A 72089-nucleotide genomic window follows, 5' to 3' on the forward strand; every position below is an offset into this window, starting at 1 on the left:
TCTGGGTTGTAAAGCTCATAAGTTGATCGACAACCAAATCGTGGAACATGGACACCTATGCAAGTCTTTGGAAGAAGATGTAGGACTATCTTGTTTTGATGAAAACGCGAAAGGGAGAAAGGTGTTTACTTTTTTACTCTTTTTTTTAATAGATTTTTTAGTTTTTGAATGAGTGTGATGAAACGTAAAACAACAATGCTAAGTTTGGAAAAGGAAAAGAAATAAAGCAACTAAGCTATACTAAAAAAACCAAATACACACGAACCCCCCTTCACGTCGAGTTCACCAAAATGTAATGGAGGGAATTTGTCACCTCAAGGATGATGAATCCTTAAGGACAAATTGTCCTTCTGATTACCTCTTTGAACAAGTGCAATGTTGAGCCAAGGGATAACAGAATCATCCAAGGAATGTCAAACACCCGAGAGACGTCTCTAGACGGCTCTGTAGAGCATCTGTCCGTAGGACGAGGGTGCAGAGCAGGGACGCCAGCGTGTCGTCCTATATGGACAGAGTACAAAGTCCAAGCAGAAAGCTCAGGACGTATTGACAGAACTTGCAGATTAGCTAAACAATACTAAAATGTACGGAAAACACAGATTACGAAGTGGAATGAGAAGAATGCTAAAAGGATGAAGGAATCTCACAACCGGTCCACATTGTGAAGCCTCCCGCAAGATAGTCTCCTCTCCACGAAGTTGTGCCTACACACATGCAAGAGAGAAAATATTAGGGGTTGTGTTTTGGAGCCTGCCTAAGTCGGACCCCCATTTTGGTATTTCCACCTCCACGGACAACCCCAGATAGCCACGAGAAAGGAAGATGATAAAGAAGAGTGTAAGAGCAAATACAAAGACAATGCTATGTTATTTGATAATTGGAAAATAAGTGAGATGTTGGAAATGCAAGATAGAGTTAGATTACTCCCCTAGTGCTTGGCAAGTGTTGGTATGCTTGATAAACTTGGTAGCTTGACGATGTTGCAACAATGGTGGTGGTGTCCCCAAGAGCTTCAATCTCCAAGAGCAAGTCTTCAATCTATCAAAAAGATCCCTTGGAAATGTCCCAAAACCAAATATATAGACTAAGGGACGAATCTGGATGTCAGTGGTCGCGTAGGGAGGCATTATGATTCCTTCCTAGTGTGGGTCGTAACGTCCCAATGGCCACTTGTTGGTTGGCAGGTTGGCGGAATGGTAGCGCGCCGCGCAGATGTCTTTGTGCCGCGTCTGCATCCGCGAACCTGTCAGATTGGCAAGATTGGTAATGCCTCCAAAGAAGTTGTCATGGACTTTTTCGGTGGACAAAAGGACAAGTTGGCGAACCTATCCTCTAAGCAACGTGGGGGAGGCACCACATGTCGCAATTGACACTAAAGGTGATGAGAGTGATATTTTTTACTCTACAAACACAAGATCTGATTTTTGCAACAATATTTGATATTTTGACCCTCTTAGCAAAAGAAGGATAGCTTGTATCACCCAAACTTCAAAAACTTCCCATAAATAGTTGAAATACCTCCTTCATAATATTGTTGCAATAAAGAACCCAAGGAGTTATTATTCTCATAATTTTATTGACACAAGAAGCAATTGCAAGTTTTACCTCTTCCTCTAGATGTCTCATTAGTGTAGGCTTAACCAATAAATTCATTGATGGAATCATAGCATATTGCAACCTCTTAGAATCTTGTTGATATGTCATGAATAAGTAATTTTTTACTTCTTTAAATTGTACAAAGAAGGTCATTGTTTGATTGCAACAAGTGTTTAATTCTCTTGTTTAATGAAGTTTGTTTTCCAATTCTTCATTACATGAGATCATGATTCACAATCTTTGTCAAAACCTTGAATGACGAATCCCTATTGAAACTAAATGCCACAAAATTTTGATATATAACTACTAAATCATTGATCCATTGAATTTGATATAAAATTATCATCCACTACCTAACAGACTAACAAGAAAACCAACTTTGATATCATTGTAACATCAACCTTCAATTTTTATTTTGTGTTTTTTAATAATGTGAAGCTTAACATTAACACACAATAATAGAACCCTTGCTATCTTAATAACAAGAGAGTGTTAGTACAAATACATCCTAATAAAATTATTTTAAATATCCCAATTCACTAGACCAACATTCGAAATGCAAAAAGGAATGGAATACCTTGTGATTATGAGTTGTCAATTGCTCAACATAGGTCTAGAAATCTTAGTGTGAGCTGATATAAATGTTGTAGTAATATTAATATGGCATATGTTACTATAGCATCTATTATACTATTGTTGCTTGCCATAATAGTTCTATGAGAACCCCTTCAAAACCCCTTCCAATCAGCAAAGCACACCTTACCAAGGTTGGCAAACACCCTCAAACACACCCAGCTCCATTGAACTACATTGCTAGTCTAAGAAATAGTGAACACGTCTATAACAATAATATTAAATTCTTAAATACTGACCAATCTCGCACAAAACTATGCCCAAGAACCCTTAACAACTCTACACACACATAAGGGCTCCAAATGATAAAGATATCAATAGCTACAAATCTTAAATGGACAATTCAATGGATTGGAGTAGGTCTAAAATGAACTTGAAACATGTTGCAAGTAAATCAATGAGGTTAATCAAACAACAACACACTTACTCCTCGCCCAACACACCCAATGTAGTCGATAACAGAAATAACTTATAAAAGCACATTTTCGTGCACTCCAAATGCATCATCACCCCAAAAATATAGTTACAGGTTTGAGATAAAGTGTTGCAGCAAAGTACAAACGAAACTATATGGGACTATATTATCCCTTAAACAACAAGATACTATAGACACCTAAAAGTTGTACAACAAATTAAGTGAAATTTATTCATTTTATTATCCCTAATTCTTTCAATTAATTAAATTAAGATATAATTAATATACCTATTCTTCTAATTAGCCTATTAATCAAATTAAAGATTTGATTAATATTTCCCTTCTTCTATCTAAGCCATTTAATTAAATTTATATTTAAGTAAATCCACCCCTCTATCCATTTTAATTAAATTCACATTTAATTAAAAATCTCCATTTTATCTCCTTTCCCCTTTTAGTTAAATCCACATTTAATTAAAACCCCTTTGCAAATAAATAAATCAAAATTTATTTATAAATCCCCCCACTTGCAAAAATTCAAAATTCACATTAAAATAAATCAATATTTATTTAAATCTATCAAATGCAAGTTGCAACCAACAATTGAAATAAATCATTTTTTTTTTAATTAAATCCTATTTTCCCTCACCCACTTGTAAAATCCTACATCTCCCACTTGCCTCCTAATTATCCTTCTAGAAACCTCCTAATCATGTCTAATCTCCTAATCATGTCCTTTCTCTAAGTTTGAGGAGATCACTTCTCAAGTTTGGAAGAAAGTCTTCTAAATGCATTAAAGACTTTATCTCTTAAACAAGTTAACTTGTTGAGTTCCCCAAATTTGGAAGGACTCTTACAAATTTGTCCCCCAAAGTCCTATTAACCATTAATGTCTTACCTCCTAAGGTAACCACCTTGTCTCCTCGGGCATTTAATGCCTCTTACATCTCCTCTCATGCCCTCTTAAGGTGACATTTGTCAACTTGGGATTGGATTGAATCCCTCACATGGATTGACAACTTTCAATCCTAGCCCTTGTTGAGATTACTCAATCTCAACCATCCATTTCTCTATTTTTCCTATAAATAGAGCCCATTCCTTCTTCAAAAGGATCCAATCTCTTTGTGCATCTAAATTATAGTCATTTTGCATGTTAAGGAGCTCATTCAAGTCATCTTCAAGCATTAGCATTATAACATTTAGCATTTGCATCATGTTTTAGGACATCATCTAGTTTAAATGCATATCTTTTCATAGCTTAATTAACTCATCTAGTATCATTTAATCTTTAATTTGGAATCAATCTAGTTTCATTATCTTCATCATCTTGAGCATTTAGTCTTACATCTTGTATCCTAGCTTTCATCCATCATCTTAGCATTCATTAGGATCTTAGTTGCATCCATTTTGCTCCTAGAATCATTTAAATCTCGTTCTGTAGGTTGTCATCCAAGAGATCAAGTGCTCTTCCAAGTGAGGGCCACCTTGAATCTTGAGGATATTTAGAGATAGAGGAGCATGGAACGATTTTAAAGAGTTTAGATTCACTAACTTGTTTTATTGATTTCTAACCTCTAATGCAATGTTCCATGTGTGTGTTTGAGTTGTTTTCTTTCCAGTGCAGGTTGATCCCACATTTCCAACACGCAGATACAACCCCAAAATAGTACAAAATTTATTGTGAATATCTTCCACCAATAATGTGCCTAACAAGATTAAAAAAAAAAGACTCTAAAGAGTGAGCAACTTACTCCTAGAATGGTACAACCTAAAGGGTACAGATGAATGATCCTTCCAAATTCACTTCAAATCTTCAATAACCCACACAAAATCCATCTAAGCAACATTTCCAAGTCTAGGCACCATAACTCATAGTAGAAATCGCTCCAAAAAGATAGCAACTATGATGCAAGTTCTTTTGTAACATTTTCTAGCAAAATAAGAGTGATTCAAACAGCTAGGGAAAACACCAAACCCTCACAATTGTATGACCAACAAATAGGAAACTCCAAATCACCTCAAACTCATCAACAATCTTTGAAAAACATGAACAATCTAACTCCAAAATATCTACATAGTCAAAATAAATTAATTACCTTCATATTGAAACTCTGATGAAGACAAATGGTTACTGCTGAATAAAACCACTTTAAATAGTTAGGAATTATCTGAAAAATCTAGAATCAAGAATTGAATCAAGGATTTTATCTTCAAAAGATCATAGAAGAACAGGCATGTTCAATTCAATAACATAACAGCGTAAGATATATTCAACATATGCACAAATGAACCCTTCTTTTATAGCTTTTTGGAGGGAATTTGCAATCTAAAAAATTGTTTTTATTTATTTTCCTAGGCTCTTTAATTAAGTGTTCAACTTTTCAAACATTTATTACCTTTCCACAACCTGATACACTAAGTTGATCTTTTATTATTTCTCATTAGACATTGGTGAAATATTAATTAATTATTCAATAACTCACCCAAGTTGTCAAAACCACTAAAACTAAATTTGAATAAAACTTTGATCACACATAGATGATACTGAAGATGTAGGATGATGATCAAAGTCAACTAAGTGACTTACCAAAAATAGGCATGCTCTCAGAGAATTTTTTTAGAACAAAACTCCAAAAATATTGAACCTACTATAGCGTCCTGAATTGTACTCCCTTACAATTTTGTCCTCATTTGGGCCCTCAGCTTAGCTTTCGTCCCCTGAAGCCTTATTGGAGCCCTGATTCTGCTCATACCATGCACTAAACTCAATATTTTCAACACCTACACTTTATCCCCCAAAATTTTGAGTCCTTGATTGGTCAAGGCTAGAGAATTGTCACCCTGGTCCTCAGGGACTAGAGCGCCCTCACTCTAGTCCTCCCAATCAAGGCCCATTTTGGGGCCTCATAATGGTAACTTGAAATGGGCGGGAACTTGGATCTCATGTCGAAAAATTAATTTGTTTTTCGACCAAGCATGTAAAAAAGGAGGTCTACCCCTCTCATTTTGACATCCACGAATACATTCAATCAACTCAACATCTGATCAATCAAGAATTGGAGCAGAAGTGGAGTCAAGATTGAAGCATTGGAGATGACATTCATGTTCTATGTTTTATGAAGACTACATGAAACCCTAATTCCTCATGGGGACAAACACAACTTCATGAAAAGGTATATCATTAGTGTTTCAAATATTTTCAACATTTCCCTCAAAAGGATATCATTTCCATTACAACAATTCATTTACATTTTAATTCTATATCATGGTTAATCCCAAAACCTCAGTTTGACCTAAGGCAAACCCCTATTCCCAACAAATTTCTCTTTTTTACTATGTACAAGAACAAATACGGAGCTGCAATTTTCAAGGTCGACATTCTTCACAGAGACGAATAGATTCCCTTTTGGACGACAAAAAGTTCGGAGGACAAGAGCAACGGGCATTCTAGTCTCGACAATTCAAGATGGCCTTTTGGGAACAGATCCGTACACTCACATATTGCTTAGATCCAAGTTTGTGACTCTATTTGACGACTGTAGCTCACTGTTTATGTATAATTTCTTCAGTTTAAGCACATTTACCCTAATTTCAACATTTTTACAATTCAACTTTAAAAGAGGGAATCAAAACTCCAACCAGTGAATCTAATCAGAATTCTCAGCCCTACCTTAGTTGGATTGAGGCTAGATCTATTGATTCCACCCCTCTTTAATGTATTGGTCTCTAAGCAAAAATTGAGGGTTTTACTACATCATTGGGTGAAACCCTAATTTTTTATCAATACACCTACATCCTCCAAGAAGTTTGGAGTTCTTCTCAGCACACCTAAAGCTTATGGAAAATTCCATGAACTTGCCAAAATCTCATAAAACAATATTGTGTAAAATAAGGAAATTACATCATCATCTACACTCAACCAAATTCCTTTTAGAATCCTCTTTGAGCATTTATGTTTGAGTATGGGAATCTTAGAACAAAATCCCTAATGATTTCAAAGGGCAATCTAATATAGAGTTTGTATTTGAGCTTCATTAGCCACAAACTCCAATTGCATTGTACTGATCCAATTTTCATGGGTGTTGGTATGAATTATTGTTGTAGTTACTAATATTACAAAACCATATGAATGTAATACAATCATTATTGTAGCAAAAAAGAAATTGTGATTTCCACATGTTATGTGTTGTTCATTTTAATGAGATCAAAAGTTATGTTTAGCATTTTCTATTTGAAATCTAATGTTATTACTGATGCATAAATAGTAATTTTAATCTAAGTTGTCTGTGATCTAATTAAATACTAGGGCTTGATGGTGTTGTTATCCAAATAATAAGTGTTTGTGGAAGGTTAAGAATCAAATTTACATTATTATTTCGGCTCAAGCCATTACAAAATTGCATCAAGATTCATTGTGTATTATTTACCACATTGATCTAAAAGGTTCTTTTCTACACACTTCATGGTTAATGTTTCATTATGCAATGATCTTTGTGCCATAATATGACAGATGTAGATCACTACATAAGCATCGCTCATGATCGTTTGAAAGGCAATTAACTTTAGTTCTAGCTCCAAAAGAGGAGTTTCATTAAAACTATGTTTTTAATTGACATTTGGTGGAAGATAACTTACCCTAGCTAGTAGGTTGATTGCAATAGCATATGCATAGATTGAAATTTGCACATAAATTATGTGTATGTAGCCCTTTATAATATATTGTAATGTAATTTCATGATTATGAACCAATAAAAGGATCATATTATTAGTTATTGGTTGTACACAATTGAGTTTCAATTTGTGTTTTTGTGTTTGGTGACATGGTTGTTTAATCATTAATTGGAACTTTTAACTATGATAGTCTCACCTAGAGCCTCTATCATCACCTTGAATCATAATCATGAGTGTGAACTTGACCCAAGTCATTTCTCTAGTTGTAAATTTGAGCCTTGAATTTTTAAAAATCATTTTTTAAATTTTACACCCGATTGCCTTCTCCATTAGTTTTTTTGTGCCAAACTAGTGTAAAATTATGTTAATTTGTGTCTTATGTTGTTGTATAAAGACATTTGTTCATTTATTTACGAGAATATCATAGCAAAGTTAAGATAGTCATACATTATCCTAGGTCAATTGCACGCTTGTTTGTTGTTCAAAAGCCATTGAATTGATTCAACTAGGGTTTTAAAAAAGGAGAATGTAAACGTCACAATTCAAGAGAGAATTTCCTAAAGGTATTTGCAAACACCATTAGTTCTAATCACAACTTAAATATTAGAAGATCGAGGTAAGTGAATTACAATAATCAACTTTCCACTAACTCAAGCCTACAAGAATAGGTTCACTTTTGCATATCAAACCATTTTCACACATATAAATCTATCCAATTAAATTCCACTCATAAATCGAATCTAACTAAATTCTAAAAAACAATTTAACATAGAACATCTAAGTGTTGTAATTCTGCTTTTCACTAATCCATTGTCAAAGTAAACCATTATGAAATATTTTACATAATATTATTGTGTTTTTACCATTTTTCATGGATCGCTCTTATGAGATCTTTGAAAAACTTAAAACTACTTAAACTACTTAAACTTTTGTATAAAAAGATGATTCCAACAATTTTTTTGTATTTAATCATTTAGAAAACTAACTCCATATTACATATAGTTTTTACCATTTTCCATGAATCACTCTTATGAGATCTTTGAAAACCTTACCAACAAACATTTTTTTTATGTATAATCATTTAGAAAATTAACTCCACATATATATATTACATATAGTTTTTACCATTTTCCATGAATCACTCTTATGAGATCTTTGAAAACCTTACCAACAAACATTTTTTTAATGTATAATCATTTAGAAAATTAACTCCACATATATAATACCATGTTTCAAACTCTTCTGAAATCTTTGAAAAACTTAAACTACTTCGACTATAGTATAAAAAAATGGATTCATTTAAAAAACTAACTAGTAATATTTATAGGAAATAATGACGTTGTTGACTCTGAAAAACTTCTGACTAGGCTTGACCTTTAACAAATCTTTACATTTAATCTCTATTTCCAAATACTTGTCCAGATGAGGGCAAATGATTACTTTGATTTATTTATAAGTTACTATTAAACTATTTGGTTTATTAAAAAACAGTACTTTCGCTTCAGAGGATCAATCAAACTGTTACTTTTGGGGATTTCTTAGTTAAGAAGCAATTCTTTTGCTTCTGAACATCCAGTTTTTTTAGCTTAAATTTCACGTTGACCTTAACCATAAAATAATAATTCTATTGCCGTATTTACTGAAAATATCAAATATTGTCTTTTGTATTTTTCCGTTGATAATAGCTGACAATCCATTCTCATAATTTCAGTTCGAATTAATTTACAATATCTAGTTGTTTCACAGATTTTATACGGGATTAGCGCTTGGTCGGCCCAAAATGTTTGACCATAAAAACCAAATGCGATTTATCCATGTTAAGCAATGAATAAAATCTTATAATCTGATGATCTTCATCAATTAGTTTGAATGTAAAAATTATATAATATTATTAAAAAAATTGGACACTATTATGTATAAAACTTTTTTTCCCTTCAATTTTTAGGATCATAATCCAAAAATAAATTATGTATAAATCATTTTTCTTGTTCAAGTTTTCAGATCATACTCCAAATTTTGGATTAGATTATGTATATAAACTTTTTCTTTTTCAATTTTTCAGACAGAAAATTTTGTTTTTAATTATACTATATCGCTGAACAATTATATAATAAACATAATGATAAGCTTTCCCCAAGTTTTCAAAATTCAAACCCCTGTTGTTCATGGTGGACTATGCTGGTGGGGGCCCCGTTTTGAACTCTACGATGCTGACACTGTCTATCACATCCTCTCCTAGTCCCATAGTGGATCCTCACTCCAGTCCGGCTGTGATTCAGCTTGACGGTTTTTCTTCGAAGAGCTCTATGGCCATGTCCGTGGTTTCTGATCTATACCCGACATGTCGGTTGTTCATGATAAACAAAATATCACGGAACCTCCTGTTGTTAACACGAATCTCAAAGGCTAGAAAAACATGTTGGTTGAAAACACTGAGACTGTGGACCCCAACATCGTCCCCGACTACTCGCAAACTAAGGAGGGAACATCTTTAGAGCTCCTTGACGTTGTTTTGGACCGCATTTTGCAAAACATGGCTAATACTCCGGTGGGAAAATTCTTCTCCCGAGCCCCACGGTGGAGATGGTCAGAAAATGGGTCAAGGACAAATGGAAACTGAAAGGGAGTGTTTCTGTTAGTGCCATGCCTAGAGCCCTCTTCCTCTTCAAATTCACTATTGAGGAGAATGTCGCTCTTGTCCACTTTGGGCGCTGGTCCTATGGTCGAAACAATCTATCCCTCCGTCGTTGGAAGGTTGGCTTTGACCCAGCGGCTGACTTACAGAAAACTGCTTCGGTATGGGTTCAACTCCCGGGGCTCCCCCTTGAATACTAGGATGAGTCCCATCTTTAAATGGATTGGGAATTCCTTTGGTCATTTTGTTGGTGTTATGAAATCACTAGAACCAAATTGCACCTGGTCTATGCTCGTTTCTGTGTTCAAGCTACTGTGAGCATGAATCTCCCCAACTTTATAACCCTCAAATCCAGGCTTGGTAGCTGGACTCAAGCCCTAGTTTATGAAAATGCCACCCTCTTCTACCAAAAATGTCGCAAATCTGGGCATATTATTTCCCAATGTAAAGCTCCAGCTCCCTTGCCTCTTAAGCTTAAGGGCCCGACCCTGGTTGAAGACCATGTGCCAAATGCTCCTCTTATTCATCAAGACCCGGTTGTGGGGCTTGTTGTGATTCCTACTCTTGGCCCAGACCTACCTCCCCCTGCAGTCAAGGACCCGGTTATGGAAGAATACCCCTTTGCTAAGAGTATTATCAACCTTCTCAAATCTCCTGCAAAGCATGTGGACAAAGCCTCTAAATCACCTCTAAAGGAACAGTGCATCTCCTTGATGGCCAGCTCGGTTTCACTGGTTGATCAACTAGAAGATGGCGAGATTGCGAGAGACCCCACTCTCGCCCCAGAGACAACTCGCTCCTCGATGGTGTTTCCCACTCTGAACCAGGGTATCCTCTCCCCTGTGCTCCTGGTGCGTCCTTCAGTGGTTGCATGACTGTTGTTGACGAGGGCTGGATTACTCAAAGACGCAAGACCAAGAACACAAAGCTTGATGTGGGGACAGACCTTAAAGCGGGTCGGCCATCGTAGAGACTATCGAGACAAAAGGAAGCAGCAAAGGATATTGTCAATGGCAGGCAGCGGACCTTGGAGATGTCCATAAAAGGTAAGAAATGAAGGTCCTCTCATGGGACATGAGGGGCTTCAACAACCCCCAAAAGCAATATGCTCTTAAGAAGTGTATTTTTTAAAATAAAATTATGGTCCTTCTCCAAGAAGTTAAGATGTCTATGTCTTCATTTTCCCTTGTTGCTGGGAAAATTTGGCCTGGCGCTAAGTTTGTTATTAGTGATGCTACTGGAGCCTCCGGTGGCTTGGTTACCATGTGGGACCCCTCCCATTTTTTTGGCAGTCTTCTCTTCTCCTCAGCCAACCTTTTGGTCTCTAAACTCTCTTCCTCGATGGACTCCTGCCTTCTCGCTAATGTTTATCCCCCCAATGTAAGATCGAGTAGACTAAATCTCTGGAACGACATAACTGCTCTAATACAAAATAATGTCAATCCCCACTGGTTGATTGCGGGTGATTTCAACTCTCCTTTGATCCCCTCTGAGAAGTTGGGAGGCCTCCCAGAGTACTCTAACAACATGACTGATCTTGCCAACTTCATTGGTAGGAATGGGTTGATGGATGTGGAACTAACGGGGCAAAAATTCACTTGGTCCAATCTTAGGAAGGGAAAGGATCTTATTCAGGCCAGACTTGACAGATTTCTCATCTCGGGCAATTGGAGAATTGGCCCCTCCTTGAAGCTCACTACCCTCCCCAGAACAGTCTCTGACCACAACCCCCTACTCCTCTGGAATACCACAAATGTTGCAAGGAAAAGTCGTCCTTTTCGGTATGAAATCATGTGAAATTCTCATCCGAAGTTCAAGGATTAGATTAAAAGATGGTGGAGTGCCTACATCCCTGGCACACCTATGTTCTGGATTGCCCAAAAGCTCGATTTTCTCAAAAGAAACGCCTGGGGTTGGAATAAATACACCTTTGGGGATATCTTCAGGCAAAAAAAGGAGCTCAATAGTAAACTGACTGCTATCCAAGAGCGCATTGATCAAGGTGACTCCCTTGAAGCTACCCATATGGAGGAGGCTGCTCTCTGTAGAAAATGGAAGGAAAACTCCCACAAAGAAGAACTCTACTGGAAACAGAAATCCAGGGTATTGTTGTGACGTTTTCACACATCGCCCCATTGCAAATGGGGACCCATGTTTTTTTTGCTCGTTTTGTTCGTTTTCGCTTTGCTTTTTTAGGGTTTTGTTAGTTTGTTAGTTGTCTGGATTTAGGGTCAAGCCTTAGGGTTCTAATTACCGTCTTTTCGGACCAAAATCCAGTCGTTTTTGAGGGCTTTTGAGTTTCCTTTTCTAGAATGCAAATTTTGAATGAAATGAATTCGCCAGAATGGTCTAATTTTCAATTGGAATGTTGATGCAGAGCTTAAATTTGTCTAAGTGTTGAAGATGAAATGTGAATTTTTGTCCAATTGAATATTTTTGACCAAATTTTGACTTTTTTTATTTTTGATCCTAGGCATCTCAAATGATTTGTTTTCACCTTGTGAAGTGATAAAATGTGTAAAATCATGATATTTTGGCCTGTAGGAGCAAAATCGCTCCTGTCCCTCAGTGAAGGACGGGAGCTCGTTTTCAAATATCTCATCATTCTTGCAGAGTCCAGACAAATTTTACGTTTGAAGTGATGGAGAACGGCGAGATCTTTCCATTGAATATAAATTGAAGATTTTCGTGAGCACAGAAATGCCTCCAGGGGAAAGATCGCTCCTGTCCCTCAGTGAAGGACCGGAGCTACAAATTCAATTTCGCCTTGTCCTTGCAAGATTTTGATGACTTAATGATTTGAGGACGTCCGAAGGAAGATACTTTGCCAAATGAATATAATTTGATATGCAAAAACGAAGGAGAATGACCTATATTGACCATATCGCTCCTGTCCCTCTCCAAGGGACCAGGGCGAGGTACCTTGTAGCTCTCGTCCCTCTCCCAGGGACCAGAGCGATTTCCTTCATTTTGCAAAATCCAGACAAAGGTCAAGGCAAGTTTACGTTCAAAAACAAGGAAAAACATGAGATAAATGCGTTGAATATAAATTGAAGATTTTTGGGACGTCCATAACAGTGCTAATTGCCTAAATCGCTCCTGTCCCTCAGTGAAGGACCGGAGCTACAAATCCAATATTGCTTTGTCCTTGCAGGATTTTAATGTCTTGACGATGTGAGAAGGTCCAAAGAGGTACATTTTATCAAATGAATATAACTTGAAGTGCTGTCGGGGAGATCAACAGGGTAGCAAGTCCGGCTTGAGTGAGGTCCTGATCCTGAAATTTGGCTAAGTCTGGAATGTCCTGATCCTGAAATTTGACTAAGTCTGGAAACTGAAAAACCTCCAAAAATTAGATTTTGCAATATAACTCCTGGAGGTCTGAAACCACTCTCAAACATCCTGAAAGTATATATGGAATATAACTTAAAGTATAAGAAAGAAGAAACATAGAAGGAAATGTCACTTATACTTAAATGTTATATTCCATTAAAATTGTCCTGATTGAGAGTGCGAAAAGTCAAATTTCGCTCGTGTCCTTCTCCAAGGGTCCAGAGCGAAATGCACTCGTGTCCCTCTCCAAGGGACCTAGGCGAATCGCTCGTGTCCCTCACCAAGGGACCAGAGCGAAAATGATTAGTTGAGCCATTCCTGACCTTGTTTGGACGAATCGAGACATCAAAGGCATGGTGAAGGACGAAATGAGCATGATAGAACATCCAGACTTGATCAAAAAACAATGAAATGATGAAGTTTTGCCTAGAGGGTCAAATTCGCTCCTGTCCCTCACTGAAGGACCAGAGCGAAGTTCTTCATAAGGTACGATCTGGGCAAAGATCAAGCAAATTTTATGTTCGAAGGCAAGAAAGGAGGTCAATCGAACCCGTTGAAGACAAATTGAAGATTATCAAACGTCAACAAAGGACCAAAATGCTTAAGTTCGCTCCTGTCCCTCAGGAAGGGACCAGAGCGATTTTTGTTATAGATGATTTTCTCGCCAAATTTCAACCGATCTCAAGGCATGAATGAATGAAAGGAGGCATTGCGAATCCGTTGAATATAATTTTCGAAGGTGATGAAGTGAAATGAGGCCCACAAGAGCAAAATCGCTCCTGTCCCTCAGTCAGGGACCAAGGCGATGAGGTACGTATCTTCCCACTTTTTCATTTTTGGGCGCTAAACAAACATTTTTTAAATTTATTTAAATGCTAGAAAAAAATCGATATTTAATTAAAAGCATTTAAATAGCGCATGGTATGTATTTATTAATTATTTTTTGCCTTTGTAAAAAATCGAAATTTATTAATTAAAAATAAAGGCATTTAATAATTAATTATTAATTTAATAAAAATCAAAAGGGAGCGCTTGGGTTTATTTTGTCAAGGTCGGCCTTTATTATTTATTTAAAAATCGTTTTAATTGCTATATTTTGCAAAAAGTCGGCCTAAGGTCAATATGAAGGTGAGCGCCTATAAAGGAAGGTGTTTATTTCATTTTCACATCATCATTTATCATCTCTCATATGCAACTTGGAGAAGGCAAAAGAGGAGCGAATTTCATACAAAGGAAGGGCGAAATTATCATTCAAGAAGAGGAGCGAATTCAATCAAAGGTGGTGCGAAACTACTATCCAAAGGAGAGGCGAACTTGAAGTTTCCATTTGAGCGAAGTTGCCTAGGACGTCAAAGACATATCAAAGATGGCGAAATTGCTAACTTGAAGAGGAAATCACGTCCAAGACTTGAAGGGTGGCGAAGTTGATAAGAGGAACGTTCTTTTGAAGATCACATCAAGACCATCCTATTTCAAATTTCGCCTAGGCGAATTTTATTCATTTTGCATTTTAGAGTTAAGCTCTCAAGTAAGGTATGGCAAGATCTCTTGTTTTAATTTCGAATTTTGATTGTCATTGCCTTAATTTTGGAATTTTGTTTTGCCTTAGCTCAGTTGTTTTTAGGAAATGATTAATAAAGGACTTATCATTAAGTTTCCTAAAAATTGCTCTCTAATTTATGTTATGTATTGCAAAATCATGGTACTAATTTTGAAATGTTGTGTAGGCATCAAATGGAGGTCTCTTCAAGGAAAATCAAGCCGGATCAAGGACGGTCTTCGCCAGGACGGTCTTCGCCAGGACGATCAAGCCAAGACATGGGCGACCTCTTTCAATCCAGCGTTCCAAGGCGAGGTACATCGTCATCCTGCACATCAAGGACAAAAGGAGTTAGAACAAGAGTTAATTAAAGATAGCCTCTCAACGACATCAAATTGAATATCTAGCAAGCTTCAAGTGTCAGATGAGGTGGCGTCCTAGTCATCATTTCTCCAATCAGTGAAGTCCATCTCAGCATGTCCAGATTCAATGTACTTAACTCATGGAAGGTGGCACAAACTCCGATGTACCTACCCCGGCTATCCATTGGTCGATTTTTCTAAAAGGGACATGTGTCCAAGCAATACAATTTTATCATTGGTCAAGCATTAAATGTTATGTAATGGTTGTAACAAACCCTAATTAGGGTTTTCATTGTAAAATCTTGGCCATTGATCTTGAATTGATCTAAGCCATCAAATTGTATTGTGGGCACTATATAAGCCCAGGCATTTCATTTTGTAAAGGTGGAATTTTAGAGGATTAGGGAGAGTTGTAAATAGTTGAAAGTAGTTAGTAGATAGAGAGTAGAATAGGAGGACAAGGCAAGAAATTGTTGCCATTGATTGTAAACAAACTCCATTTTCATTGAAGTAATGGTGAAATATGTCGTTTTTCTTGCAATTTGCATGGTTTCTTGTTGAGTCTTCAATCTTAGATGGTAGATGATTAAATGAATGGAGGGAATGTGATTGATTGATGGTGGAATTCGTACATCCATACTACTAGCAGTTTGTTGATTGCAAACTTGCCTTGTGTAGTCGACTGGAATCGTTCAGCTTAAGCTCAATTTCAATTTGTCGCCTCTTCATTGATATGCATCAACTTGGATGGTATCTATGCCTGCGGTGATGATTTGAACATCATAAAGCTCCCTTAGAAGATCGCACTAGTCTTGTGTAGATGTTCCATTGATGTCAAAACAAGATCTAGTTAGAGTTTCACCAAAAATCAAGTCATTGCTCCTACATTCTTCGTATTAAGATTAGATCCTCTCTTCGCCCTTATCCTTTTTCCATTTTTTTTAATCTAAGTTAGTCAGAGCCTGTGTCCAGCAAAGCAGATCGGAAGTTCAATGTAAGTCCCCTTGTGATTCCAGCAAATCACATCATACCACTGGAGCTTGTCCACACGTGGAGACCCCACTAAAAGAACCTTGGAGTCTACCTAACTGATCCTTTACGCGAATCTTCAGCAGTTAGAGACTATTTTCTCAAGAGAGGATAAGATGCCTTTAGGTATTTTATTCTGTGTATGATTGTGTACAAAACACACGTCAACAGGTATAATGGCTCAAATAGGGTGACAAGAATACGACTTTCTTTCACAGATCTGCTATTATCCACAAGCATTGAAACCACATTTCCTACCTCTTGGATGACAACAATCAAGAGGTCAATGATGAGGATAGTTTGAGCAGACTGACTACCAACTATTTTTCCACTTTGTTTAGGGAAGATGGTGACTTTGGGGCCCCTGTTGGGGAGGATCTTCTCAACTGCCTCCCACCACCCCTCTCGGTGGAAGATAACAACCTCATTTTGGCCCCTATTTTTGAGGAGGAAGTCAAGTCCGTTGTTTTTGCTATGGGTTCCTTCAAAGCCTCGGGTCCTGATGGTTTCCCCCCGGCTTTTTTCCAAGATTTCTGCGATATGGTGGGCCCTGATGTTGTTCTGGCCACTAGGGATTTTTTCAGATTTGGAAGGCTCCTCAACAATCTCAATTACACCTTCATTGCCCTTATCCCTAAAATTCAGGAGGCGTCTAGTCTCAAGGACTTCCGCCCTATCAGTCTCTGCAACACTATTTATAAAATCTTCAGCAAAGTTCTTGTTAATAGGCTCAAACCTTTCTTAGACCCTCTGATTAGCCCTTCCCATAAGGGTTTTGTCCCGGGTAGACAGATTCTTGATGCGGTCATCTCTGCTCATGAGATTATTCACTCCATGGATAAGTGTCATCAGTCAAAGATGGTGCTCAAGCTTGACATCTCCAAGGCTTATGATAGAGTCAACTGGAACTTCCTTTTCAAAGTTCTCAAAGTTATGGGTTTTGGAGATAAACTCATCAAACTTATTGGGGAATGCATATCTACAGTCACCTACTCTGTGCTTCTCAACGGGAGCCCCCTGGAGAAGTTCAGGGCCTCCAGAGGTCTGCGACAAGGGAATCCTCTCTCCCCTTACCTTTTCATCATCCTTGTTGAAGTGTTGGTTTATAACTTGAACTCCATGGTTCGTACGAGAGCTCTCCTGGGCATCAAACCTGCCTCTACGACACCTCCTAATGTTCTGCAGTAGTTCGTCGACGACACTATTCTTTTTGGTATCTCCTCTGTGTGGGAAGCTAAGGCTTGAAAATCCTTTTTCAACTCCTATGCTCTGGCCTCTGGCCAACACATTAACTATGAGAAGAGCAGCATTTACTTCTTTCACACTCATGTCCAACTCCAAGATAAAGTCTGCAGAATCCTTGGTTGTCAAAGGGCCTCCCTCCCTGGCATCTACTTGGGCCTCCCCTTGACTGTTAAAGATGTCTCTAATTCCTTCTGGGTCTCTATCCTCAAAAGAATGCAGAAGAAGTTGGCTGGTTGGAAAGGTAGATTCCTCAGTAGTGCTAGGAAATTGCAGCTGCTCTCCTCCTCCCTCCAGGGGATCCCTGTGTACTTCCTCTCCCTTTTTAAGATTTTTGTGGCTATGGCTGCTAAGCTGGAGAATATCCAAAAGACTTTTCTTTGGACGGGAATGGAAGAAAAGAAGAGGCTCGCCTTGGTGGGCTAGGACAAAGTTTGTCTTCCGAAAGCCATGGGCGGATTGGAAACCCGCAAGATCTCAAGGTTCAATAAGGCCCTTATGACCAAAATTGTCTGGAAGCTTCTGAATAAGGATACGGATTGGAGCAGGATCATCAGGGCCAAGTACCTGGGTAATAGGGACTTTTCCTCTATTCTGAAAGAGGAGGGCCTTCCTAGGGGTTCCAAATTTTGGAATAACATCTTGAGCTACAGAGACCCTTTATCTCATGGCTTGAGGTGGCTTATTGGAAATGGAAGGAATATTTTCTTCTGGGAGGATTGTTGGTTGGGAGAGAAACCCCTTGCTTCTTCCCCCTCCCTTAGAAGGCTCCAGGATGCTACCAAAAGTTTCTTTGGAGAAAGGGTCAATGATTATTTCAGCAACTGCACTTGGAGGGCCTTGGAGGACTGTTGCATTGATCATCCCTTCCTCCTCCCTGCTGCTAGAGAGCTCCAGAAGTTTTTGGCTGGTACGTTCCTCCCCCTTTTTCCTAGGGAAGATAGATTCATTTGGAAGTGGGACCCTTCTAGAGACTTCTCTGTCAGAACTGCCTACACCAGCTTGCTAAGAGAACCTATTTACACCTCTATCTGGAAAGAGGTCTAGAATCCCAAACTCATCCCCAAGATTAATTTCTTTTGGTGGACTGCTCCCCTCAACAAAATTTTGACCCAAGACAATTTGGTCAAGCGAGGATTCCAATTCCCTAACAGATGCATCCTTTGCAAAAATGATGAGGAAAGTCTTGCTCATCTCTTCCTTCACTGTGCCTTTACTCGGGAGCTCTGGGGGATGGTCTACAGCAAACTCAATATCTGTTGGATTATGAATGATAATTTGTTAAATTTGTCCCAGGAGTTTCGGGGCCCCTCTTCCAACCCCCTTATGCAACAACTGTGGAAGAAAATCTCTCCTCATGTGAGTTGGAGTATTTGGAGGGAAAGGAATGACAGGATATTCAGAGACAAGAGGCCTCTGTGGAAACTGTGTTTGCTCGATTCCTTAAGTTGATTCTTGAGAATATCTCTATTTCTAAAACCCGGATGGCGTCCAAGCCCCCCTCTACCTGGGACTGGGAAATTGCTAGATGTTGGAACATTTCCCCCTCGTTCTCTCTTGTTGACTGCTCTAAGAGACTCCTAAGGCAAAGCATGGTCTGGTCCCCTCCGGCTATACATTTCAAACTCAATTTTGATGGGGTTGTCAGGGGGAGTCTGGCTGCTGGTGGAGGGGTTATCATATCCCATTTGGGGGCCCTTGTTGCTGCTTATGCGGGTAACTTGAATGGGCATTCCTCTAATCGGGCTGAAGCTATGGCCTTAGCCTGGGGAATTCGTCTCGCCCTCACCATGGGAATCAGGATTATGGACATTGAGGGTGACTCCAAGCTCATCATTGATGTTGTCAAAGGGCAGAATAAGCTTAATTGGAGCATTGAGGGAACCATCAGGGACACCCTGAGGTTCATCTCCGGGCTTGACTTGTTTAAAATCATGCATGTCTTCAAGGAAGGCAACAGAGTGGCGGATTCCCTGGCGGCCATTGGACTAAATCTCTCAGGCTTGAGATGTTGGAGGAATCACAATTCCCTCTCGGACCATGTTAACTTCCTTCTTGAGGAAGAGAAATCCAAAATTATTACTAATGATTGAGCTGCTGCCAAGTGTTTTCCTTACTCTCCTCTCTTCCCTTGGGGTAGTCTGGAGGTGTTGGTTTCATAATTCAAATTTTGAGAATATCCCTTCGATCTTTTCTGATGTGGTGGTGACTCGTTCGGCCAGGCTGGCGGTGATGGACGTGTTGTTGTGTTGGCAATTCCTTTGGGCTTACAGCGTCATGATGAGGTATGATTGGATTGGTAATGTGTTGGTTGCCGTCAGTATTTGTTGGATCTTCATGCCTCGTAACTAAGAAATCATTTCTAAAAGTGATTTCAATTTTTCCCATGCGCCCAACTTCATGTCTCATTTATTAACGTCGGGCTTGCACGCTTCCCATTATTTTTTCTCGGCTTGTTTCTCGAAGGGTCTCTGCAACTTTCTCTGCGAAATTTTTTTCATGACTAAAGAAGCTCTGTTGGCAGAGGATATGGGGGGCAACAAAGTTAGATACGAACCGGATATTTCGGATGATTTCAAAAATGACCCCCTGGTCTGAAATTTCTGCGTTGAAGGGGTTGCCAATTATTTGGAATGTCTGCAAGGCCACGATGAGCAGCTCTCGACTGCTTTTGCCTCCTACTGGTCTGGGAGGCATGTCTCGATGGGCAACATTTCCTTTGATGTCTTTGAGGAGACTATTGCCCAGGCTACGAAGCTGACCCTTGACGGCCGACGCAGGAAGCGTACCAGCCATGTTGCTAATAGCGAAGGTTTGAAACAATTCTTCCACAATTGCGAAGAACTTATCAAACTCCAAGGTGGGTTTGCTCGGGAGGAGCTCAAACACCCGTGGGACATGATCTACCTTATGATCATGAAGTACTTCACTCTCGAGGGCAAACACAAGGTATTCTACTACCATCATTTGTCCCTTCTCAATCATTTCCGCAATAATGATTTGCTCTGTCTGCCATTTTATTTACTGCACTCTATTGAAAGCTCTATTAAAGACACCGTGGATCCCAAGCATGGGGATAAGCCACCCTACCTCCTTCACCAGGGCCTCATTTACAAGTTGTATAAATTCCATGAGGCCCTTTGCCCCCCCGAAACCGCCCCCCATGCCTACTCCTTAGCAGCTTGCCACCATGTCTATGGCCTTCCCCAGATTTTTCCAATATCCTCGTGAAGGCTTTGCTACGACCACCATGTCTCTGTCTGCTTAAGCCTCTGTTGTTTCCTTATCTACGATCTCCCCCAGTTTGACTTTGTCAGCCTCTCCCAATGCTTCCCGCTCCCTGTCCAAGGGCAAAGGCAAAACCCCTGTTAAACGCAAACGTATTGTCTTTGATGACAGCTCATCCTCTGAGGATGCTGAGAATGACAATCCTTCCCCTGATTCTGAGGTTAAAAGGAGATCCTCCAGACTGGCTTCCAAAAGCTGCAAGAAGAAGACCCCGATGATCGAAAATATTGACTCAGAGGACCCCATTGGGAACGAGGGAGAGGAGTTTAATACCACTATGGGGGCCCCTGATGGGGATACTGTAGACGTGGATATGACTAGGGACCCCATAGTTCCGACCACTGTTGGTGCCACTGATACAAGCAATTCTGAGATGCAAACCCAGGACCCTATTGATGTTAAGGATACAGCCCCTATGAATATGGGCACTGAGGGTGTCATGGGTGAAGAAATTTCTGATAACAAAGCCCTGGACTTTGGTAACTTGGACCAAGATTTAAAGATGGCAGAACATGTGATGCAATCTCTCCCTCTGATGGGCCTGGGTAATGACATTGACAACCCCCCTGCTGAAGATGTGCCCAAGGAGATGGAAAAGACTACGGATGACATGGCTGTTGTGAACCCCCAGGGTGTCCCTACTCTACAGCAAATGGAAAAGTTGTGTACGGATGTGTTGGACATCATACAGAGGATTGAGAACCTGGGCCCTATAAAAATTGCAGGCTATCATGGAGGATGTCAACCGGCTCGAGCAAGATGGAGGCCTGGGATGCCCAAATGGCGGGCCTTAACAAATTTCATTTGCAGGTGTTACAGCTCGGCACTCACCCTCTCTCTACTGACCTAATGTACTGCAGACACGGAGGAGGATAAGCAGGAGGCTAAGGACCTTTACAAGTTCCTGTCCAATGAATGGAACAATGCCATGGATGTCACTAGGGTGCGCAAGGCACCCCTGTAGTTTGTTTTTGTGTTTCTTCTTGTTTCTGATTTCTAAAAACTTGGTCTCTTTTTGTTATTAGTTGTTGTTAATGTTGTTACAATGTTGTTTCTGCACTATGGTTTTTAATAGTTATGCTATGTAAAGGGTCAATGCCCTTGTTCTCACTGCTTTGTTAATCAAAAACAGAAATTATTAAGCATAATTTTATGTTTCCCAATAGTTTCAATAATCATTCATGTTAGTATAACACAAACAAGTTGCTAAGCCTCAAAACATTGAAAGATTGACGTTCCAATTTAAACAAAAATTTGGCACCCAACCCGTTTGTGCTTCCATATGAAACTTGGTAATGATGTTCCATATCATTGCTGCTGCTAAATTTTATTTGTATGCAGTTAGAGATTACAATCTTACAGTCCCCTGTTTGCCAACTGAAATTTATCATTACGTTTGTAGGTATGTTCTTCCTCGTTGCAGACAATCTTGTTGACAGAAAGTGTCACAATGAATGTTTAATTATATGGGGAAGAGCATTTTCAAAGACTTTTATTACATCAAATGCATCATACGATAATTCTCCTTTTGGCTGAAAAGTTTGCTATTGTTGAATACAGCTGTTTTGTGAATGAATCTCACGCTATACATTTTGGTTAGATGAGAAGCACAAGGTTCCATTCATTTTAGTTTTGTGATCCTTAATGATTGTAGACTACAAGCCATTGATGACCTCATCAGAACCTTTAATTTTCTACTGGGTCATAACAGTGTCCAAACCATTATATATAGATAAGGCTTATAAAGGTAAGTGTAGATTCCAAAATATTATGGTCTAAAATTCAACAGAATCAGTAGGGTCGGCTGAAAAATGTTGTACATATCCAGCTTGTATAAAGGTACAAAAGAATCATCAGGCCTTCTACACACATAGAGCAAGCAAATAATTGCAGCAGGAAGGATCCCACATCAATATGTTACTGAATCTCCATGCGTTTCACCAATGGTTAGTCAATGTTCTTTATATGAACAGAAAAAAGGGCCTACAACAAAATATTATTACCACAATCCCATTCTTAGATTGTTAAATTGATGACTCTGATAATGGTTACACATGTCAGATTTATAATCACATCTGCCAAGATCTAATTTATGAGCACAAATAAAACTGCTAGACCCTACAATGTCATGTCACATACACATAGATATCATATAAACATTGACCCATATTGCATATTTGAGTCAATCGAATGTTTTATCCAAGGCTTTAACAGTTTTTACACTCTAAAAGCACTTCAAGTTGGTCAAATTTCATAGCAAATGAAATCAGAGTTCTTTTTATTGCATACATTAGTTCTGAATATTTTCACAAAACTAAAACCAGCCAGCTAAAAAACTGATTATATTTAAAACAAATAATACTTTAACAAAAATGGTCAGATAACTTCATGCATTCTCTGCAAGAGAAATCCAAAATTACTAAGAGAAGGGTTCCTATATTGAAAGGCTGCCTAGAAAAACACCCAGGAGATTTCAAAGTTTCAACGGGACAAAAATACACACCCAGAAGTTATCAGAGTCTTGAACAGGACATTTGTACATGCACTAGCACTTGAAAGGCTTGAATGCTATTACTAAAGACTAAAGGATCTTGTTATGTTGACTACATTAAATGGCCAAATCGGTAGGTCATCTCTGTACTCACCATGCTTGTCTAAAAATAAATGCAATCACCTCCAGCAGGGGAATTAAAAAAGAAAAAAGAAGTAACTACATAAACTTATCATAGTTGAAATGACTATATTATAGCTAGTCAACTACTGTATACACACTACTGGTCGTGTCACAAGGAATGACCATAATTAGTATTAATTCCTTCAGGGCATATTGTACTCTGGCTTCAAAGCTCTGCTTAAAACTGTTAAAAACAATAAACTAAATATATATATTAATAATATGTACATATCCAAGTACAATTGCCTAAAAGAATGACCTTGGTAAAAATAAACTGTGCTTGGTTCCCTCCAAAACTTAGATACCATCATTCTCATCTCCCACATGATATAAAGTCAGGGACTTAAAAACAAACTTGAGAAACAATCATCCTAACTTCCCACATGAAATGAAGTCCGATGACTTAAAAAAATTGGCAATCATCATAACACATATCCAGATACAAATGCCTTAATGACCTTGCTTGGCAAAAATAAACTGTGCTCGGTTCAATCAAAAGCTCACTTCTAACAATCATCATAACATATCCTGGTTCAAATGCCTTAATGACCTTTCTTGGCAAAAATATACTGTGTTCGGTTCAATCAAAAACTTACTTGAGAAATAATCATCCTAACCTCACACATAAAAGGAAGTCAAAATTTGAAAAGATTTAAAAACCACTCAAATCAGATACAGAAACACTATTGAGCAATGCAGGAAGACATTATAAAACAACTTGAACAGATTTCTAAATTCTGCTCATAAATTATGCACATGCAAAGATTGATAAACTCCATTCAAAAGAGCTTATTGGGCATTTTCGAACTGAAAATGCATGTTAAAATATGACCATTCAAACAACAATTGTCAATATTCCATTAAAGATCAGCTTACATACCATCTTATGATGAAGATAATCTCTGACAATAGACAAAAAAAAACTGCACTGCAACAAGAAAAGGCATCCTTAAATAGTGCCCACCAGCTGCTCATGAACTGCATTCTTCATTAGATTTATTTGATGCCTTCAAATTCATTTGACATCCTATGACTAACTTGTTTTCTCCTGTTCTTCAAAAATGCTCACCCTGGGAAAATTTCTTCCGAAAAAAAATGCACTACACCCCAAGAAACATTTACCAACCTGGAAAGTGTGATGCTTCCAGAAAAGATGACAAAAATTCAGATCTATTAAGAAACAAACTTTAACCCGTGAATGGATACTTCCCAAAGTAAATGTCAGAGAATTCATTCGTCTGTTCTCATGATTATTCCACATGATAGTGTTTTACAGGCAAAGTCCTGTAAAATGCTAACAAAGCCATGTAGGCTTCATGGCTTATGTTAATGGCTTTATTTGCTTGCACCTTGCAATGAGTAATTTAATGAAACACATGAATCATTTGGGTTTAAAATTTTTTGGATGCTCAAATGTTGCATCATCCATGCAACTGTAATTTTGTTTTTTCACACTCAGCTGAAGATTCCAGCTCCAACTAGCAGTCCCCGCAACCAATGCAAACCAAAAAAAATCTAGTTTAGCTTGAAAAACTCTCTGCAGATTCAGATAAAACAGCAGAACCAGAATTCGAAGCATCTGCTTCCTTTATATCCACAGAACCATTAGTAGAAGGAAGATTCTTGAAGCTCTTTGGCTCTTCCGATTTTGAAGGATTATCTTTTCTTGTCAATACTGCTTGGGAATTTTCTGCAGAACTGGAACGACCAAGAGTTGTTTGGGAACCAACTCTCAGGTATGGTTGTTCAGAAAGTGAAGAAGATGACGGACTGTAAATTTGCTCTTGGGCTACCAATGGTGGATGATCAAACTTGCAAGTGGGTCCAAACTTACAGATGCCATACCGAGCATAAAATGGGCATGCTGGTTGGTCCTATTTAAAACCAAAAAAGTTAAAAAAGTAAACAAGAAGCAGAAAATTGAAGAGAGAAATAAATGCAAAACATCTTACATGGATAAGTACGGAAATGGATTCTCCTTGTTAGATACACATTGCCTTCAAATAATTAATATGCACTTATAATGATACAGTTGAAAACTTACAGGCCTCAGAGGAAGTCCCATCGGACTAAGAATGCATGTTGGTGAATGTGCAATCCTTTCCTTAGGATGGTGATATCTGCAGGTAGTTCCAAACTTACAGTCCCCTGTTTTCATGTAATATTGGCAATCTGGTTGGCCATGTCTTTCTGGGAATGCTTCCCTCTGTCCAACAGAATGCTGAGCTCCTGCTTGTACAAACGGAGAAACAACACCTTGCATGCTGCTAGCAGGTGACTCTATCTGTTGTGTTGAGTTATATGAATTTCCTGTTCCTATGGGTTGTTGTCGTTCTGGAGAGAGCAAGGGACTTACAGTACCCTGATGAAAAAATTATAAAGTCATAAAAGATAAGACATTTTATACCAAAACACAACTTCATGATAAATAACTTTTAAAGTCAAACCACTAATATCCAATGCAAACTTCATTCTTCCAGTGCTCTTTCCAAGATCAAGTTAGCCTCCACATAAGACTCCCACAATGTCAGCAAAAATACCACCACTACATAATTGAACTTGCACATGATCTTGGAGCAACACAAATTCAATTCTGCGAAATTGGTTTGAAATAACCAATATGGCAATATTAAAGAGGTGTACAACAAGCCAGGAAATGGAATGATCTTGGAGCAACACAAATTCAATTCTGCAAAACTGGTTTGAAATAACCAATATGGGGCAATATTAAAGAGGTGCACAAAAAGCCAGGAAATATGAATTTTAAATAAAAGTTTGAGCTGCGAGGCTATAACAATGTGTCACAAGACTCACAACATTTGTAACCCTCTGAAAAGTGAAAACGACTAATATGCATACAAAAATGATATAGCACAAATAGAACTACTGGACTTTTTTCAAAAAAATAACTACAAAATACAAAGTAATTAAAGAAAATAGATAAATCATGTGACTGCCATGGGTGCGAGAATTGATTGAACCTGTTTAAAATTACTAAGGTATCTCATCTACCATATTATACCAAAAGGAAGACAATCGAAGTAGAAAAAAAGAAGTCAGGATGTACACAACGCTTATTTTGTGAGAGAAGGAAGCTGAGAGAAGACGATAATATTCTACAATTATCTGCTTGCAATTTGGAAAGGGATAAAATAAGCTACAGTTTTGGACAGAATATTTATTTCCTATAAAACTGACTAAAAACCTTATAATAGAATTGAATAACCCTTAATTGTATGTTGCAAGCCTTTGCATCCATAGGAATAATATATAATTTTTAAAGATGATGTAAGAAGACCCACCCTTCCTGCGAATGTAAACTGACTAGGCATATACATATAAAAAGTATAATCATTAATATCAAAGTTTCCCTATATGTGTTCCAATTGGCAGCCACCCCAACTGATATGGTAATATGTCTTTACAAAAGTTTTAAACAGTGGCTTAGTTGCCAGTGCCGAATTAGCAAAAATTAAACAAGCACCAAAACCTTGATTGTAAAAATCTACTAACCTTAAAAAATAATCTTGAGGAAATACAAAACAAAAATAATTAGGTATAGTGTCTTTTTACGTGTAGAGCCTTATTTCAATGACAATATCATTAGATTCAGTATTCAGAAATATTATATAACATGGATAGGCATTGTTGCAAATATGTTTGATGCAAATCACAGAAGAGGGTTGACAGTGAATGAACATGAAACCGCTTGTAGGGTTTATCAGTGCAGACAATCTTGCGATGAAGCAATCAATAGGCATAGCATACACAACTATGCATAAGACGTTTGGAATATAATAAATTAAACCCCTTCATAATTGGTCACGAAGTACATTATGGAATGCCTTCAAAGAATTCATGCATTTCTCACATGCAAGCTTTTTCAAGCGAATGCCTATGATACATTAAATAAGGCTCAAAAAAGAGTTAAAAAAAACCCCTGAACATTACAAAGGGCGGGTATGGCAAATTGTGGCAAACTCCAAAAGTAGGCTTTTTCTGCCAAAATCTTTATCCATTATGGCTTGACCACAATGGAAAGATTTATTGGGATTGGCCTTCCAGCCTCCAAACATGTCTGTAGAAGTCCCGAAGTATTCCTTTATCCATAACAGTCCCAACAATGAAGCTACCAAGAAAGGAAAATTTGCCATCAAAGTTCAATGTGCATGCTATGAGAGAATAATTTAGTTAGGCACTGGTAATATTACTTAGGGGAAAATTTATTTTAAATGAAATAAGTTTAACTTTGGAAACAAGGGCATAATACCCCTCGAGACCATCAATACCTCCAGTTAGGCACTAGCACCACTTACAGAAAAATTCTTTAAAATGAAGTTCTGTTTCTGTTTGGCAAACAATAGACAACGTATTAATGCCACTTAAAACAATTACAATGCCTTCAAACAGACCCAAGGAAAAGGACAACTGAAGGGGAAGGGACAAACTCAAGCGATGAAAAGCCAAGCGTGGTTAACCAAAACCTCACTGAGAGCCTCACTTTTTGGTTTCAAGTTTTAACAGTGGACTAAGTTTGTTTCTACTTTGTAGTTTTCCCTTAGGAAGCATTTAGCACTTATCTATAGGGTAATCAATGTAGAAAATTACAATGCACTCCAAACATTCAATTCCCAAAGGAAATAGCAAACTGTATCCTACACTACAAAACAAAAAACTGAATGCTTTTAATGGAAAAAGAATGATGCTTTCCCCCTCCTAATAAGTGTTAGAAGTTAGAACTATAGCAAAAAGGTGTAACTATAATTGGCATGTTGGTCATAATTGATTTAAAGCACCGATCTTACCTTGCTAATTACTTTTTCACTCAAATAATTCCATGCTTCCTCAGATTCCGTTCAATCTGGGATACCACCTTTTAGTATTTTACCTCTGGATTCCCTAAAGACCATGGCTTTAAATCAGTAATCCACTTTTATGCTCTACACTGACAATGGAAAGTTTTCTATTTTCATCTAAGATATTTGCAGAAAGAAATCTTGTAAAATCTTTTCAACGCCGTAAAAACCTTAAACTCCTAGCAAAATGTGTAGCTAAAGATGTTATGTTGGTCATGATGGATTTAAAGCATCAACTTTATCTTATTAATTAACTGTCCATCTTGCATAATTCCATGCTTCTTTATGTTTGGTTCAATCTGGGATACCAATTTTTACCTCTGATTTTCCTAAAGGTTCACTTTAAGTTAGTAATCTACACTGATAATGGATAGCTTTCTATGATTTTTGCACTAAGAAATATTGTCATATATTTGTTGACTATTTTCATTTCCAAAATTGGATTCATCATTCATGGAACTTCATGAGCCTCCACCAACTTGTTGATATGCAAAATGCATGAAGACTAACAGAAAAATTATTACAAAGTAAAATCCTTCAACATAGGATGTCAAAGGAATATTTTGCAATTTAATTTACAAAACTTACTTGTAGTTACCAAACAAGTTAACCAGTGAAGAGTCGTGACAACTAACATTAAATCTGACTTGTAGGAAAGGAGTGAAATACATTTTGTATTCAGGAATGTGCTTCCCCTTGCAATTAAACGCAGGAATTTGAAATAAAAAAGCAGCTGATAACTAAACAAGCAATCAGTAAACATTTTTTCAGTTGGAAAACATGTGGCCTATCAGGCAGCAAAAGGAAAAGTAATAGCTTACAAAAGAATAAGTACTTCAAATGTTCCTCCTAAATATGTTCACAAACAAATATACAGATTCTAACTGAAAATTAAGCCTGCAAAATCATCGGAATTTTGAAGGACCAGACTGAATTGAAGCAGCTTTCATGTGTGCAACACGGATTAGCAACCATTATCACCAAGCAAGTCTAAAATAAGCAAAATATACAGAATACAATGCTCATTGGTAGGCAGTATTGTGGTAGCAAAATCATTAATAAAATCACCCTAACTCACTTGGTAGTTGTTCCAATTTGGCATTGACAACATAGCTTGGGAAGGCGAGAAAATGACAGGCATATAAGCTGGAGATCCTTGCAACCGGGGACTGGCAACATAAGGTGTCCTTTGTAGAGGCCAAGACAGAATCCCTGGATGAAACGGCGAAGCAGGTGTTGTAGGTGACCCTGCACTTGCATAGCCTGAAACAGGTACTAATGCTGTGAGCTGTGGATGATGAAACTTGCATTGGGCTCCAAATTTGCAGGTTCCAGTGCGCATGTAATAAGCACAGTCTTTTTCTCCCTGCAAAGTGAAAAATCCAAAATAGATATTTTATCAGTGAGACAGCATATTAACTCTTCTAGCAATATTTTTCAAATTTTCTGTTTAGCATAAAGATGCTGAACATTCAAATTATGGCACCTGTCTGGGCATCTCAGAAAATGTTGCAAACATAGATTTTTCATTTTACAAAGCAAAAGCATACTTCCAAAGAATATTTTTCCTAAAGTTTATATAGTCCACCTGACGCATAGGAAGACCTAAATAATTCATCGGTACTTGTCCTCCTAATGTGTTCCTGTCACGTGGATGATGATATTTGCATGATGCGCCAAACTTACAAGTTCCTGTCTTAAGATAATACTGCAAAATTTATCCACCTTTAGTAATAAATACTGGACAACAAGAATCTCTGTTAATATAATCATGTTGTGCAATACGATGCAACATTCCAATCAAAAATAAAATAAAATATTTTCTCCCAGCAACTTTAATTACATGTTACTTAAGCTACAGCCTATAATTACAGTATTTCAAACAAGAAAAGGGTATAGGGTTTTCATTACATAAATATCTTTATTTCCTAAGCACACATTTGAATACATGAATCCTTCACATTTTCCAACCAGAAATGCATGTGGTAGATTAAATTCTTTAGCAGAGCTTCATATTCACTATACTTTCGAGTTCAACTGAGGTCCAAAACATTTTGCTGAAATGAATATCAACATTAGTGTAGCTGTAAGTGCCATAAACTTATAACCTAAAAACTGACCAGCAACAATATCTCAACCCTAAAGACTCTCTACTACAGAAACCTAGAGAAAATGAGCATTTTAACAGCAAAATTCTGAGCAAATTGCAAAATCCACAGCATATGTGTGAACCCTGACAATCTAAAAACAAGTGGTGCAATTAGCAAAGAGAACTTTTTAATTGCTTTCTCCCAAACAAATAGTCATTAAGGTATATGGTACAAAAGTTAAGGAGCGTGTACATAACTATCAGGAAGCCAATTACAAGGAAAAAGGAATAATGTACTCAACTCCAAATCTAGAAGAAGGTAGTAAATGCTAAAATCCTAAAATATTTGAACAAATGAACACATGATCCATGAAGTCCGATTGAAACAATTCTCTTCAGACTATGATATTTATATTATATTTAGTAAAGGCAAGCGTGTGATAAAAGTTAGAGCTACTAAAAAATTAGTAAAATCGGATAGGCTCAAAGGCAAGCGTGTGATAAAGTTAGAGCTACTAAAAAATTAGTAAAATCAGAGAGGCTCAATGGATCTTTACTACAAGGGCACAATTTTGAATTTACACAAAATCTAAATGTCAGATCAGATAGGGACAATGGAACCTTCCCACAAAGGCACACTTCAGACAAAAGCTAAATTTCCCTACTTATGAAGCTATAGGTACAAAACACTTTAAATAACATAAAAAATTAATATTAAATTAAGTAAAAAGACCTAATTGTATAACACTAAGAACAAAAAGATTGAGAACTCATTGCACTCCTCAGTGCAACAATGCGAAAAAAACATCTTTGATGCTTAAACCATCTAGATGTTCTCTAAAGGCAGAAAGGTGAAGAAGATTCCTCGGTTACTTCTTTAGATGTATTGATTGAAGACAAGCAAACACATTGCGCAAAACAAAATTTCCTTCAATAATACAGACATATTTCTACCTGCATACAGTGCCATGCAGATATAACAGAACGAGATTATTGCATTATGAACTACCTATCGATTGCAGTACGCATAAAGTTCTAAAAAAGGGAATAAGTCAAAGTAAAGGCTGTAGGAAAACATATAGACAGAAAGGAATACAAGGCGAGAGACCTTAGCAGCTCCAGCAAGATGGTGCCAAACTCTTCACGTGCATGTTATCATACGTACAGCTAACTAAAACAGCAAATGCCTATTTCAGGTTATGTTTTTTCTCCAATGCATGTATTACAAATATTAGAAAAATAGGTGGAATGAAAACCACATTTTCCAGTTGTCTTCAATCTAAAATAACGGTTTTTGCAAGTAACTAAGGAACAAAAAGATAAAACCACTGAACTAGAACACACGCCAATGTCTTATTTATGATGGATTGAGATTTGATATCAGTTCAACTCGTGATTGAAAGTTTTACTTAGCTCTAATTAAGACCGTGTACCTATAGATTACTTCCGTCAGCCCTAGAGTAGATAGTACACATAAAACAAATCAGTGAAAATACCTACAGAGATGTCGAATTCTTGCTATCTGGATCGTCAATTCCCACTAAGGCATATCACAACTGTTCACATTTGCGTTAATCAACCGACAATAGTGTAGAACGATAACAAACCTTAATCCAAGCATATGATGTGAAAAAACTGTGCGCTGAAGCTAAAGCCTTATTGGATCATCTCAAACGTCGTGGAGAAGATCCACCTAAACATAAGTGGTGTAAGAAATCCCTAAAAAGACTTGTGTAAACCGTCGCATATCGTTAAAGATGGCTTTTTCTGCAAAACTATGATAAACAATAGATACATAATCCTTTCATCAGTGAAGCAAACATCTCAGAGTATTGACAAACCGAGAGACAACTAGGTCATCTTCCCCACACAATTCAAGAAGAAAATTATCAGAACAACCTTGAGTCAAGGGTTTCAAACAATCACGGTCTCTATACAGATGAGTTTCAGGTCTGAACTTCATCAACCCATTTCAAATGAGCTATTTTCTTGCAAAATCATCAGAATCTGTGATCTACGCTTCTCTTGCCACAGAAAGAACCATGGCTGACACAAATTTCCTTTTACCAATGCATGATGTGAAGGAAAATTTAAAACAAATATCAAACCGGACATGTTTTCTTAATGCAATCAAGGAAACATAAGAAATGAAGAGCATCAAGCAAATAACTTTTCACCCAAAGAAGCAAAACCCCTCAATCAATTTGACGTGGGCCATAACATCATCCAAGGCTGAGCTACCTTTTACACCAATTCCCCTTCCCAAATGCATATTTCACAGATTGCCAAGCCTCATACCTGGCATTCCGGTTGTCCAACTCTCTCAGGGAATTCTCCTTTACCGGAATTAGCCTGCCCGAGAAAACCCAAATTCAACTTCAATTGATGAACCCCTGTATTACCAAAAACAAAAGCATGCAACTGAAAGCAATGGGTCGTTGTATTACTACCTGTTTCATGTGAGGAGGATGGTTGAAACGACAATTGGAGCCATACCCACAAAGACCTGTCCTCATGTAATATGCACAATCAGGCTCATCCACTCTCTCAGGGTAAGATTCCTCTGGATCCAATGCCATCTTCCCCATGGCCTTCTCTACACTCTGTTCATAATGCATAACAACCCAATTTCCCTGCTCATAATCTGCGGAAAAATACTCATCAATCAACAAAAACAATCCATCAATCTGCCTAAAATCAGAGAAACCCAACACATTCCTACAATTTCCACAATGACCCACCAAATTAAAAATGTCAATTTGGAGAAAGCCTTAAGTGATCTGCAAGAATTCAGTAACCTACACCCAATGCAGAATTAGCACACTAACAACTAAGTATTAAAAAGCTGAAATCTAGTCGATCTGTGCAATCTGTAACATCATCAGGTCATCAATAACAAGATGGTTTTTGAATTTTCATTTTTTTTTGAGTGGTTGTTTATATATATCATTTTTTTTCCTCCTCCAGCTTTTGGTCTTGTTGGGCTGGTCTATCCGCACTCACAAATCACCTATCTTTCTCTTCACTATGTGGGCATGCTTTAAATAAGTAATTATGATGTGTGGGTTTGTGTGTAGCAGAACTTTTTTGGTTTTTCATTTTTGTGTATCAACTGTTAGCGGTTGAAATCACGGTCTGCGGTTCAAAATCTTTTTGTGATTTACTATATCATTCATTTCTGTTCATAATACAGTGCGTACGTGTGTTTTTGGGAGGTGGTTAATTTAATTACATGAAAAAGAGGAATGATTATGGTCTACATATATTTCTCGTTTTCCCACCTGGTCAGATCGTACGGAGTTTGTCAACTTGTGATTTTTTTCTCCACCCTCGTTCACATTTGTGCTTCCAAGAATTTACTTAGATTGTGTGTCATATATTCTGTGCGTTCACCAGAAGGTCCCATGGGGGGTTTGGTGGTTATGAAAGTGCAATTGCACTTCCTAGACTCGTATGAGCAAATGAAATGATTTTGTTAGCGTCCACGTGACCGTGCCTCTTGTCTAGTGGTGTGAAGAAGACATGAAAAGTTATAAAAATGGAATATTAAGAATTTGTTATTTGTATGAGTAATTTTAAGATGTGTATTTTCTAGACTAATTGATATGGGATGTATTTTTGTAAAGTTTGTAGAAAGGAGATTTTTTTTTAGTTTTTTTTTTTAACACTTTTTAGTCACAAAAGAAGAAGGCAACATTAAGTAAGTATACTTATTTATAATTGATTAATCATTATATTAATAGGAGGCTTAATTTTTTGGGGCATCATCCACATTTGCATGAGGCGTGTATAAAGATATATGATTATGAATAGTTTTAATCATTAAAAACATGGTTGCATTTTGATTTCCTTGATTTCTATCGAGTGGTAGAGTAGTGAATGGCCTTAATAAATAAAGAAAAGGACATGGCTTGATTTATTTGGCCTTATATGAGCTAGTGTAGTGATGAATGATCCTAATGAACAAAGGAGTTGCCACATTTCAAATTCTTTGCTCCACATAAGATGGTGTAACAATAAATGATCTTAATAAATAAAGTGATTATGATTTCATTTTATCCCATCACATCTTATGTTGTAGTATAACAAGAAATGGCCTTAATGAATAAAGGGATGATTGTAATTTGATTTCATTGCCATAAATGGGTTTGTACATAAATAGCCTTGAATAACAAACCATGGTCATAGTTAAATTTCCCCATTAGGACTTATTAGGAAGGTGTTGTGTATCTTATATAATAATATTTTAATATTATTGTAATTTTGGACGCTTATGGAATGGGAAGCCAAACTTAGAGAGAAATCTTGGGATTCCTTTTGTAATAATGGTCTTGCCACTTGGAATGACATTTATGACATGGGATTACATTGGAAGAGCAATTATATTGGGGTTACAAAGAGCATTAAAATAAGGAGCCTTTGTGCAACTAAAAATAGTAAATACAACAATATCTTGTAAGATGAACTTAATACACCAAGTAGTGTGTTTGGTTTGACCAATTAGACTCCTTGTTCGTAGAAGTCAAGGGAATCTTCATGGCGAATTGAAATTACATTATGCATGGGTTTGTCTAGAGGAATTTGAATAAGGTTTTAAGACCCATGGTTTGGTTATCTCATCCAAGTGGCTTCATGTTTGTATGTAAAACAAACATTTAGCATTGTGTTCAAATTTTTTTAAGTGACAACTAAATGCTACTAGAATTGGATCAAACACAATAGATTAGCACAAATGAAACCTCTTTGCATTGTATTCCATTATTTGATAACATATTGAGTGATGTTGTTTCATGTTGGTTTTTTGCCTAAAACAAATTCTAAAGGTATATCTTGTGTTCATTTGTATGGTATTGATTTAAATTCTAATGAAATAGTTTTGATTGTTCAACATGTTTACCATTACTTATCTTTATTGGTCATTTGTATTGCCTTTCATTTAGTATCAATATTTTTCTTATTAAGATTTGTGAGAGGGACATTTTGGCCCTATGATAATCTCTATTTGAGTGGCAGCTCTAGACATAGCTAAATTCCAAAAATGGAAAGCACTTTGAGGATGGAGGTTGAGAAGTTCAATGAACATAAAATTGAGCTTTGTAAGCCCAAGATGAAGGATCTTCTTGTTGACAAAGGTCAATGGCTTGTTGTGTTTGGATAGAAGCCTGCAACTATGACAACAAATGCTTAGAGTAAGCTTGACAAATGCAAGAAGCGTAATTCATTTTTTTCCTATATAATTTATTGTTGTTGAATATTTTAGGGAAAAAAGGATTCTACTAAGAATTTGTGAGAGTAGATAGTGTATTTATATCAAACAAATTCTTCAATAAAACAAACTTTTTCCCTTGAAACAAGTTGTACTCCTTGAGAATGAGTGATGGTGACTCTATGATAGAATACATAAATGCATTAACATCATGGTGAGCTAGTTAGCCTCTACAAGTGTACAAATGAACAAATAAGATAAGTGTGTAGCCTTGTTATGTTCTTTACCATATTCATGGGATAAATTAGTTGTGTCAACCATTAGTACCTCTACAAAGTTACAACTTGAAGAGGTTGTTGTAGGCTTATTGTAAAAATAAATGAGGTAGAAATCCATTAATGACTCAACAAAGGATGCTCTAAATCTACTAGAAAGTATAATGAAATATTGAAACATTGGGAGAATTACACAATTAAAGAAGTAGTGTAGATTTAAGAAAACAAAAAGGGACATGATGATTATATTCCCAATCAAATATGAAAGTATCATCCACTAAATACGCCACAAATGTGTTCTTGGCACCTTCAAATACACGCACATGTGGCATTGCATGGTTGATCAATTCAAGAGCTTTGCTACATATACTCCTCACAAAAAATTGTTCTCTTTGTATGAAAGTTGCATTAGGGGTGAAGTCCTTTGGAAAGATAATAAATTTCACAAAATAATGGTAATGAAAAGGTCAAAATGACATTTACAGATATGAGGGTTAAATCTCTATCTAAGGTTTTTCATATCTATTGTTAGCTTAACATATATTTTGTGTATGTAAGATGACAATGTGGATGTGCAATTATCTTTAATAAGGATATTTGTAAGATGGTTAGATGAAAAATTTTGTTTGTAAAGGGAATTTGTGTTGAGAATTAAGGTGTCATAACCTTAACAATTTCTAATTTTGTTTAGTTAATATTGGTAATTTCTCATAATTCATATTGGACATTATCACATTTTATTATTATTTAATTGTGCTATATCAAAATTTGGCATGGTATTTGAGTTGGCATCATATGCAACATGTTGGTACTTTATGTAGTGTTGTGAGATGTATTTAAAATGTTTATTTATACCATGTTTTGGTTTCCTACTTTGGTGAGATCATGTGGCATCCTATAATGGGATCTTATGATGTGTAAGGGGCATTAGAAAGGGGACTTCATAATTTTAACTAGCTTATGACAAGCTTTACTATTTGTCATTATATGCTTATTTTGGGACAATTATGATGAGAGGTTGGGTGGGTGTGTTGAGTAGGTAAAATAGGAAGTTAGAAAATTATAATGAATCCTCAAGGGTGACATTAGAAATTATGCACAAGTTGGGTGAGATCCTTTTGGTAGTTTTAGCACATGATTTGGAAAACCGTTTGTGGTTTTCATCTTGATAATTTATTTATAAATTGACACTTGAGAAAGTGGATGTTAGTGTGAGATTTTACAAGTACACTGGTGTTGTTGGAATGTGTAGCATTGTAAATTGCATCCCTATACAATTTATTGCTTATCTAGGCCCTATTTTAGAGTTCTTAGCCTTTCATGACCGACATGCTTGATCTATTCCAATTTAGCATCTCATTTTGGCTTCTCCATCTCAATTTGGACCTCATGTCTAAATTTGGGGCCACATTGGAGGGAGCTATGCTTCCCCATGTTTGGCTCCACACTTAAAACACTTAACTGTCAACTTAGTTAGGTGATAATCTTTTCATGTGTTGGCCCGCTTCAAGTTTTGCACCCCGAAATGATTGGTAGAGGTATATAAGAAAGGTATCCTCCCTCATTCTAGGTATCTTGATGATATTGACACAAAAAGAGACAACAAAAGATAATTCAATTCCAAGAGTAAGAGATCAATCATCAAGGCACTGAAGATTAGGAGTAATTTGCAAATCTATGCATTTGCGATGGCATCCATGATATTTCGTTCTTAAAGCCAACTATATTCAAGTGAACATCAAAATTTTCATGAACATTTTAATATCAAGAAGGTTTATGAAGTTATAATCATTCCATTTGCAATTCTAGCCTCTTCTATATATTAGCACACTTTTCTTTCAAGTTCAATTCAATTTGATTTCAAGGTTAATTCCTAAAATTAGGGTTTGACTTAGGCAAACCCCTTTCTACCCAACATTTTCTCTCTTTTCTACGTGCAGGAACAAGCGACAGACCTATGGAAACTGTAATGTAAGGAAAATTGAGAATTAGGGTTTAAGATAATAAAACCACTAAATATCCCAATTAATCCACATACATTGAAAGAGGATTAAACCCAATAGATCGAGGCTCAATCCTTGATGAGGAAAGAGTCTGAGATTTCTGATTGGATTCAATTGGATTTGATATGATTAGTTCTCTTTATAAGTTGAATTTGATTGTGTTGGCTATTTGGTGGAATTGATTATGTGTTGCATTGATGTTTTGTCATTGATGTCAACACTAGTTGTTTGGATGCTTTACCGACACCCTTTTGGTCCCGGTAGGTTGAGTAGTCTTTGGTTAACTTGGATCTGGCATGATCCGGTTGACTTCGTTATAATCTAGTGATGGAATTGACTTGTTCATAATGCTTATACTCATATTTGGTCAGTTGGTTTTGGTCTAGTGATTGGATGCTATCCTGCTTGCTATGAAGATTGGTTTCTGGTTTCGGTGAGGATTTCATTGGCAGAGCTTTTGGTGGATATCTTTGATGCATTGCATAATTACTATTGGTGATTATGTTTGAGACTTGGCATTTGGAGATCATTGTTGAAGCGTGTGGACCTATACTTGGTCCCGGTTGATCTAGGTTATGGATTGGCATTGATGTAACGTGTGGATATGACTTATTGTTGTATTTCTAGGATGTCTTATGTGTTGGATATTATTTGTTTTGGTCTAAGGCCAACATGGTTTGTAATTATGTAATTGGTTTATTGTTTGGTAGTCGACCTGATTGTTTATAGTCGAGGGTTTGTATAAATAAGATGTAAGATCTCATTGTAGATCATCATGGTTATTGTAAGAGGTCATGGTCAAGGAATGTAATGTGTGAATAATGTAATATCATTCAGGCAAAGGAGTTGGTCGATCATTGGAGATTGAATTGGGTCTAGAAGAGGATTTAGTCCTCCAGTATTGAGCTTAATTGAAACTGTACTCAGGAATAGGAGATGCTATCTTTTGCAGTTCAACACTTCTCCGGATTGTAGTCTGGATTTGTATGTAGTCAGTGAGACTCCTTTTGTGATGAGTAGTGTGCTCTAGGTTGTTGGCCTTCCTACAAGTGCAGGCCCCTTCATTGTAAATTCACATACTTACTGCAAAAGTATTATCTGACTGTGGGTAGGCTTCCCATCATGGTTTTTCCCTTTATCAAGTTTTCCACGTACAAATCTTGGTGTTGTGTGGATGGCTTTTATTCTGTGATTATTGTTTATGCTTAATTGGATTAACTGTTATTCTGGAATTATTGTTTTAAATTGCTAATGCTTCTGGTAATCTGTGACAACTGATTCACCCCCCCCCCCTCTCAGTTGTCTTCCGGTTATCTGAACTGTCTAACAATTGGTATCAGAGTTTTGGTCCTCTCTGCAGAAAGCTTAACCGCTTGAGGAAGATCCTATGGCAACTAACAGTTCAAGTTCATCCAGTTCTTCTGGAGCTTTTTTTAGAAGGGATATACCAAGGCTTGAAGGAACAAATTATACAATATAGAAGATTCAGATGGAGACTCATTAGAGATGTCTTGGCAAGGAGATTTGGGAGATCACGCAAAATGGTATCACACCCTTTAATCCGGGATCTGGCAATCCTCCTCTGACAAACCTGGACAAGGAGCTTGAGAATGATTGTAGAGAAAGAGAAGCCCTCTTGTGTGCACTTTCTGATCAACAAATAATGGGATTAACCGACAAATCATCTAGAAAGGCTTTATGGGATAAATTGCAGACTCTTAATGAAGGTGACCCTACAGTGAAGATTGCTAACTTGATGGTTACCAGGTGAGATATGAAAACCTGAAGATGGAAGAAGATGAAAGGATTATTGCATTCATGGAAAGGGTAAATGAGATTGTTATGGGAATTCAATGTTGTGGTGAAACTTTGAACGAAGATGAAATTGTTTCTAAAATCCTGAGAGCCCTACCACTAGCTTACAAAATGAAGGCTATTGCTATTAATGAATTGAGAACAATAGCTAATACATTTGTCAACGGAGATACTTTGGTTGGGAAACTATCTACTTTTGAGCTTGAGGAATTTGGACCTTCTGGAGCTGTGAAAACTAAACCTGCTTTTCATGCATCAACATCTAAACTGGTAAGCAAGATTAGAGACCTTTATATACAAAAGAATTAGAAGATATGAAGAGAGAAGATGATGAGTTTGAGCAACTTGAAGCACTATTTGCTAGAAGAGTACTGAAAGGACTGGTAGGAAGTAAGTATGAAGGAAAAGCACCTTTTAAATGTTTTGCATGTAATAAGACTGGTCATTTTGCATCTAGATGTCCTGAAAGAAATTCGAGATTTGAAGAAAGAGTTAAGAGATCATTTGAACCTAACCCTGTATATCAGAACATGTATACATTCAGGAAAAATAGAGACAAATCATGCTACATAGAGGATGAGGAAGGCATTATTGATTCAGATGATGAACCGACAAAAGACTCTACTAGTGGATCCAGCAATGGGAAATAATGGGTATTATTGGCTATCAAAGAAGATGATCCGATACAGGAAGAGAATGTACCTGAGGAGAAGGCACTTGCTGCTAAAATTGAGGATAAGGATGAATGGGTAATTGACAGTGGTTGTTCACATCATATGACTGGAGATAAAAGGGAAGTTTTTGTCTTTGCAAGAAATTGATGGTGGACTAGTTAGATTTGGAGATGACAAGGCATGTATGATTAAAGGAAAAGGAACTATATCCTTGGATGGTAAGAACAATACTGACAATGTTTATTATGTTGAAGGTTTCAAGAATAATCTTTTGAGTGTAGGACAATTGGTAGATAAGGGATTTCAATTACAGTTCAAGGATGGAAAATGCAAAATCATTAACAAATCTGCCTTGGAGAATCCAACCGGTACACAGATAAAAGGTAATATTTCATTTGAACTTCGGTGAGAAGACATGTTTGATTACACAGATTGATGAGAGTTGGTTATGGCATAAAAGGTTGTGTCATGTGAATTTTGATTGCATTGTAAAGATCAGTTAAACTAAGGTTGTTAGAGATATACCTAAGATTATGAAGCCCTGCTAGAGTTAAAAAATTTCATGGTGATAGATATTTCATGCTAATCATTGATGATTATTCTAGAATGATGTGGGTTACTTTTTTGAGAGAAAAATCTGAAGCATTTGAAAAGTTTAAAATCTTTAAGGCTAAAGTGGAAACTGAGATAGGATTGAAGATTAAATGTTTGAGATCAGATCATGGTGGAGAACTCACATCCGGTGAGTTTAATAACTTTTGTGACAAGCATGGTATAAGAAGACAATTTTATGCTCCCCAGACACCTCAGCAGAATGTAGTTGTGGAAAGGAAAAAAATAACTATCTTGGATGCTGCTAGAACAATGATGATGGAAGCTAATCTACCTCATATCTATTGGAGAGAATTATTTAGTACAACAGTATACACATTCAACAGAGTACATATCAAAGGAGAAACTGGTAAGACACCTTATAAATTATGGTTTGGCAATACACCTACAGTTAAGTATTTCAAAATTTTTGGTAGTAAATGTTATATCAAGAGAGATGATACTATTGGGGAATTTGATCCTAGAAGTCATGAAGGCATATTTCTTGGTTATTCTGATGAAATCAAAGCATATAGATGTTATAACAAGTGACTGCAGAAAATAGTGGAGAGTGCTAATGTCAAAGTAGATGAGCTGAGCAAAAGTCAAATCAGAATTTATGAGAAGGAACCGGCAATGGAAATGATTATATCTGAATCGGTAGCACCTTTACTGGAATGGAGAGTTGAACCAGTTACTCCGACAACATCAGAGAATTCTATAGTAACTGAAGAACAGGGAAGAGGAACAGAGAGTCAAAAGACTCCTAGGTATGTGAGATTGAATCATTTTGAAGATCAAATCATTGGGGATGAGTGATGACAAGAAGAAGACTGACAACTAATGAGGTGTGTTTAATTTTACAAGTTGAACCGGTATCAATATGTGTAGATCAGATTGAGAAAAATAACACATGGACCTTGTTTCCCCGACCTAAAAATAAAAATGTTATTGGAACTAAATGGCTTTTTAGGAATAAATTGAATGAGGATGGTAAAGTTATAAGTAATAAGGCTAGATTGGTTTGTAAAGGATATTGTCAGAAGGAAGGAATTGATTATGGAGAAACTTTTGTACCGGTAGCTAGGATTGAAGCTGTAAGATTATTTCTTGCCTATGCTGCTTATAAAAACTACAAGGTTTATTAGATGGATGTTAAATGTGCATTCTTGAATGGGGATCTTGATGAGGAAGTTTATATTGAGGAACCTGGTGGTTTTTCACTATCAGATGATACTGATATGATTTGCAAGTTAAGGAAAGCTTTATATGGATTGAAACAAGCACCTAGAGCTTGGTATGCAAGGTTGGATAAATATCTTTTGAAGCTTGGTTTTACTAAGGGCAGTGCTGACAATAATTTATATTATAAAATCACTAATGATGACATACTGATTGTTGAAGTATTTGTTGATGACATTATTTTTGGAGGTGAAGATAAATTATGCAAAGAATTTTCTAAGAAAATGGAGAAAGAATTTGAGATGTCTATGATTGGTGAGATGAAATTTTTCTTAGGTTTGCAGATTACTCAGACTGACAAATGTATTTTTATCTGTCAAACTAAGTATGCTAAAGAATTGTTGAAGAAATTTGGTATGGGAGATTCTAAACCGATAAGTACACCTATGGTTACAAGTGAGAAATTGACAAGGAAATATGTTTCTGCACCGATAAATCCTACAAGATACAAATCTATGATTGGAGGTCTACTTTATTTGACTCAGACTAGGCCTGACATTATGAATGTTGTTTGTATTATTTCAAGATTTCAGAGTGATCCTAGAGAAAATCATGAGATGGCGGTGAAAAGGATTTTTAGATACTTGCAAGGCACATCATTATATGGTTTGTGGTATCCTAAGGATGATAACTTTACTTTATGTGCATATACAGATGATGATTGGGCTGGAGATGTTGATGACCAGAAAAGTACTTCTGGTGGATATTTCTTTCTTGGAAAGAAGTTGGTTTCATGGATCAACAAGAAACAATCATGTACTTCTTTATCTACTGCTGAAGCTGAGTATGTTAATACTGCTACTAATTCTACACAAGTTTTATGGATGAAGCAAATGTTGAAGGATATAAAGGTGGATTGTGATGCATCAGTAGTTATTCACTATGATAACTATTGATATAGCAAAGAATCCAGTATTTCACTCTAAGAAAAAGCACACATCTATCAAGTATAACTTTTTGAAGGAGAAGGTGGAAGCAAATGAAGTTAAATTGGTTTGTGTGAACACTAAAGAACATATTGCAGATATTTTCACTAAACCCTTATCCAAAGAATCATTTGAGTACCTGAGAGACAGATTGGGGGTTTTTGCCCCTCCGGTAGAGACTTGATTGATGCAGTCTAGTATCAGTCCAGTATGCATTATCAGAGATACTATTCATTCTGGCATTGATGTGGGATGCTATTGCTTAGGGGGAGTAGTCATCTTTGAGATTCAGAGGCTTATGTTTTTGCTTTGATATTTCTATCAGATTTTTGGCATTGATGTCAAAGGGGGAGAGATAATGATGTGAAAAAGAAATTCAGAGCTTTACAAAGATATTATTCACAGGGAGAGAATCATTGATATTCAGAGCTATATGCAGGAGATTGTTGGATGTCTTCTACAGGGGGAGACTTATTTGGCATTTCTTGGTACTTAGATGTTTGTCACATCTAGTGTTGCCATCAATACCAAAGGGGGAGATTGTTGTCTATTTGTTGGAATTGATTATGTGTTGCATTGATGTTTTGTCATTGATGTCAACGCTAGCTATTTGGATGCTTTACTGGCACCCTTCTCGTCTCGGTAGGTTGAGTAGTCTTTGGTTAACTTGGATCCGACATGATCTGGTTGACTCCGGTATAATCTGGTTATGGAATTGACTCGTTCATAATGTTTATACTCATATTTGGTCAGTTGGTTTTGGTCTGGTGATTGAATGCTATCCTTCTTGCTATGAAGATTGGTTTTTAGTTCCGGCGAGGGTTTCACTGGCAAAGCTTTTGGTGGAGATAGTTGATGCATTGCATAATTGGTGTTGGTGCAGCTTCTGATGGAGTTTCAGGATGTTGTTGGTGATCATCTTCGAGACTTGGCATTTGGGGATCATTGTTGAAGCGTGTGGACCTATACTTGGTCTCGGTTGATCTAGGTTATGGACCGACATTGATGTAACGTGTGGATAGGACCTATTGTTGTATTTCTGGGATGTCTTATATGTTTTGGTCTAAGGCTGACATGGTTTGTAATTATGTAATTGGTTTATTGTTTGGTAGCCAACCTGATATTTTATGGTCAAGGGTTTATATAGATAAGATGTAAGATCTCATTGTAGATCATCATGGTTATTGTAAGAGGTCATGGTCAAGGAATGTAATGTGTGAATAATGTAATATCATTCAGGTAGAGGAGTTGGTCGATCATTGGAGATCAAATTGGGTCTAGAAGAGGATTTAGTCCTTTGGTATTGAGCTTAACCAGAACTGTACTCAGGCATAGGAGATGCTATCTTTTGCAGTTCAACACTTCTCCAGATTGTAGTCTAGATTTGTATGTAGTCAGTGAGACTCCTTTTGTGATGAACAGTGTGCTCTAGGTTGTTGGCCTTCCTGCAAGTGTAGGCTCCTTCATTGTAAATTCACATACTTACTGCATAAGTATTATCTAACTGTGGGTAGGCTTCCCACCGTGGTTTTTCCCTTTACTAGGTTTTCCACGTACAAATCTTGGTGTTGTGTGGATGGCTTTTTTTCTTGGATTATTGTTTATGCTTAATTGGATTAACTGTTATTATGATATTGTTGTTTTAAATTGCTAATGCTTTTGGTAATCTGTGAAAAATGATTCATCCCCCCCTCTTAGTTGTCTTCCGGTTATCTGAACTATTTAATAGATTGTTTATGAGATTAGGATAAAATGAGGAATTTTTGAAGTGATTTGACGAAAATAGTGAGCTACAAATATCCCATAGAGTCACCAACCTAGATCTAAGAAAAATGAGAAGTCTAAAACCTATTCTTCGAAGTTCAACCTGATTTTTCAAGACCAGGTAGCACAAATCCACCCTAGTCCTCCAAATTTTCTGTCATGGAAAGCTAACCTATTTGTCACTATTGACTGTTGAATTTTTTTAGTACATCTCCACACTTGTTTCCTCGGATCTATAATTGATGATGACGATGCAATGCTCTTTAAATTTAATCACAAATGTTGAATGTAATAGCATGACAAACACATGAAGATGAAAACCCCCAATCACACACACATGCTCTCATGAACATTGATGTAACTTTGCTCCACAATGGTTGATGATGAATATGCGGCCTTGAAACTCTGAAGATTCTTGATAATGAATGTTGCACAGATGAAGGAATACTCTAAAATATGTTCTTCTAGGTCTAAATAAATTGATAGGATGTCTTTATATAGGTTCCCTAGGTAATTTACCGATTAGGCCGACCTCCAACGACCATGTGTAGCCCCGGGGTTCAAATGTTGGCAAGGATATATAGCACTCACCCCATTTCAAATCGGAGCCCCTTTGAAAGGGACCAGAGCATTTTGGGGTACCTTGGTCCTTCTACAAAGGGGGTTATAATAAGCAATCAAGGAGGTGGGCATCTCACTATGGGACCCACCAAAGGGTGTACATGGCATCAAAATTGGATAATCGAGCTTGAATGAACTTAGAGAGGGGATGAGGATAGGACACGCTAAAGTGGGAACACAAACATGAGGTGTAGATTGGACCAATGACAATTTCTGACACTATAGAAACATGTACAGAGCAAGTAGGAGGAGGGTTACAATCTGCAATTCATTGGAGTTGAAATTATTGGGAGTGAGTCGAGCAAGGCACCTTAGTCCCAAGAGAAGTTGAGTTGGGTGCCTTGCTCCCTCAATTTATGCATGAATTTATAGTGCAAGTTAGTTATAGTCTACTCTATTAGATCTTTTTTTGGAATTAGTTTGCTAGTTTGTTGTCTTCCTGTGCATGTTGCAAAATATCATTTTGACCTATTTGGACCTACTTCTTGCATTCTTCAATTATAATTTGCAGAGTCATATTCCTTTACAATTAAAGACCATTGCCTCCACTTTGTGCTTAAATCATCTTGAGCCTAGTGGATCATTCTCCTTCCAATGTAAGTTGATGGACATGAAATAGATTCCTTGTTTGTATGTATAGACTTGTGAATCCTATTTCACTACCTTAGATTTTGGTGAGCTTAATATATCCTATGCTTATTTATGATTTAGATGTCTAGATATGATTTGTATTATATTTTAAATGCATATAGAGATTCAAATTTTAAGTAATGTTTAAATAGTCAATTTGTTAAAGAATTGTATTATTTAGACATTTCCCTCATTAGCTTTGTGCATGAGTTTTATGACTTTGATCCCTACATATAATATCCCCATAAGAAGAAGTTATAGACTTATGGCTTCCCTAAGAGGTGTAGAGCCCGAATCAACTAACATTTTCCATGGGAACTTAGGTGAAACTTCTATGCCTACACATGAAATACCTAATAGTGTTGACAATCATTCTTCCCACACTTCTCATCATGAGGATGAATCCCTAACACGAGTGTCTCCTAGCCAAGTAGTAAATATTTTCCATGATTTGGAAAAGCTTGAACATTGGATGGGTCAAAAACATTCAAATAGTGAGGCAATCCCCTTGATTGAAGGGTTGAGGAGGATGGTTCAAAATGACGAACATGGTGTGGATTTGTTGCGTGGCATATCTCATATTGTGAATGATAATATCTTGTCAATGAAAATTTGTGTTGAGGCTCTCAATCTCTCTAATCCTACTAATGAGGTTGAAAATCCCATTCCTACCCCAACATAATTACCTAATGTACCTACTTATATTCCACCTATCATGGCTACATCTACACAAAATGTCAATCTTACACATGTTAGTCTTGAAGGAATTCCTATCATATCTCTTTTTGTGAGTGTTCCAAGTATTTCCCAACCATCTCCTATAACTACTAACCATAATGTCCCACTTTAATAGTCCAAGGCTCCATCCATTTCCCATAATATTCTACATCCTTTTGTAGGGGAGGAGATTTGCCCCCTTCCAAGATGATGAATCTTAGAAGGCAAATCAATCTGTCGCTACCTCTTCAAACTGGCGCTAAGATGAGCCAAGGGATAACAACTAAACTAACTAAAACACAAAATTTCAATGCAAGAATAATAAATATACAAAAAATAATTTTACAGAATGGTGTAATACCAAAAGCAGATTATACCTTCCAGATTGGGGAGCTCTCGAGTTTCCGATGCCAATGCGGTGCATTGTTGTCTGTACGACCCACAGACAGAAAAGTCTCAAAATTTGACTCTATATATAGTTTCATGCGCGTGGAACCTGTACGTCACCTGCACACACTGAGACAGGGAAAGTTGTCAGGGCTATATAGGGGCTTGCCTCAATCAGAACCCTATTTAGGTGTTTCTGCTACCACATACAACCAAATAGATATATTGGAAAGATAAATTGGAAACTTGGAAATATGCAAATAGAAACTATGCTACGCTTAATGGAAGAAAACCCCTATTGCATGCATTAAATATTGGAAATGTGAGAAATAATGAATACACCTAGATAATAGATACAATCAATAATGCAAAGGACTCATTGCATGTAATGAAAATGGATAAAAGAAAAGATGAGGCATAAAGCCAAACCCCTCTTTGTTGAAGATGCAAACGTGACGAAGCCCACAATAGTGTTTGTTGGTAAGAGCCACCACAAGATGGTCGTATCTTGATATTGATAGAGTGTGTGTCCAAGAGCATGAAGAGAGAAATATGATATCAAGAGCACAATAAGAGTCAAGAGCCAAGAACCCAAGTGGGAACCCTTCAAAATGAGCTAGGAAGGGTTCTTAAACCCGAAAAAGGGGTGCGGAGAGCCGTTATGGTGAAACGCGAGCCAAGGGACACATGTCAGCCAGTGTCCAACTCATTGCCAGATTTGAGATTCTACCAAATTTTTGGGACGTTCCTACGTCGCACTATAGTCCATCCAAAAGTAGGGCCAAAGGGGCTTTTAAGGCATTATGGGGCATATTTGTCTCTTGAATCCATGCCAAAATAACATAATTTTGATCATGGATTTATCATAAATGCACAAGGTGTCATGTGCAAGTGTCATAAATGCATCAAGCGCAATTTAGGACACTTCATTTTGCCCCCGCTTTAGTGGATTGATCAACTCTAAGGATTAGTCACTCTAAAGTAGTTTGGAAAGATATGTTCATTAAGCTCATGTAGTGTAATAAACGTAGTAGATGCAATAAATACTTAGCCAAAAAGGATATTGTAGAAACTATAGGGGTCGAGTGAGCGATCACGAGAAATGACCCTAAGTATCCACGAGGAAACCCAATATTTGGTATGATGAATTCCATACTGCAAGACTAGAAAAGTTGTCAGCACGAAAAAATGGAGGAAGCTACTTCGGCGAGAAGAATGATTACAGAGTGTTAGTACGGATATAAGAGAAAAATAAGATGAAGGTGATTATATGCCCCCTCATGTTTTTCCCCCAGTGAGGTGGGGAAACTAGGAAGGAAAATGAGCAAAAATTGTCCAAAAATGGGCAAAAGCCATTTCGGGCAAAAATTAGGCTATATACTTGAAAGTGTGCCCCAAGTAGGGTCATTGTTACTATTCACTGCAAGCATTCTAGCTGAGATTTGAATAGAATCTGAGTAAAAATTCCACGCATACAAGCTCTTAGGGTTAGCAAGATCGAGGATTTGTGGATCACGGTTGAACAGGGCAGTGAGCCCGACCAGGTACAACTTGAAACATGCCTTGTTTTGTATTTTTAGTGCTTTTTTTGGAGCATTTTATTTAGACGGTTGCACAAGCATCCTTGGGATGTACTATCATTCGGTCTGCGCGCCTATGTCTTAGACAGACACATTCATCCGGACAATGCATTGTCATCCTAGAAGGGTGATGGCGTCCAAAAGACACGATGCCCTCTCTTGGGTGCGCAGGCGTCTATTGGAAAAGTGGAATCAGAACTAATGACAAAGTTGTTTGTGTGCAGACATTGCTCGAGATGCGGGAGCATACATCAGGGCACCGGTTGCAGATGTTGCAGAGTTGAGCAGATGAGTTATCAGTTGCCGATAGATGACTCCTCCATAGAGTTGGTTTATGGTGGACATACATGTTACCCGAGTTTCAGTTCCATGCCCTGATGCTATGGGCATTGATGGAGAGGTGGGACGTGGACACCATGTCCTTTCAGCTGCCCACAAGAGAGATGAATGTGACATTGATTGATGACTACTGCATTCTACGACTTCCCATCTAGGGGGAGCGAGTGTCACCAACGACCCTTTCTGCAGTGGAGTTAGTCAGACAATAGGACCATGTGGTAATGTTGTACTACTGGCGATGATGCATGCAATAGTTCAGACAGGTGCAGAACATTCCACCTGCTGCTCCTACCTATGCACGATCGACCAGGAGTGCGTTACGACCTCAGGACCTACCTCGTCCTACCCTCGGATACATACAGGATAGTCCACAGGGGAGTGATGACGACATTGCCCCATAACTTGATATAGATGATGTCAGAGTCACGTCAGGGTTCACAGGTTGGTGGGGTAGAGTACGTTTGATACTGATCTTTCTACCAGATGCAGAGGTAGGAGACGTCAGATCTCTAGGGGGAGACAACAACGACCAAGTTGTCCATATCATCATTGTGTGTATCATTGTTGTTTGTAGTGTCCATGTTCTCAACATTTGGAATGTTTCTATAGGCATCCATGTCAGGTAATGTAGTATGATCAGAATTGAAAAAGATATCATTGTCATACTCATAAGAACTCATGTTTGCGGACTCTTGAGCCTCTTTAGTTTCTCTCCTAGATTTTTGAAGACGGGTTTCAACCATGAACTAGGTATTGACCGAGATGTGTGAGACTAGATGAAAATGGAAAAAGTATGGAAGACCAAGAGTTGGATGGAATGTAAATGAATCTGAGGTGTACTTGCAATGTCCAAAGTGTAAGACCAAGTATGTATGTAGTAGAGTAGGTGTGACTTCCAAAGAGAGGATAGTTTCTCTTGATGAGGTAAGTTGACCTTGACTCTAAGTAAGACCAAATGAAACCCAAAGGTGATAGACCTTGATGAGGGACCACTTAGCAAAATGTTGTTGTATGTAGTGTGTTGACAAAGTATGATGAGGACAAGCAAGTGACCTTTTGACTCAAGTTTAGACAAATGTAAATTTAATGCAAGATGTAAAGCAATGATGGACTTTGTGAGACCCAAAGACAAGTTGAATGCTAGATGAAAACCTGGAGAAACAACCTAGGAAGCTCAAGAATTCCGAAACTGATTGCTCTTGTTTGCTGGACTGTAAAATTTTTCCAATTTGTGAAGTTGTTGGTTGTGACCAAATCTGAATGTTTGACTGTTTTTCATGACAAGAGGACACAATGTTGATGAGGACTCAATGTTTGCAAGTGTTTAGAGTCAAAATGACTCCAAGAAAAGTGTGTTGTTTGATGTAAAAATATTTTGCATACACTTGAAGACACAAAAGACACAATGTTTTGCTGTTTGGTCTTGAATGTTTTGAATGTTTAAAATAAGTCAAGCACAATTCTTATGGCTGGCCAAGACAATAGTTGTTGATCCCACATGAGGTTTTACCCCTGAGGCTACGCTATTCAAAGCGGATTCTTAGATGCTTGACCTCACTAGCTCCACCCGTGGCACTCACTTCTCAGGTCAGCCAAGTATCAGTCCCCACGAAAACTCCCCATGGCGAACTTTGTATCTCTACTAAGAACCGTATGTGTGTGGGCCGCTACCAGAGGTCCGACCTCTTGCCTCAACAACTAGAAGGATTTTGGATTTTAAAACAAAAAGGTGCTAGTAAGGGCATTCGCTCGTGTGGCCATACATGTGGCACTTTCAGCTCTGTAAATACAGAAGGCTCCCAGCCGGTAGGGGTTACGCCCTACAACTGATCAAATAAATTTGATCAAACGGGTTTATGGGGAGACATAATGTCGGTATGAACTAATCAGCACACATTATCCATAGTTTTCACCATGAATACAGTTGTTTATAGTGGTTTGGAATAGGTGGGTTTTCCTCGCTACCACTTGGGTTGTTCTCTTCTTACTAGTAGTCCCAATGACCACACGGGAAGACAGGCCCTCTAAAGATTAAACAAAAAGAGCCTATTGCTCAAGACACAAAAGACAATGATTCAATTTTAGTGCACCAATTGAAGTGTTTGCTAGTCTATGAAAACAAGGCACATAATAAAAATCCAAAAACCCTTGCCAAGGACCTGCAACAAAGATTTATTAGTAGTTTGGATTGTTTGAAATAATCACCCCTTCCTGCAAGCGCACAAGTTAGGTAAATTTTAGATCCAAAAGACTTTGTGAAATAGGGGCCTTCAACAATGCATTTTGTTGACCAATTCAAAGATTTGATTCATCATAAAAAAAGACCACCTGTAAAATTTTAGGAGATTTCCAGAAATGTAAGAAAATCCAAAAAAATTGCTAATTTGCTCCAAAAATTAATTTTTTATGAAAAATCATAAAAAATTCATATAAAATGCAAAATAGATCAAAAAAATCTGAAATTTTTAGTGGACACTCTTTGTGACCTTCCAAACCTGCATACAAAATTCTTATAACAAATCCAAGTAGATTGTGAGATAAGAGCAAAATAATGCAAAACCCTAATTTTCAAAGATCCAATTTTTGAGGAATGATTTTGCATCAAATTTAAAATCACAAAGAATATATCCTATGTATAATTCTGAGATATTTCCAAAAATGTAAGAAAATCCAAAAATTTCGCTAATTTTCTCTCAAAATTAATTTTTTTATGAAAAATCATAAAAAATTAATATAAATTGAACAAGTGATCCAAAAAATCTGAAATTTTTACTGAATCCTTCGGATATTTTTCTTGATCTTCACAAAAAATTTGATGCCAAAATTCAAAGCCGTTTGTGAGATCTGATCAAAATAAGGAAAAACCCTAATTTTTAAATATCTGATTTTTAGGGAAATATTTTGCATCAAAATTAAAGTCACAAAGAACAGATCCTGTGTATAATTTTGAGTGATTTCCAAAAATGTAATAAAATCCAAAAAATTCTCTCATTTGCTCTCAAGATTAATTTTTTATGAAAAATCATAAAAAATTCATAGAAAATGAAAATGTACTCCAAAAATTCTGAATTTTGTATTGAGAGCTCCTGATACTTTAGGAAGCATCTCCTTATATAGAAGACACTATATGAAATGGAGGGATAAGATTGAGAGGTGTAAAAGGAGGTCGGCTATGATTAGAGGGTAGGTAAAAGAAATAATAAAATAATGAAAGGGGTAGGTAGTGTATGAATTAAGAGATGAATGACATGTGCCATGGGTAGAAAAGGTTAATGAATTAATTAAATAAATAAAGATTTATTTAATTAATAGAAGAAGTGGGATTAATTAAATGAATAAGATATTTATTTAATTTAGAAAAAGAAAAATTTAAATAAATAAATGTATTTATCTAAATGAGAAATAAGGCTATAAGAGGATAAATGAATTAATTAAATAAATAAAGATTTATTTAATTAATAGATGAATTAGGCTAAAATAATTAAATAAATAAAGATATTTATTTAGTTAGACGTGACAATTTTAGGTGTCTACAAGTATATTGTAAATTTTCTTATGTCTAATCTCTCCTTAGAGGTTGTGTAATTATTCTCATTGTCCCTACACTTGGGGGCATTGATTTCTCTCTTATTCTTTCTAGGGATCCACTTTTTCTTTGTTGAGTGGTGTTCGCTTATGATTTGATGTCATCCTTGTGTGAAGTTGTTGTTTGCTCAAGGATTCTCTCTTATGCAAGAGGTGTGTATCCTTGAATAAAACCTCTTTTACACTTGGAAATGTACATATATTATAAACTTACCCCTCACATTGGGTCAAAAGTGTGTTATCCTTCATCAAGAATCCCTTTCATCTAGTAATAGGAGGAAGATAGGCATTCTTGTTCTCCTTCCCTTCTTTTGGTAGAAGATGTTATGTTTGTTCGAGAACTCTTCTTGGAGGTAGATGCATTTTGAACAAAGATCTATTCTCCTCCAAGGATACTATTTACACTTGTTGCAAGATATCTATTTTTCAACTATCTTATCCTTGCTTGTAAGAGTATTGCCTCTTTAGCTTGGATTTATGAACATTGTTGCCTAAAAGGATATCTCCTTGGTGTTGAAGGTGGGTATCCTTGTTTCTATATCCTTAAGACATCAACATAGGGATATGTTGACATCTTAATGTTGGCATACACATCACCCTCTTTGTACCATATTGTATTATACTTTTGTATGTCGTAAACGAAGTGTTCATTCTCAAAACCAAAGAAAACAAACTCTTACATGTGATACATTATGCCCGAAACTAGAGAAAACATTTATATATGTATTAGATGGGGTGCACTTTATCAAAACCAAAGAAAAAAAATTCTTACATGAGATTTCCTACAAAAAAGGCATATATTTGGCTTACACGAGGTTACACATTCTCAAAACTATAGCAAATAAACTCTTACACGAGATTTTCCTGATACGAGACACACATTTGCATTTTTATCACATGTCTTACACAAGTTGTTGCAAGCTCGAAACCAGAGAAACAAACTCTTATAAGGGATTCTTAACACCTGAAACCAAACACTACTTGCACACACGCACGAGGATGAGTGGAACTAGCAAAACATAGCTAGACTATTCCTAATCTCCTCCCCAACATGGATCACCTAGAAAAACACATCTAGAATGTGTATCCATGTTGTCTCTCATTCTTATTCTCATGGATCACTTAGAAAAACACATCAAAACATGTATCCATTCCTTCTCTCTTTTCTTCTCATGAGCTCATATCTTTTCTATTTGTAGTTCATGGGTGATACATTCTCTTTATCTTTTTATGCGATCGCTTATGTTCTTGAGATAGCATTTTTCAAGAATTATATTAGTGGTTGAGACATTTTTGATATTGAGGTCTCTTTTGCTAGTTGACTTGAGGTATTGTTTTTGGTTTTTAGCTTTTTGTGTTGTGTGTCTTTTACCTATTTATTTTTATTTTTGTTTGCCTTTTTTATTTTTGTCTTGTTTTGCGTACCCTTGCATGCATTTGAGTGAGTTAATATCCTAAGATTGGGGGCTTAGTTCCTCGAAATTAGTGATGTCTTATCCTCCTTGTGATTGTGCTCCTAATCACTCCTCTCTTCCATCTTTCATCTATTTTACTGTGAGTATTTTCATAGGCTCATATGACTCCTATTAAAGTGGGGGCTAAATATAGCATCATAAATTGTCACTGAGCTAATCTACACCTCATGTTTGTGCCCCTAATTTAGTGTGTCCTATCTGTTGTTCACCAAAAGTGATAACCCAAGTATACCTGTAATTGATCTATGAAGTAGCCAATTCAATCTATGAAGAACCTCAGGGCTTGGACAACATGACAAGGATATGAATCCTTCTACTCTTCAGGCTCTGCAAAACCTAGGCGGGTGTACCTTTGATACATTTAATTAGACCTATTATACACAAGACTGCATCAATCAAAAGCAGATGGATCTCAAAAGGTTCAAAAACTAAAAGGTTACTGCATATGGGCTAGATCCACACTTGCAACTCAACATTTTTGAATCATGAGATGGAGGGACACTTCCACATAACATAAAATATAAAAAGATATTCTGATTTTGGATTTTTAAATGGTGTTCTGATAACATTTCAATATTACAAGAGACCAGTGCCTTATCCAGGCCACAGAGTCATCATAAAACTAGAAGAGAAATCTCAGATGCAAGTTCTTTTCAACATTAAATTTTCATGTATCAATGCCTTACATTAATACAATCCTCTGCTCTGTCACAAAACCATATATATATATATATATATATATATATATATATATATATCCAATATGCATTCAAAATCATTAATGTTGGGTTTTAGGATTTAAATCCTTCCTTGAAAAATACCCAAAAGACAAGATTACACTCGTAGAGGAATCTAAAAGAGACAACTCAAATTATCCTTGATAATATGAAATTATATGAATCTGAGTACATTTTGGAGACAATTTCATGGAAACTCACACATGCCTTGCATATGTGTGAACCTGCAAACTGAAACTAAACCTACAGTAAAGACAACACTGAAAACATAGAAGAACACACTGTCATTTGCATTGATAAAAAGATGCCATCACTGGAACCTGCAATTTCGGATTTCTCCCTTGGAGAAAATCTCTCCAAAACTGGAACCCCTTACAAATGAGAAGAATTGGGAATAAGAAGAAGAGGGAAAAAAGAAGGTCTCCATATCACGTTGCCAAGTGTCCCTCCTTTTAATTGAATTTCATTCTCGACCAAACTGCTCCCAAAATATCCGATCTTTGCCAAAATTAACTCTATAATTAGATTCCTCATTCTGAGAGCTTTCCGAAAACATATAACACTTCATATTTTGCCCAAAAAATGAGCCCTGGGCGAATTAATTCCCCATTTGTGCACATCATTTAATTTTTTCATTTATTTGATATAGTTTGCACTATGTAATTAACTGATTTTAATTTTGATTTTTTCTCTGATTGTGCCCTGACGCTTTGCCATGTGGCGGGACCTGATTGGTTGATGGGGTCCACTAGGCGCCACCTGGGATGACACCTCGCCACTTTGCCACGTGTCCGCTTGCTCATTGTCCACTTAGGTGCCATATCATCACCACGTCATCGCCGCCTCACCGGGACCCACCTGCTGGACCGCTGACTGGACCTACCACTTGTGCGTCACCTGGCTTTTGCCATTTCGCAGGGCTTTATCTGGTGTGCATCTTCACTCCACGAAACCACGCAGGTTGTCGATCTACTCCAAACATGCACGTTCTTTAACCCACTGTATTTTCGGAAATCCTTTTCGCCATTTTGTAGGGTTTAACTGGTGAGCAACTTCGGCCTGCGAATCAACGCGCTTTGTCAGATCATCTTGGACTTGCTCACTAGTTAAGTTGGCCCTTCTCTGCAAAATTTGCCCATCTACCTCGGGAAGCATGCCTGCACAGGGTCCACTTGTCACCGTCGGTTACCTCCTCCAATCGCCTTGGAATCCACACTCACGTGTGGGCCCACCTTGGGCGCCCATAGGCACCGTCCATCAAAAGCCCAAATGGCTTTGACATTATAGATGTGTGTAGATTTGGTTATAAACACCAAAAATACCACTTCCCAGTGAATGTGGGATATTGTGTTTTGCCTGGCACTGTGTATGCTGGAGCTTTTTCTGAGACTTTAATGGCGATTTTCCTACATTTGATTGAAATTTTGATGCCCAAACATCACGTAGGGGAGGGAAAATGCTGGCAAGGTCATGGACATTAGCTTTATACCTGCCAAATGCATTTGCTACATATTTAATGTGGCTTCCAAACAACCACGTAGATTTGCCATAGCATTATTTCGTTTTTAGTATGCTGCTCTTTCTTCAATCTCCACATGAGCATGGCAACTTGCATTGGTTTGAATGGTTTTTGTTTTTGTTGCTTTCAATTACCTCGTAGGGGAAGGAAGACTTCTATTTCAAACTGCCATTTGCTCAGAAAAAAAACCATGCTGGCCCTTCCCACGCCACACTCCAAAGGCTTTAGTGCCCAGTCACATAGCATTTGCTTGATGGTTTTTAACTCCTTTCTATTTTATGTGGCTTCAAACATGCCACATGAAAGGGGGCTGCTAGACTGCTGTTGTGTTTGCTGAAGACTTTGAAAAGTCTCTCCTCCACCTTCTACATCATCTTCTAACTGCAGCTGCTGCAATCTAAAACCCTCCCACGTGACCTTGCACAACCAAAGCATTTGTTTGAAAGTTTATGTTGTTGTTCAACTGCTACGTTGGGGGAATGTGGTTTCAAATCTGCAGATTTACATTAGCCTGAAGAATTAATGGCCTCCTCTAATTGCAGCCACATCTTCCAGGAGATTTGGCTTACACATGCCAATTTGCCTTTGCTTGGGAGCCTCAAAAAAGAAATTTGAAAACCCCATGTTGGCTGCCACTTTCCATTTGGTTGGCTTTCCTCCACCATATCACATGCCATGCCATCTCATTTGCTTGAGTTTTTATGCTTTTACAATTCCACGTGAGAGGGAGGAGTTACTACTGGTTACTTTGTTTGCATTAATTTGAAAACATAAAACCCACATACCACAACAAGGAAGATATTTGGTATGCACCTCATCTTCCATTTATTTTAGTTTTTTGACTTCACTCCCCAAATGCCATATGAAGAGGGATCATGGAGCTGGTTTAACATTTTCTTGAAGTGTTAATGTCTTCTCACATGCTCTATTAAATTGGGCATTTCAAATGGCCATTGCTGGAGTTTTTACGCCTTGCAATGTTTCACATGAAGAGGTTGCTGGAGAATTCATGGAATTTACTTTAAGCTGCCAAGGCATTTGTATTAAGAGGTTTTAAACGCCTTTTCATCTTGCTGCCTATTGCCAATTTATTTGGAGGCCTCTTTAAAATCTTTTCTTTCCATTCAAAGCATTTAATCCAAATGCCACCGTAGCCCTTGTTATCTTGAAAAAACATATTCAGTGCATTCGCTTGAATTGGGAAGGCATCCATCTGTTTCAACATTTTGTGTGTGGGATGATAGGCATCCTGGAACATACAATATTCTTCATTCCTCATGAACTCCTTAATACTTAAATCATATAACATATGATTTAAAAAAAAAACAATTTAAACCTTGCCTGAAAAGATGCATGAAGTGGCAAGCCAAGTCGGGCCCCAAAGTGGGTCCGGCTAAATTTTTTTTTTGTTTCCATTCAATTGACCTTTGAAATGCTTCACGGACCCCAAACATACCTCTGGAAACGATCGGCATCGTTTTTGGATCATTGAACCGCATTTTGCAACCTTCAGGCGATTATGCCACATTTTCGCATTTAATCGCGAAGACGTAATTTTGAAACCTGTCAAAACACCTTTTTGGATCTCGCCATTTGATAGGCGTGTACTTTGATATACAAGGATGACTTCTACCAAACGGTTTCTTAAGATGAGTCTCGAGCGAAGAGATATTAATCGGCGAAAATGACAAACTGGCTTTGTCGACACTGCGGACCTGACGAAGTCAATGTTCTGGCAACACATGACGCCTTTCTCAAAAATATCAAACGACCTTCGTAGGCCGTCAAATTTGAAACATAGGTACCTTAAATTACATATTAAAACTTAGAATTCTCAGTTCAATCACCAGACTGACATAATGCAAACGGCGCGCTCACAAAAATGGCTACATTAACTGATATAACAATGGAAGTGCAGATAACTGAAAATGATAGCTAAATGAATCCTTTTGAAAACCAATCAAACGGATTGGAAGAGGCTTGAAATTTTAAACGTAGCTCATCATTTATACTAACATTAGCCCGAAACAAACCTTATGGCATGACGCTTACTGAGACAACTTTTATACTTATGCGAAACAGGGCTCCGACTAGCTGTCAAAACAGGGACTTGCCAAAACATAGAAATTGCAAACGGATTTGACTTAGAAAACTGAGCAAATGGATTTGTTAGGACTTGAAATTTTGCAGACTGACTCATATTTATGCATATAATTGAATCCATTTTTAAATTCTCCATGAAGATCAACAGGGAAAAAGATGTAATCACTCAAAGTAGGCTACTCAATAAAATCTGCATTTGTGCCTAAAATGCACTTTCAGATCACCCCTCAAAATGGGTACCTCATAAATTTATCCAAATTGAATTCTGAAAGTTGCACATCACTAAATAGGCCAAATGAAAGGTGTGGGACATGAATCCTGAGCCTTACCCTCTGAAAATCAACCGGCTCCATTTTGACCTCTCACAAACTAGGCCCTTCAAACTGACTTATTTGGAGATGCAAAGCAGAAAATTGAAGTGGGCCTCAAAACTTGACTCAAAACTAATGAGTCCCAACACTATCATCATCTCCTATCTAGGTTCGTTTTGTGCCTTTTCTCATATTTTGATGTCATGGACTCCTTTGTGGAGTACCCTTCTCCCTATGGATTTATTGAGGTCCCTTTCTAAGAAGGACCATGGCGTTGGACCATAGAACCTAGAACCTTGCTCCCTCTTAGTTGGGCCCAATTTTAAAATGGGGTTGCAAGGTGCTATCTCTATGGAGAAAATTCAATTTTATGGCTCCACATGATCATTGGAAGTTGGCCTAATCGATAAATGACCTAGATACCCATATATAAAGGTTTGATCAACCTAATTTCCTTTGATCATCATAAGTCTCCATCTAAATTCAACCTAAAGCATTATTGCATCCATGAAGCATTCATTATCAAGCATTTTCAGAGATATTCAAGGCTGCATGTTATTCATTCAACCATTATGGAGCAAAATTACATGTTGGCCATTTGGTGGAATTAATTATGTATTGCATTGATGTTTTGTCATTGATGCCAACACGAGCTGTTTGGATGCTTTACCGACACCCTTCTGGTCCCGGTAGGTTGAGTAATTTCTGGTTGGTTTGGATCCAACATGATCTGACATGATCCGGTAGGCTCCGGTATGATTTGGCTATGGAATTGGCTTGTTCATGATACTCATGTTCATATTCAGTAAGTTGGTTTTGGTCTGGTGATCGGATGCTATCCTGTTTGCTTAGAAGCCTGGTTTCTGGTTCTGGCGAGGGTTTCACTAATAGAGATTTTTATGAAGATCTTTGATGAATTGCATAAGTGGTGTTGGTGCAACTTTTGGTGGAGTTTCCGGATGCTAATGGTGATCATGTTCGAGACTTGGTAGATGGAGATCATTGTTGTAGCGTGTGGACCTATATTGGGTCCAGGTTGGCCTAGGTTATGGACCGGTTTAATGAAGTGTGTGGATTGGACTTCTTGATGTGTTTCTGGGATGTCTTATGTGTTGGATATTATTTGTTTGGTCTAAGGCCGACATGGTTTGTAACTATGTAATTGGTTTATTGTCTGGTGACCGACCTAATTGTTTATGGTCAAGGGTTTGTATATATAATGTAAGATCTCATTGTAGATTAGTGTGGTAATGTCCATGGTCAAGGGATGTAATGTGCGAATAATGTAATATCTTTCAGGCAGAGGACTTGGTCAATCATTGGAGATCAAATTGGGTTTATGTAAGAGGATTTAATCCTCTGCTATCGAGCTTAACTGGAACTGTACTCAGGCATAGAAGATGTTAGCTTTGTAGTTCAACCACTTCTCCAGATTGTAGTCTAGATATATATGTAGTTAGTGAGGCTCCTTTTGTGATGAGCAGTGTGCTCTAGGCTATTGGCCTTCCTACAAGTGTAGGCCCCTCAATTGTAATTCACATACTTATAAATCTGATTGTGGGTAGGCTTCCCACCATGGTTTTTCCCTTTACTGGGTTTTCTACGTATAAATCTTGGTGTCATGTGGATAGTATTTATTATGTGATTATTGTTTATGCTTAATTAGTTTAACTGCTATTCTGGTATTTGGTTTAAGCATTACGCTATTAATGTTTTGGGTTCCGGTATTAAAGTTTTAATTGATAATGGTTCCGGTAATATGTGACAACTAATTCACCCACCCCTCTCAGTTGTCTTCTAGTTATTTGAACTGTCTAACAGTTGGTATTAGAGCTTCAATCCTCTCTACAAAAATCTTAACCGCTTGAGAAAGATCCTGTGGCGATTAACAGTTCAAGTTCATCTAGTTCTTCTGGAGCTATCTTTCAGAGAGATATTCCTAGGCTTGATGGAACAAATTACACAGTATAGAAGATTTAGATGGAGACTCATCTGAGATGTCTTGGCAAGGAGATTTGGGAGATCACACAGAATGGTGTCACACCTTATAATCCGACATCTAGAAATCCTCCTCTGACAAACCTGGATAAGGAGCTTGAGAATGATTGTAGAGCAAGAGAAGCCATCTTGTGTGCACTTTTTGACCAACAAATAATGGGATTAATCGACAAATCATTTGGAAAGGCTATATGGGATAAGTTGGAGACTCTTAATGAAGGTGACCCTACAATGAAGATTTCTAAACTTGATGGTTATCGGGCGAGATATGAAAAACTGAAGATGGAAGAAGATGAAAGGATTACTGCATTCATGGAAAAGGTAAATGAGATTGTCATGGAAATTCAATGTTGTGGTGGAACTCTAAGCGAAGATGAATTTTTTTCTAAAATCCTGATAGCCCTACCACCGGCTTAAAAAATGAAGGATAGTACTATTAATGAGTTGATAACAATGGCTAATACATCTATCAACAGAGATACCTTGGGTGGGAAACTATCTACTTTTGAGATTGAAGAATTTGGACCTTCTAGAGCTGTGAAGTCTGAACCTTCTTTTCATGCATCTTCATTATCAATCATTAAGCAAGATTGGAAAGCTTTATATGCAAAGGAATTGGATGATATGAAGAGATAATATGATGAGTTTGAGCAACTTGAAGCACTATTTGCTAGAAGAGTACCTAAAGGACCAGTAGGATGTAAGTATGAAGGACAAGCACCTTTTAATTTTTTTGCATGTAATAAGATTGGTCATTTTGCATCTAGATGTCTTGAAAGGAATTCAAGATTTGAAGAAAGAGTTAAAATATCATTTAAGCTTAACACTAGATATCAAAACAAGTATAAGTATAGGAAAAATAGAGACATATCATGCTACATAGCAGATGAGGAAGGAATTACTAATTCTGATGATGAACCAACATAAGACTCTGCTAGTGGTTCCGACAATGGGAAAGAATGGGTGTACATGGCAATCAAGGAAGATGATCTGACACTGGAAGAGAATATACCTAAAGAGAAGGCACTCGCTTCTAAAATTGAAGAAAAGAATGAATGGGTAATTGACAACAGTTGTTCACATCATGTGACTGGAGATAAAGGGAAGTTTCTATGTTTGCAAGAATTTGATGGCGGTCTAGTTAGATTTGGAGATGAAAAACCATGTATGATCAAAGGAAAAGGAACTATATCACTAGATGGTAAGAGCAATACTGACAATGTTTATTATGTTGAAGGTTTATGGCTTAATCTTTTGAGTGTAGGACAATTGGTGGATAAGGGATTTCAATTATAGTTCAAGGATGAAAAATGCCAAATAATTAACAGAACTGATTTGGAGATTGCAACCGATACACAGACAAAAGGTAACATATTTCATTTGAACTCCGGTGAGAAGACATGTTTGATTACACAAATTGATGAGAGTTGGATATGACATAAAAGGTTGTGTCATATGAATTTTGATTGCATTGTAAAGATCAGTTCAACTAAGGTAGTTAGAGATATACCTAATATTATGAAGCCCTATAATCTGGTATGTAAAGAATGTCAAATGGTTAAATAGGTGAGAACCTCTTTGAGGAGTATAGAAGATAAATCTAATGATATTCTTGATCTTATTCATACTGATTTATGTCGTCGTGCTAGAGTTAAAAGTTTTCAAGGTGTTGGATATTTCATGCTAATCATTGATGATTATTCTAGAATGATGGTTACTTTTCTAAAAGAAAAATTTGAGGCATATGAAAAGTTTAAGATCTTTAAGGCTAAAGTGGAAACTGAGACAAGATTGGATATTAAATGTTTGAGGTTAGATCATGGTGGAGAATTCACATCCGGTGAGTTTAATAACTTTTGTGAGAAGCATGGTATAAGGAGACAATTTTCTGCCCCCCAGACACCTCAACAGAATGGAGTTGTGGAAAGAAAGAACAAAACTATCTTGGATGCTGCTAGAACAATGATGATGGAAGCTAGTCTAACTCATATCTAATGGAGAGAAGCAGTGATCATAGCGGTTTATACATTCATCAAACGAAATATCAAAGGGGAAACCGATAAGACACCTTATGAATTATGGTTTGGCAATACACCTATAGTTAAGTATTTTAGAATATTTGGTAGTAAATGTTATATCAAGAGAGATGATACTATTGACAAATTTGATCCTAGATGTGATGAAGTCATATTTCTTGGTTATTCTAATAAAAGCAAGCCATATAGATGTTATAACAAGAGATTTTAGAGAATTGTAGAGAGCGCTAACGTCAAAGTGGATGAGTTGAATAGAGGTCAAATAAGAATTTATGAGAAGGAACCGACAGTGGAAATGATTATATCTGAATCGATAGCACCTTTACTGGAACAAAGTGTTGAACTAGTTACTCCAGCAGTATCAGAGAATTCTACAGTAACTGAAGAATAGGGAAGAGGAACACAGAGTCAGAGGACTCCTAGGTATGTGAGATTGAATCATTCAGAAGATCAGATCATTGGGGATAAGAGCAATGGAGTGATGGTAAGAAGAAGACTGGCAACTAATGAGGTATGTTTAATTTCACAAGTTGAACCGGTATCAATAATTGAGGCATGTAAAGATGAATATTGGTTGAAAGCTATGGAAGAAGAATTAGATCAGATTGAGAAAAATAATACATGGACTTTGGTTCCCCGACCTAAAAATAAGAATGTTATTGGAACTAAGTGGATTCTTAGGAACAAATTAAATGAGGATGGTTGAGTTATAAGGAATAAGGCTAGATTGGTTTGTAAAGGATATTCTCAGAAGGAAGGAATTGATCATGGAGAGACTTTTGTACCGATAGCTAGGATTGAAGCTGTAAGATTATTTCTTGCCTATGCTGCTCATAAGAACTACAAGGTTTATCAGATGGATGTTAAGTGTGCATTTTTGAATGGGCATCTTGATGAGGAAGTTTATATTGAGCAACTTGATGGTTTTTCACTATCAGATGATACAAACATGGTTTACAGGTCAAGGAAAGCTTTATATGGATTGAAACAAGCACCTAGAGATTGGTATGCAAGGTTGGATAAATATATTTTGAAGCTTGGTTTTACTAAGGGCAATGATGACAGTAATTTCTATTATAAAATCACTGATGGTGATATACTAACTATTGAAGTATTTGTTGATGACATTATTTTTGGAGGTGAAGATAAGTTGTGTATAGAATTTTCTAAGAATATGGAGAAATAATTTGAGATGTCTATGATTGGAGAAATGATTTTTTTTAGCTTTGCAGAGTACTCAGACTGATAAAATTATTTTCATCTGTCAAACTAAGTATGCTAAGGAATTGTTAAAGAAATTTGGTATGCGAGATTCTAAACCGGTAAGTACTCCTATGGATACAAGTGAGAAATTGACAAGAAAAGATGTTTCTGCACCGGTAAATCCTACAAGATACAAATCTATGATTAGAGGTCTGCTTTATTTAGCTTAGACTAGGCTTGACATTATGAATGTTGTTTGTATTGTATCAAGATTTTAGAGTAATCCTAGAGAAAATCACGAGTGTGCGGTGAAAAGGAATTTTAGATACTTGCAAGGTACATCATAATATGGTTTGTGGTACCCTAAGGATGATAACTTTACTTTATGTGCATATGCAAATGTTGATCGGGCTAGAGATGTTGATGACCGAAAAAGTACTTTTGGTGGAGCTTTCTTTCTTGGAAAGAAGTTGGTTTCATGGATCAACAAGAAACAATCATGTACTTCTTTATCTACTATTGAAGCTAATTATCTATTGTTGAAGCTGAGTATGCTGCTGCTGCTAGTAACTGTACACAGGTTCTATGGATGAAGCAAATGTTGAAGGATATAAAGGTGGATTGTGATGGACCAGTAGTTATTCACTGTGATAACTCTGCTGCTATTGATATATCAAAAAATCCGGTATTTCATTCTAAGACAAAGCACATATCTATCAGGTACAACTTTTTAAAGGAAAAGGTGGAAGCAAATGAATTTAGACTAGTTTATGTGAACACTAAGGAGAAGATTGCAGATATTTTCACTAAACCTTTGCCTAAAGAATCATTTGAGTACCTAAGAGATAGATTGGGGGTTTTTGCCTCTCCGACGGAGAACTAATTGATGTGGTTTGGCATCAGTCCGGTATGCATTATCAGAGATACTATTCATTCTGACACTGATGTGGGATGCTATTGCTCAGGGGGAGTAGTTAGTTTTGTAATTCAGTAGTTATGTTTTTCTTTGATATCTTTGTCATATTTCTGGCATTGATGTCAAAGGGGGAGAGATATTGATGTGAAAAAGAAAAAGTAAAGGAGAGAGATATTGATAGGGGATATATATATATATATATATATATAATTTAGAGCTTTATAGAGATATCATTTACAGGGGGAGTTTTCTCTTTATTTCAGAACTTCATTACTATGGGAGATTGTTGGTTGTCTTCCATTGGGGGAGACTTGTTTGGCATTTCTTGGTACTTAGATGTTTTTTACATCTAGTGTTGCCATCAATGCCAAAGGGGGAGATTGTTGGCCATTTGATGGAATTGATTATGTGTTGCATTGATGTTTTGTCATTGATGCCAACACTAGCTATTTGGATGCTTTACCGACATCATTATGGTCCCGGTAGATTGAGTAGTTTTTGGTTGGTTTGGATTCGACATGATCTAGTAGGCTCCGATATGATTTGGTTATGAAATTGTCTTGTTCATGATACTCATGTTCATATTCAGTAAGTTGGTTTTGGTCTGGTGATTGGATGCTATCCTATTTGCTTAGAAGCCTGGTTTCTGGTTTCGACAAGGGTTTCACTGACATAGATTTTTATGAAGATCTTTGATGAATTGCATAAGTGGTGTTGGTGCAGCTTCTGGTGGAGTTTCAAGATGTTGTTGGTGATCATGTTCGAGACTTGGAGGATGGAGATCATTGTTGTAGCGTGTGGACCTATATTGGGTCCTGGTTGGTCTAGGTTATGGACCGGTTTAATGAAGCGTGTTGATTGGACTTCTCAATGTGTTTCCGGGATGTCTTATGTGTTGGATATTATTTGTTTGGTCTAAGGCCTACATGGTTTGTAATCATGTAATTGGTTTATTGTCTGGTGGCCGACCTGATTGTTTATGGTCGAGGGTTTGTATATATAATGTAAGATCTCATTGTAGATCAGTGTGGTAATGTTCATGGTCAAGGGATGTAATGTGCGAATACTGTAATATCATTTAGGCAGAGGACTTGGTTGATTATTGGAGATTGAATTGGGTTTATGTAAGAGGATTTAGTCCTCTGGTATTGAGCTTAACCGAAACTATACTCAGGAATAGGAGATGCTATCTTTGCAGTTCAACCACTTCTCTAGATTGTAGTCATGTAGTCAATGAGGCTTCTTTTGTGATGAGAAGTGCACTCTAGGTTGTTGGCCTTCCTTCAAGTGTAGGCCCCTCAATTGTAATTCACATACTTACTGCAGAAGTATTATTTGACTGTGGGTAGGCTTCCCACCATGGTTTTTCTCTTTACTGGGTTTTCCATGTATAAATCTCTGTGTCATGTGGATGGTATTTATTCTGTGATTATTGTTTATGCTTAATTGAATTAACTACTATTCCGATATTTGGTTTAAGCATTCCGGTATTAATGTTTTGGGTTCCGATATTAAAGTTTTAATTGATAATGGTTTTAGTAGTCTGTGACAACTAATTCACCCCCCCCTCTTAGTTGTCTTCCGGTTATTTGAACTGTCTAACACATCATTCATATGAAAGCATGTCTGTTTGATTAAGGTTTTGTCATGTTCATGCCATTTCATACAACATATGTGATTACATTCAAGAAGCAAAGCATCATCATCAATAATTATAGATACGAGGTATATGTTTCTATTATTTAATTTATTATTTGCATTTATTCATTCAAGTTTAATTCCTAAACCAGGTTTTGACTTAGGCAAACCCCTATTCCAAATAATTCCCCCTCTCTTTTGTGTGTGCAATAAATAGGTACAAAGCTGTAATATTTAGGATCGACATTATTCATAGCTACAAACAAGTTCCCTTTTAGATGGTGGAAATTTCAAAGGACCAAGGCAAACACCATCATGGTCTTGACAATTGAAGTCAACCTTCTGGGAGCATATCTGAACCTTCATTTATTGCTCAAATCCAAGTTTGTGGCTCTGTACAATGATTTTAGCTCACTGTTTATGCCCGATCTCTTCAATATCCACACATTTACCCTAATTTCAACATCTTTAACAATTCAATTCATTTCAAGGGAAAGAAGAGCCACATCAAAAAGGCCTAAAATCATATCAGAATCTAGATCCATTAAGTTTAGATACATCAAATTCTCTTTCCCTAATATAATGCTCCCTAAGTAAAATTAGTGGTCTTCTCACATGTAATGGTGGAAACCCTGATTTTCACCACATTACAATACTGAGAAGTGTTATAGGTTGAAATTTTTTATCCAAGACCTCATTAATTTTGATACCATAACTGTTGCGAGTGTTAATGACAAATAAAATAAATCAATTGCATCCCCTAACCAAAATTTTCATATCTATACCATCCTTTGCCTTCTCATTCTACCAACTCAGTCGAGCCTACCAACTCATTAGCTTCCTCTTCCAACAATATTTTTGTTCCTAGAAATCCTACTATCATGAACATTGATAATACTTGTGTTTAGGCCAATAATGTTGTCATCTTATTGACCAACCCAAACCCAAACCAAAATCGAAGCCTAAACCTTACATTACCTTTGATCTTAGTAGGAGATTACTAAGACACCTGATGGACCCTATGTGTATGGTGAATATTATATTTGAAGAACATCTCTTTACAAGACAATTTCATCAAGAATCTTATGACAAATCTGATGTGATGATCAAGACTTATGATGGTTTTTCTTGTTCTAATCATGGTTCTATTACCCTTCCCATTGAAGTTTGTAAGAAGTGCTTAGATGTCACCTTTGTCCTTATCCCAACCTTCAAAAAATTTCAAGTAAGACTAGGACTTCCATGGATTACTTCCATGAAATTTGTTTCTTCTCCTATCTAGAAGTTTTTGAAGTTCCCACATAATGGAGAAATTATCAAGATCAATCATAGTCTCTATAAGCCTTTAGCGAGTCGTAGAAACTTTTCCCTTGACTTATTTTGGCCTCAAGCACCCCAACTATTACAACCTCGTCAAGACATTTTTTTCTTATCTCACCAAAAATTCAAACATAAAATGTTTTCCAAGTTGAGCAAACCTAAGGATGTTCCACCTCCTCAATCTGGACCCAAACTCCTTCCTACAACTTCCATTCCTCCTATTTATGCTTCAAAATACTTCCTATATCATACAAATAACTATCATCCTCTATCTCTCAACCTAGTGAGGTTCCTTTTGTTCCTCCTACAAAGGAAGAAAAGGAGCCGATGTTGATGGATCCCAAGTCTTCTCAAATTCTAAGCTGAACCAAAAGAAATTGCAATGATCATGACCAACATCGAAGACAACATGCTAAGGCCTATGAGCTTTCTTCACAGACTATTTCCTCCCCTAAAATAAATCCTAATGATTTATTCTCATTTGACCAAATTATGACCAATCCAAAGGGGGAAGAAAATTTTAATAAATTATATTGTCTAAGCATGATAATAGTTATTTTTCTGCATTAAATATCCTATTGTGATTAATTTAGATGATGATATGGATGATAATGATGCAGACAATGTCAATGCAAATAATAATATTGATTCTAATGATTTAGATAATATAAATGAGGTTATTTAAATCAATTATGAGTTATCTTCAAGATTTTCTAAAGCATCAACTCTATCTCCTAGTGACAAACAAATTGATCCATCATTAGAGCATGATCCTTGTTTGGAGATAATGGTACCTCTATCTACCACGCTCGATGTTGCTCATCTTGCATCTTGTCCACCATCCCCAAATGATGTTAACCAAGCTTGGGAGGCGGATGATTTTGTTGACTAGCTTCATTTGCACTATGGATTCACTTTTGTGTGTTCATTCATAATGTGCTCCCCCCTTGTTGTGTTGCTTGACATGTCTTTGTTTTATGTTAGGCTCTCTTTGGATGACCCTCATTTGTCTATTGGTGCAAGGCAAAAGAGGGACTGATTCATAGTGTCATCCCTCTACTTGTATCTCAATTCTTCTATATTTTGTATCAATGTTATGTGGTGCATGTGCTATTATTTGTAAATGTGTCTTTGTATTGTCTACTTGGGGTTGATGGAAGGTATTGAGATCTCTTTTTGGTATCTTTCATGTTGACCCAAAATACATTGTTTGTTATCTTATGTGCTCTTATTCCATTGTGATTGTAGTTCTACTAACTTTTGGGGATGAGGACAAATCAATATAATTATACTTGATATACATTAATTATCATATGCACGTACTGACCCTAGAGCTAGTGGATCCCTTATGTGCTCTTTTTTTTTTCTTTTTTTTTATTTCCCTTGATTTTGTCCTTGCTTGGGGGCATATCATAGTGGAAATGTTCTTGTATTTTGGATGCATGTATGCTACCTTAAAGTTATTTCTCTCCTTAAGGCGTACACAATCACTTTAATATGGGGGAATACACTTCACTCTTTATTAAACTTTATGCACACACCACCAATCAATATTTGCAATCATTTTTTTTTCCAGGTTACTTAGCAAACTGTGTCTTTTTGTTTGTAGTATTCCCTTTTGGTGGATTTCTTGGATATAATTCTTTCCTTGGTTATCCTTTATATCGTTAATTTTGTGGATTTCTAAGCATGCAATACTTCACTTGGTTGTCTTTGGGGTGAATTGACTAGCATAACACAACTTGCTAGACTATCTTAGTTCTCCTTTGAGTTACTTTACATGACTCATAGTAAGTTTAACCTTACTAGGCTAGTGCAATCATTATCTCTCTCTCTCTCTCTCTCTCTCTCTCTCTCTCTCTCTCTCTCTCTCTCTCTCTCTCTCTCTTCATGTTTTATCCTTTTGTCTTGGTTTTAGATTGATGATGTGCTAAAGTCACTTGGGGGCTTGGTGATCCTTCTCTCTTTTACCTTGATGAAAGTTTATTATACTTTGATATACTTTACCATGAATATTAATGCAAGTTCATAGTCCCGCTAAAATGGGGGCTAAATCTAGCATCTTAAATTACATCCTTATATAATTCCTTTCTTATCTAGGTCCTATTTAGCATTCCTGGCCTTGCGTGTTGGACATGCTTGGTCCAACCCAATTTAGCATCTCATTTCATCTTCTTCATTCCATTTTGGACGTTAGGTACAAATGTGGGGCCACATTGGAGGGAAAAAGATGCCTAGGGTGAACTCCTCCTGGGAGCAGTCCAATCAGGGCACCATACTCCCAATGTTTGGCCCAAAGTTAAACCACTTAATGGTAAGCCTGGTTAGGCAAGAAATCTTTCCCCATATCGGCCCACTCCAAGTTTTTCACCCCAAGATGCTTGGGAGAGGTATATAAGAAAGGTATCCTCCCTCATTTTGGGTAGCTTGATGATATAGACATAAAAGGAGACAACAAAATGCGATTGAATTCCAAGAGAAAGAGATTAAGCATCAATGTATTGAAGATTGGGAGTAATTTGCATATCTATGCATCTGTGATGGAATCTATGATCTTCCATTCATAAATTCAACTACATTCAAGTCAACGCCAACATCTTCATGAGTATATTGATATCAATAAGGTTTATGAAGGTATACACATTCCATTTGTAGTTCTAGCCTCTACTACATATCAACACGCTTTTATTTCAAGTTCAATGTAATTAAATTTCAAGATTAATCCTATAATTGGGGTTTGATTTAGGAAAACCCCTTTCTACCTAACATTTTCTCTCTTTATTGTGTGCAAGAACAAGTGACAAACCTATAGAAACAGGTATACAGCAAGTAGGAGTCAGGCTATAGTCTATAATTCATCATAGCTAAAACTGTCGGGAGCAAGTCGATCAAGGTGCCTTAGTCTAGAAAGCAAGTTGAGCTGGACACCTTGCTCCCTCCATTTCTGCCTAAAATTTAGACTATAGGTCAGTTATAGTTTTCTTTATTGGTTCTTATTTTGGAATTGGTCTTCCAGTTTGTTGTCTTCCTGTGCATGTTGAAAATTGTCATTTTGACCTATTTGGACCCACTTCTCGCATTATTCAATTGCAATTTGCATAGTCACTGCATACACTTTGTGATTAAATCATCTTGAGCATAGTGGATCATTATCCTCCAATGTAACCCAGTGATCATGAAATAGATTACTTGTTTGCATGTATAAACTTGTGAATCCTATTTCCCTACCTTACAAAATGTTGCCAAAAAAAATTGTTTAATTGTTTGTGAAATACTTCTATAAAGAACTATAAGTTTGTTGTAATCTCTTTCAAAGTTAATAATATATTGTGTAAGTTTTAGAGTGTAGAGTTTTTCTTTCAAAAGGGTTTTCCCCACATAAATCATTTTGTTATGTTTTTATTGTTTATCATTTTATGAATGTGTTTATCTACTTCCTATAATTATTCTGGATCAACTTTTAAGTTATTTATAGAGCACTCCCATCAACATTAGCATGGGAAGTTATTTCCACACACCTTGCTTCCTTACAGTTTGTTATATCAAATCCATTCAAACAAGATGATAACATCATTAGTAATGCATGTAACAATTCCATGGTTCTATATATTGAGATCACTAAGTTGCATACAAAGACAATGTTATGGCATGAGAGGATGAGACACATCAAAGAGAAAGGCTTCTGATTATTGCATTCACATTAACAAGATATAGATGACATGAAATTTTTTATTGTTTTGTGTAAATTATTTGTTGTGAGCATTGTGTCTTGGGTAACAAAAAATATGTTAAATTTCTCACTAGTCTTGCAAGAGCTAATAGAATATTGTCTTTGGTTCATAGTGATGTTTTTGGACTAGTTTGTATTCCTTCACTTGGAAAATCTATGTATTATTTTTCTTTATAGATGAATTCTCCATAAAGACATATATTTCCCTTCTCAAATATATATTTTATTTTTTTAGCAAGTTCAAGGCTTATGTTGAGAACTAATTAGAGAAAATATAAAGGTCTTGAGAACAGTGAATGGTGGAGAGGTTTTTTTAATAAAATTTGAATAATTTTGCAAGAAATGTGGAATATCAAGGAAAAAGGCTTTTACACCTCACGATAGA

The 72089-nt window shown here is 36.9% G+C and overlaps 1 protein-coding gene across 1 annotated transcript; it reads right to left on the reverse strand.

Moving 5' to 3' along the window:
* Nucleotides 1–24181: 24181 nt before the first annotated feature.
* Nucleotides 24182–33384, reverse strand: LOC131066368 (zinc finger CCCH domain-containing protein 63). The gene is made up of 7 exons (XM_058001117.2): nt 33105–33384; nt 32814–33007; nt 32662–32715; nt 29863–29982; nt 29353–29640; nt 25463–25780; nt 24182–25292 (listed from the first exon to the last, which is right to left on the reverse strand). Exons 2-7 carry the CDS (start codon nt 32979–32981, stop codon nt 24939–24941), a joined length of 1302 nt encoding a protein of 433 aa, XP_057857100.1. The 5' UTR covers nt 32982–33007; nt 33105–33384; the 3' UTR covers nt 24182–24938.
* Nucleotides 33385–72089: the final 38705 nt, after the last annotated feature.

This window comes from Cryptomeria japonica, chromosome 3, assembly GCF_030272615.1.
Source record: "Cryptomeria japonica chromosome 3, Sugi_1.0, whole genome shotgun sequence".
NCBI classification, from domain to species: Eukaryota; Viridiplantae; Streptophyta; class Pinopsida; order Cupressales; family Cupressaceae; genus Cryptomeria; species Cryptomeria japonica.

Coding starts and splice junctions, on each gene's coding strand:
- LOC131066368 (XM_058001117.2), bottom strand. CDS start 32,981: ATGCATTATGAACAGAGTGTAGAGAAGGCCATGGGGAAGATGGCATTG. Junction 29,641..29,862: donor TAGGTCTTCCTATGCGTCAG/GTGGACTATATA, acceptor TTCACTTTGCAG/GGAGAAAAAGACTGTGCTTA. Junction 25,781..29,352: donor CAAATTGGAACAACTACCAA/GTGAGTTAGGGT, acceptor TTTTTTCATCAG/GGTACTGTAAGTCCCTTGCT.